This window comes from Glycine soja, chromosome 12, assembly GCF_004193775.1.
Source record: "Glycine soja cultivar W05 chromosome 12, ASM419377v2, whole genome shotgun sequence".
NCBI lineage: Eukaryota > Viridiplantae > Streptophyta > Magnoliopsida > Fabales > Fabaceae > Glycine > Glycine soja.
In genome coordinates this window covers 8,183,390-8,235,028 of record NC_041013.1, presented here as the reverse complement: position 1 = coordinate 8,235,028, position 51,639 = coordinate 8,183,390, and the positions used below count along the sequence as shown (strand labels likewise).

General features: G+C 32.0%; 4 protein-coding genes across 4 annotated transcripts; 3 read left to right on the top strand and 1 right to left on the bottom strand.

The window, feature by feature from the left end:
- Nucleotides 1-758: 758 nt before the first annotated feature.
- On the top strand, nucleotides 759-3,302 carry LOC114380074. Its single transcript, XM_028338995.1, has 3 exons — nucleotides 759-1,181; nucleotides 1,926-1,949; nucleotides 2,644-3,302. The coding sequence occupies exons 1-3, from the start codon at nucleotides 983-985 to the stop codon at nucleotides 2,988-2,990; spliced, it is 570 nt and encodes a 189-aa protein (XP_028194796.1). The 5' UTR covers nucleotides 759-982; the 3' UTR covers nucleotides 2,991-3,302.
- Nucleotides 3,303-4,171: 869 nt separating this feature from the next.
- LOC114379114 (condensin complex subunit 2-like) lies at nucleotides 4,172-9,849 on the bottom strand. Its single transcript, XM_028337696.1, has 14 exons — nucleotides 9,448-9,849; nucleotides 9,262-9,363; nucleotides 8,547-8,664; nucleotides 8,177-8,244; nucleotides 8,041-8,101; nucleotides 7,734-7,934; nucleotides 7,342-7,628; nucleotides 7,067-7,214; nucleotides 6,724-6,980; nucleotides 6,567-6,597; nucleotides 6,054-6,199; nucleotides 5,776-5,886; nucleotides 5,244-5,507; nucleotides 4,172-4,576 (listed from the first exon to the last, which is right to left on the bottom strand). The coding sequence occupies exons 1-13, from the start codon at nucleotides 9,703-9,705 to the stop codon at nucleotides 5,289-5,291; spliced, it is 2,007 nt and encodes a 668-aa protein (XP_028193497.1). The 5' UTR covers nucleotides 9,706-9,849; the 3' UTR covers nucleotides 4,172-4,576; nucleotides 5,244-5,288.
- Nucleotides 9,850-14,349: 4,500 nt separating this feature from the next.
- Nucleotides 14,350-19,291, top strand: LOC114380026 (outer envelope protein 61-like). The gene is made up of 11 exons (XM_028338920.1): nucleotides 14,350-14,758; nucleotides 15,305-15,535; nucleotides 15,968-16,024; nucleotides 16,167-16,295; nucleotides 16,588-16,665; nucleotides 16,754-16,824; nucleotides 17,112-17,161; nucleotides 17,287-17,470; nucleotides 17,577-18,138; nucleotides 18,450-18,593; nucleotides 18,774-19,291. The coding sequence occupies exons 1-11, from the start codon at nucleotides 14,663-14,665 to the stop codon at nucleotides 18,918-18,920; spliced, it is 1,749 nt and encodes a 582-aa protein (XP_028194721.1). The 5' UTR covers nucleotides 14,350-14,662; the 3' UTR covers nucleotides 18,921-19,291.
- A 15,721-nt stretch (nucleotides 19,292-35,012) lies between these two features.
- Nucleotides 35,013-35,474, top strand: LOC114380341. Its single transcript, XM_028339344.1, has one exon. It carries the CDS (start codon nucleotides 35,013-35,015, stop codon nucleotides 35,472-35,474), a length of 462 nt encoding a protein of 153 aa, XP_028195145.1.
- Nucleotides 35,475-51,639: the final 16,165 nt, after the last annotated feature.

Sequence of the window (51,639 nt, the reverse complement as noted above, 5' to 3'; positions counted from 1 at the left end):
AAATATGTGTCTCATCATTTAATCTCTTGTTGGATTCTCTTTTAACTTCGTCAGAATATTAAATATACGCATCTTAACTCTTTAATTTCATCTTTAATATTATTATTAATCTAGTTCAGTTGCTTAAACATGATAAATTGATAGACGAGTTATTATAAAATTTAAATAATATTTTTTTATTTCTACCAATAAAAAAATATCTTATTAATTTAATTTATTTCTTATTCTGAATGATGAATTATCTTAAAAAATAAATAGGATAAAATTTCTTAAATCTATATAAAAGTAAATTACATATGTGTTCATCAAATTATTTTAATTAATTTGTAATTTTTTAACAAGTTTACAAATTTATTTGATCATATAAAAGTGTTTGAGAAGCAAATTATTCTTATTGATTTATAAGATTCATTTTTAAACGTAACTTAAATTTATGATTATCATTTTTATTTTTATTTTTAATGAAATAATAAAATTGATTATTTATCATTTTATCTAAAGTTAAATTATTTATTTTGATAAAAAAAATTCTTATCATTTGTTAACTAAAAAAATTATTTTTGAGATTGGCTTAATATATTATTTTATATATGAAAAATAGGTTATTTTTAAATTTTTCAAGTTCATTGAAAAAAAAATATTAAATAATAATATAAAAATAACGTATTTTCTATGTATAAAAAATTTAATTAAACCATAAAAAAAGACAATTTATTCTGCAGGACAGTAAGTGTCACCAAAATGAAATCTCTCGATAAACAAAGGGGAAAAAGATATTAAAAATGGAGAAAAGTGGAAGACAGAAGATGAAGCAGTGTAGTGGCAACTCTTGTCAAACTCTCCACTTTGACATTGCCGACGCCTCCAGATAAACAACCTTAACTTTCCCACAACACCACTCATCATTCTTTTTCTCTCTCTAGATTTCATTTAGTTGTTGCTGTCTTCTTCTGTTTGTGTGTGCCAACACAGAGCGAAAAACATGGCTCTGAACCAATCAAAAGCCGTGTTGTTGAGGGTGAGTTTGGTGGTGGTGGCGCTCTTCATAGCAGGGTACATAGTGGGTCCCCCTCTCTACTGGCATTTCGTTGAAGGTTTGGCTGCGGTCAACCACTCTTCTTCTACTTGTGCCCCCTGCATCTGCGATTGCTCTTCACAACCCATTCTTTCTATTCCACAAGGTCTTTCTCTCCTCTCTCTCTCTCTCAGATCTGATTTCGTTAGTTTCTCAATTACTCATCTCATGATCTTGCTCAAAAACTAATATTTTCTTAATTGGGTTGTCCAATCTGGGTTTTGGATGAGTTTTTAAGATCTGGGTTGTGTTGGTATTTTTATTTTATTTTTTTAGTTATGTAAAATGGGAATAGTTCAATTGTGAAAGTTGAATCATGACTCCTTCCACTGATATAAGCAATTTGATCCCTTTAACCTTCTGATTCATGTGCTCTGGCATTAGTGATTTGATGAGAAGACACTGTTAATAGAACGTGTCAATCGATGTTGCAGATTGGTTTGCTTCTTTGACATTATTATACCTAGGGTTTTGGGTTTTTCCCACAAGATCTTATGAATAAAGTAACTGCCCATCGTCCATCTAACTAAAAGCAGTTAAAAGTTGCAGCCATATTGATTTGCACATTCACTGTCAAACTTATCAGGCTTAGTCATCCCCACATAACCTATTTTTATGTATAAGCAAATATGAAACTAAGTACTATAACCTCGGATGCTGTTATTTCCTTTGGTTATCACTAATAAATTTGAAAATTCCATAATCACATAAATTATAGTTTCAAAATTTTGTGCTATTTCCAATTGAATGACTTTGTGGTTTTATCGTAATGTACTGGTTGTCCCTTCTCTTCATCTAACTGCAAATTGAGCATGTACTTATTTCAGTTTCTTTCTGTGTGTTTCTGCAGGACTGAGCAACACTTCCTTCGGAGGTTGGTTTGTCTCCTTGATGAACTACTGTGAATTATATAAATAGCCCATTTTGTACTTTTTTTTTTTTTTTGGTCAGCACCCATTTTGTACTTGTTATACTTTTTTCTATGTACACATACTTTTATGGTGGATTGGTGGTAGGATTGTAGGTATTAAAGTAACATTGTTCTCACGTTAAGCAGTAAGATAGCTACATATTTATCCTTATATGAGATCATCATTTAGGATCCTAAATCTCATGCATCTTTTGTATGTTTTCCTTTTTTATTGTAAAAAACAAAAACAGATATTACAGGCCTATTTTCATCTTTAAAAAATCCATTTATCATGGACTATGTCTACTATAACATTTTGTTTTATGTCAACCCAGTATTCGTGTCAATGTGCTAAATAATATTTTGGTGCTTTTGTTGCTCAATATTGCTTTAAGCAACTTAGTATCTATTGTGTTTAAATTAAGGTATCAAACTAATAAGAATGCATATATCCTTTTTGTGCTGTACTAAACTTGCTCGGATTACATGTTGCTTCATGGTTCTGGTGTGTTGATGCCCACTTTAAATACGCTCAATGACACATTTTATTTTCCCCGCAGCCGCATTGTCATAAAACATTGTTTTTATTGATGCATTGTTTGGATTCAACTAAATTTACCAACTACTTTTTCTTTTCTTGATTTGAACTGTTATTCAGATTGTGCAAAGCCTGATCCAGAAGTGAGTGGAGACACTGAAAAGAATTTTGCTGAGCTATTGGCAGAAGAACTCAAGCTACGGGAGAACCAAGCTGTGGAAAATCAGCAACATGCTGACATGGCATTGCTTGAGGCAAAGAAGATTGCATCTCAGTATCAGAAGGAAGCAGACAAGTGCAATTCAGGGATGGAAACGTGCGAGGAGGCTAGGGAGAAGGCTGAGTTGACATTAGTCACGCAGAAGAAGCTAACTGCATTATGGGAACTTAGAGCGCGCAAGAAAGGGTGGAAGGAAGGGCTTGCCAATTCTCATGCACACTCTCAAGGGAAAGTACAGAGTTCTTAGATACATTACACGGCCTCCATGGAGGTGAGTGGTTGCATAATACTACAATAGTTTTCAAATGCTGGTGATAGCAAAAGCAAGTCATCGAGGCTCATATGTGTTCACGAAAGGTCAAGTGTAAAATACAAATGTTGTTGTATTTTCTATCATTCTTTTTTGGGTATTTATTCCATGTGTAACACCGTTTAAAGCTAGAAATCGTCAAATGTTGGGTAAAACTTGCATAAAGAATATTGAGACTATCTTTTTGTATTATTTTTTTGCTTCTGATTTGAACCAAGGCTCAGACTGTTGCTTCTTCGTTGTGTTTAATCAATTTTAGGTTTGATTGACAAGGATAATAGAAGAATCTCCTGGGTCCATCAACTAAATTAATTTTGCCCAATCAATTTAAAGTATTTATTCAGTTCTTGGAGCTTAGTTAATTTACAATAAAAAAATCCATGAACAATTTTTTTGGGTTTTATCCATCAACCATTTCTATTACCGATCAATCAGAATATGTCGTACTGTTTAAGCACTTTTACCCATTTGACCCTTGCAACAATGTTCTAACTTGTATTCAAGTGTAGAATGATATCCAAAATGACTGCCCATGAATAAATTTCGTGGTTAAACCAAGTGTACTATGTGATACAAGGTAAGGTTAGTTTAAAAGGAAATGATATAAATAGTAAGTGTTTTCTAATTTTATTATATTTTTAAGTCTTTTCTAATTTCCAAAAATAAATATTACCCTTATATGTACAATTCAAAATGAGGAAAAATAATAAAAATAGCAGGTTATAAAATAGCAATAGTAAAACAATCGCAGTATCATTAAAAACTGTCTTGAAATAGAGTTATTGTTCATTGAAAATTTATATGTAATTCAAGTCCATAACCAGGTCTAATGACACCAAATGCAATATGTAAAATTGGCACCGAATTACGTAGGTAATCAATTACCAACTCAATGAATGATTGAGAACAACTAAAAACGTTTATACCGCTTATTTAACTTTCAATTCGTAAAAAAAGTTATAACTCCAATTATTTTTAGTTTATTTTCATAAGATTTTTTTAATAGCTTATCGAAAGTGCTTTTTACTTTATTTCAAGAAATAATAAAGTCATACACGAAAAGATTAGGAACATAATTTAGTTAGTTATCTAAATACATCCTAATTCAGGCAGATAAATAAAATTTACTACTACTACTACTATTATTATTATTATTATTTACAAATAAATTTGATTATTTCAGTTTGACAATTAATAGAAAATGGAGGGATAGGTAAGTGCGATTCAATAATCAGTCGCTCATCCATCAGTCTATGCCTTTGTTTATACCAACACTAGCCATTCTCGTAAAAGCCAGAGCATTGAACACATGAAACGGGCTGGAGTGGAGAATGAAATTGAGCACTACATGTGTTGAATACTTTCATGTACAGAATAATAACAAGGAGCCATTATAGGTCTGAAATTTCCTTAACGAGTGTTAAACCACCATAAGCAAACTGATATTTGCAACCTCCAACCACAAACTTGTTGCTCACTTCAATGCTTTCTTGGACGTGTTTCACTAGTAAAACAGTCCCCATCTGAAAATGACAACATAAATATGCATCTCACGTGTCTGAACTCTGAATGAATGAATCAAGCCAAAATTGATTGAGTTATACGTGTAGTGCATGTTTGAAAAAGCATATAAATTTTGAAACACAAAAATTACTCAAAAATTCTTCAACTCAAAATTAATTATGAATTTAAAATAAATTTTAAAATTTTTTATAATGTGAAACCAAATATATGCACTAAAATCAATTCTGAACTCAGAATCAATTCCCTAATGTGAAATCAAACACACAAAAAAAGACATATTGAAGTCCAACCTTAGGAATAATGTTGATTTCAAGTTTTTTTATCAAGGTTTTACAGCCAAATCTATTATCTAAATCCTTTAATAATAATTAACTACCCTAATAATGATTGAGAAAGTTTCTATTAGCAGATGCTTATGAACAAAAATAAGAAGGCGAAAAATCTCGGAAGCGTGTTTAGATTACCTGAGTCAGCAAAGTTTTTAGTCAACAGGTTTTTGGGGAAATTTCCAAAGGTGAAAAAAAAAAAACATTTCTCAAAAAACGTGCTTATCTTATCTTGAAAGGGGAAAAAACATCGGAACAAGCAAGGGGAACCAATGAAATGAACATCCATCAATCCAATTTTGACAAGAACAGTACCTAAAGCAATCGTAAGTGCACATACCGTTTCTTGATTCCTGAGCTGAAGAATAATTGAGTGAAGAGGAATCTAAACTGTTCCCCTCATAGAATCAGCAACTTGTGGAAACAGTATGGCAAGATCATCCAAATTAGGGGAGTTTTGAATGCTCAATCCTTTCTCGTTTGCCAAATGCAATAGACATATGAAGCACAGATGAGGAGAGATGTCACTAATTGTTGCAGCAGCATTGCATTCGCTAGGAAAGTTGGCTAATATATTCCTGAAAGATAAGGTATCTTTTTGACCCTTTAGAATAAAGAGAGGGTCAAAAAACAAATCAATATAAGAATTAGTACTTACAATTCAACCACAAATAGAAAAATAACTTAAATTGCTTATTTAGAGATATGATGGTAAGGAAAAAATGTACAGTGTTAGCAATGAAACAGAATCCGAAAGAAAATTGAAATAACTCGTGAGGGGAAAGATTAATTTAAAAAGTTTAAAACTAGACAACACATATTTTGTACTCGGCACTCCTAGAGTCCTAGGAAATGGAGAAATCTTAACATACCTCTAAAGGAAGTTTAACAGATTCTTGAACATGGTCCCAAAGAGTAATTTTTAGTGCATGAACATCGACTTGTTTGGAAGTCTTGTCATACTGGACTTCAATTTTACTGACCTGTGTCATTTGAAATTTGAAAATATGATATACGTGAGTTCTAACTGCCATATTTTCGACTGAATTAATGATAAGGATTATCTGTAACCGTTATTCTTTCATCACTTTGTCTAAAACAATATATCAAGAGCAAGTGTGTAAATTATTCACTAAAAGTCAAAACCCACCTGACGAGGCTGAGTAACAAGAGTGTCGGTGTCCTCCATGTCACTATGAAGATCACCTCCGTAGTCACCAGCGTCATCCCCACAAACACTTCCATTATCCCACGAAGGGAATGATTCATATTCATCGGATTGTTCTCTAGATCCATCTGCAAAAAACACAGGAACTTGAGAGCTGAAACACAATCTAGTGACAGCTGAAAACGTGCTAAAATGTTCTCTAAATTTTTTTTATATTTATGTATATAAAGCGAGAGATGAGATCACATTACACCAAAGTGTGAAGTTGGTGTAATTTAATAGGATCAATTACACCTCGTCAAACTTGGGAAAACGACACTTTTTTAAGTTTTAACTAATTTTGATAGAAGTTATATTTTTAGCAATTCAACTATTGTGTTGATAGTCTTATGAAATAGAATAAATTTACAAATTTTCATAGAATTTAAAAATCAATTCATACTTCACACACACACACATATATTGAAATCACAAATTTACAACTGCAAATTTTACCTGAGAACCTGTTTGCCTTCCTCCCGAGACACTAAAGAAAGAATAGAAATCATCAGATATATAAAATAAACACCGCTACATGCCTTCACATATCTAAAAGAAACTTGACAAGAAATCACCAGTGAGAACACTTTGAAACTCATCTAAAAGAAACTACCTTTACATTAGACAGAAGAAATAACTTGACAAGATCTTCTGGCTGATAGTGACAATCCTCAGGAAGTTTTGTATTGCAAGGTAATCTGCTTTCAGGAAGCAGTAACAATTTGGGATTCTTGGGAGGAGAAAATGTATCTAGCATTTTTTTCTCAAGAGAATTTGTGAAATTTAAATCAACTTCAGTTTGTCTCTTACTCTTTGGCTGTCTACTTTTTAGGGTCGACCCATCTTCAGAAGTAGGATGAACCTCTGAGACTACAATAAAGATTCTAAAATAATTACCATACTGAATTCTAAAAATATATAAGTATTAAAATCTTTATCTGGCATCCAAACCCCACCTTTGGATTTTCGATACTTCCAATGATCAGGCCCTGCCCATGCATTTTGTTTTGAACTAAAACCCAGACTCAAAAATAAATACCCGTCAACATTTTCAAATCTGTCATCCATATCAATTTCTGGGGAAGGAAATGGCTCATCATTGTCCTACAAGTACAAGATTTGGAATGTTTTTAAAACAAGTGCATCATTCATATATTAAAATATTTAAAGAAAAAATTTAAAAGCTCATTCAAGACAGTCATATGTTTCTATGTTTGAAAAATAGAAAAACCTGAGGGTAACTGGGAAAACTTGGATCTGCATCATTATAACCTGGATCGGCAACAACTGTGTGGTCATCACGATCATCACTCCAGGCCATGCAGTTCTCATATTCTTCTCTGTAAAAACCATTTTCATTATTATCAGCATTGTCAAGATCTTCAGCTGAATTCTGGCCTTGAAGTTGAATATCAGCGGGTCTTCTGTTACTTTCATCAAATTGGTTTACTATAGTCCTGAGACTTGGAGAAATTTCATCCTTTACACGCATGTCCAACACCATTTGATCAATACAATCTACAGACGAAAGTAAGTCATCATTGTCGGATTGTCCACATTGAATGTGTTCTTTTGCAGATGTAACAACAGTTTTCACGCCATAGTATTCAAAAAGTAACAAACCTTTGGCAAAGGAAAGATCAATAGTATCTGAAATATCAGATTGATTTTGGCTTGCCATACACTTAGCAGGAACTTCTTGTGAATCAAAGAGCACCCTACAGTCACCATATACTCCGAGATTATTCATTAAAAGACCCTTGGCTCCACCTTCATCGAATTTTGCTGTTGTTTGGCGATAGAGAGGATCCACGACAAATGCAGCTTTAACAAAAAAAAAAAAAAACAATAGTATAACCCATTTTCAGCACAACCTCAACACAACGCCTCAGCAAGCAAGTAACAGAAATAAAATAGGATTTGAGATCACCATCGAACTTCTTTACATTAAGTGCCTCAAAAGATGATTCCAATGTTGACAAAGGTGACAACTGCATGCAAAAACAACTCTTAAAACTAAGCAAAATGTTTAACCATTCAAGTCCAGAGATCCAAAGACCACAGACCTTTTTGCTCGTTTCTTTCCTGCTTTCTACTTGTCCACTTTCAATATTAACAACATCCAGGGTAGTATCTGACATCATGGCTTAGCATTAGAACTAATTGAGAACGAAAGATTACAAAACCAAAAATAATGTATTGCACTCTGAATTCAAAGTCATTCAAACATTCATTAATCATTAGTTACCAAACATTATTCAGAATTAGAGCACTAGTTATATGATAAGGAAGCAAAACAATCCCACATAACCTCCGCCCACAAAGCAATCACCAAGGGAGCTCACTACAAATGCATTTTTTCATTTTTCAATAAACGAAAATGATAAGAGGGCAAAAGCTGCACTATGCTTGATAAAAGGGTATATAAATTGAAACCTTCCTCAGCTTCTTGGCCTGCTCTATTCATCCCACCAAGAACTTTATATGCCTCAGAATGCACTGAATCCACCCTTAATGAATAAATTTTGACTCCAGCCTCAAGAGTGCAGCTTGCCTGCCCAAACAAAATTTCAATTTCAATGAACATCTACATTCTACACAAACATAACTTCACTTCTTGTGCCATTGCTGTGAGAATGGTAACAAATTCACTCTTGTTGATTAAAAAAATAATCACTATAGGAAGTTAATTTATGCAATCTATAAACAATGGAACCACCCTTCAGCATACCAATTTAAATTTAAATATATGTGCATTGCATATGGATTTGTTAGTATCGCAGGTGACATAACACTATCCAATAAAACCTTAAATAACAAAAATCTCATAATTTATCAAACTGCAAAGTAATCACAGGCTAAACTATTTATTTGATCCCTACACCTGTCCTCATTTTAAGTTTTAGTTCCTGTGAGAGAAAATTATAAGCTTTAGTCCCCTAGGCAATTGTTGTAGTGGTTTATCACCACCAGAATGTTGTTGTAGCAGTTTTATGCAACCAGAAAATTTTCTCTGCTGTCACTGTTAGAGACTAAAGCTTAACTTTCAAGCATGTGTAAGAACTAAAATTTACAATTTTCTCGAAACTAAACTATAAAATGGAAACAACCAAGGGGGAAGATGAATAATTTAACCTCAATTATAGCATACCTTTTGAAAATTAGTCTCCGCATCATTTTCTTCTTCCGCCTTGATGATATCAGTGAGGTGGTCAATCAGGTTCAACTCCCACGTATTTTTCTGATTAATTTTCTGCAAGCACACAAAATAAAAAACAAAAAAAAAATTAATTATTTCTTCTTTTTTTTTTTTGTGGGGGGGGGGGGGGGTGTTTACGTTTTCGCTGGCGAGTTTGATGCAGTTTTGGAACAAGTCGATGATCTGCTGTTTGTTGAGGCAGGGATCGGAGTTGGGCTGAAGGGGCTGATTGAGGGCGAGGCTCTTGCGGCGGATGGCGGTGGCGCGTGCGTCGCGTGCCTGGGCGCGTTCGAGCTTGTCGTCGTTGGAGCCCAGGATGAAGGGGCTGGTCGGGGACAGGATGCGGAGCCTCTGCTTCTGATCCATCGTGGGGTTGGGGCTTAGGGTTTCCGCCATGGAGGGATTTGCTTTGCGGAACGGTGATAGGGTTTTTTTGGTTCGGTTCGGAAGTGAGAACGTCGGAATCAGAGAGATTTTGGAGAAACGGAATTGAGGTGGTTTCCCTCCATTTCTGTGATTTGAATTGGTAGTTCGCTGAGAATTTAGAAACACATTTTACTTTTCAAAAGAAGGGCACGTGTCTCAAGTGGGAATCGTGATGGCTTTTTTTTTCTGTTACAAAATAAAAATCGATAATAGATCGTTCATTCAATTGAGATTGAAATCTCAAATTGATCTTTTTAAGTAAACATTTGGGTGAATACCCAAAAAATAAAGAATTTAATTAGTATTTGAATTTTAATTTTAATTTATGTAATGTAAATTGTAATCTATAGAATAAAAAAAATTATGATAAAAAATATTTGAATACATATAATTTTTTTTAATACTAAGGTCAAACTTAATAAGCAAGGGTTTGGGTAGTTTATAAAAAAAATTAAGTTCTAAATCTTTGTACACTAAAAAATATTTGGTTTTATATGATTAATAATTTTAAATCTATAAATTATATTATAATTAAAAATTAATAAATAAATAAATTAATATTATATTAATTTTTAACATCAATTAAGTTTCACAATTTTAATGTATGTAAATCAGATTGAACAAGTTTTGCTTTTCGAATTAGCCACTTTGAATGCAAGGAAATATATCCTAATAAGTAATTATTGTTGTGCATGATTACTTTTGGCATCAATTTTACTTACTAATTTATTTGTTTTTTCTTTAATTTTTGTTTAGTTTCGTCTGAAATAGTTAGAATTTAATTCTTTCATAGAACTTTAGTATGGTAAATAAAACATTAAGCATTTTATTAGTTTTTCTTTTATTTTTATTAGAGTTTTGGAACACCAAGAAGAAGAAGGGAAGCTGTCGTTGAAAGAAAGCTCACCCAACAAGGAAGCTCGGGTAGAAAAGACCATGTGTCAACTCAAGAGCGAAGAAAGAGGACTAGATCATCTGAGGAACTTGCCCTGCAAGCAAATCCCTGGGGAAGGAATAAAAAATCATTCAATACGAGAATTCAAAAGAGCTCATCCAACAAATAGTGTCTAAAGTGAAGTGACAAAACAAGGGCCTTGAGCCAAATATAAAAGGACATTCTCATTGGAATCAAAAAGGAATCAACCTAGGTTTTAGGGAAAATCATTGAGTTTTTTAGTTTTTCATCATTTTTCCTTCATTTTTCTTCGTTTCTTCCCTTGTAATCATCCCCCCTCCATGCCTCTCACATGTCAATGACTATGAGAGGCTAGTTTTCTTCTCATAATTGGGGATTGGTGTACTAGCAACTCTCATGTAATTATCTTAACTACCTATTTAATGAATGTTTTATGTTATTTCCATTTCTCTGTTTTTAATGCTAGTTTGTGGATTGATCAATCATACGCTTATATTTTAGTTTTTTTTCATTAAATCTTTTTTCTTACCATTGGATTGTAGCTTAGATTTGTGCCAAGGTTTTGGACAAAAAAGAAATAATATCTTTATCTAAATACCATTTGTTACCCATTTTTCGGGAAATTCTCTTTCGGATAATTGAATGCCATTATACATGCATTTAATATACATTTCTCTCTTCCAATCCCTATAATCTTCCAACTAGTTGGGAATTTGAAAAAAATAGTATCTCAGCAAAATTTTTAATTATTATCAATAAAGGTAATAGAATATATTTCTAAGAATGGATCATTTCAAAAAAGGGTGCATCCCCCCTTTTTTGGATAAAATTGAAAACCATTATTATTTTCTTTTGATAGTTTCAAATCAATGAAAATCTTTTTTTCTTTGTCATTGGAAAATGTTTTGAAAACTAAGTTTTGAGAATGGTAACTAATGGGTGTCTCTTCTAGGAATAGTGTGATATTTGTTAGTCTCTTAATGACTATTGCTCATATCAAATCATTTAATTGCACTTGCTAAGAAATTAGGAGTGAGGTTAAGTTATAAAGCTTCTAGCAATTGAGGAATCAATGTTAGAAGATTATAGTGAGTCGAGATGACATAGGAACTTCATTCAATAGGGAGAAACATTCATTATTAGTGAGATATTGGTTTAGTATCACCATTATCCCTAACTATGTCTTTTAATTATTGTTTACACCCTTCGCATTCCAAGTGTTCGATCTTTCGTTCATGTGAAGATTGTTATGTTTTTATCTTGCTTGCAGATCATAGCCTTTAAATTTTTGCACCTTTACATTAAAATTAAATCAACTTATCCTTTTCAATTGCTTAAAAATTTGGTTTTACACAAATTGTCTTACATAAACAAAGTTCTTATAGACACGATACTTAGTCTTACCATTTTTACTACTTGTTCGATTTAATTCGCTTGTTAATCGATTAACAATGAGAAGAAACATGAATCTCTTAGGTAAAAGTTGAACTTAAATAAGGAAAAAAATTAATTATACATTCCTTCAATTGAAAGAAATGGAAAAAAAAGTTTTCCTTATATAATAATATCTAAGACCGAATAATTCTTTTAATATTGAATTTCTTAATCACTCGAGTAATTAAGTCACAATAGGTTCATTATCTTTGATGAAAGTTATATCAACCTTTTTTCTTACTCTAATAAGATGTACACAATGTGAGAATAGACCAACAATGAAGAGTTCAATCCACTACTCCTTCATGCCAAGTTTGTCACAAAATTAAAATGTGAAAAATATTGTTTTTTTTTCATTATTTGTGATCAAAGCAAATGATCCATTTAACACTACTAATTGTCTCACCATCAATTCCAGATAAGACTAACAACCATGTTTGAGGGTAAAAGTGTCATAAGAAAGATCTCATTGTTCAAGTCAAATAACACCATTAAATCATGTGCTAGCTAATTACATATTATATACCAGGTATACATGGTCACTTACACCATCAAGATCAAACATACATCAAATCTATTCCAAGAGTTACTTTTCAAATTATATATTTGCCATAAAGGGAAACGTGGTAGAGGCAATTTTTCCATGTCATGTTCATAATTGGTAACATGATAAAAGTTCATATGTCAAATCTCCTTGTAATCATCTTTATCATGAAATCCACAAAGACAAGGATATAAGATCCACCTGAGATGGTGGAAAGTTAGTAGGATTAAGATGAGTGACCTTGAATTCCTTAATAGTTGGGTTCTACAATACAATTGTTGTGTACCCTTGGTGGAAACAACAATTTTCATTACACAACATAGTCCGAAACATACAAACAATGGCCATTCTCTTGAAGCGGAGGTGATCAATCTAATTTGATCATATTTTCAAACCTTTCACCTAGAAGCAAATAAGATATGGATGGTGAAAGCAGTGATACAAGGAAACATGTATCATAGTCACAAGTATGATTATTATTAGATATGGAATTGTTGTTAAATAATAATACAAGTTATGTAAAAATAATAATTAATTAACTATTAAGTTTAACAATCTAAGTTAATGTGAGGGACAAAAATAAAAACAAATATTTAAAGACTAAAATCAATCAAACTTTTCTTAAGAATTAAATATGTAAATTGTGATAAAATGAGAGATCATTTTCATAATTTATCTTTTATGATGATTTTGAAACCACACAAAAAAAATCAAACTAAATTTAAAGAATAATATTTTATCATGTGGTTGTCACGTCAGACTAGTAGTCCAACATAACTTGCCACATGAATGTCAATGTAGATATTACATTATCTTTTTGATTTTCTAAGTTAACAACAAGGACTAAAAACTCAGGCAAAAAAATTATGAGAAACTACTATTGATAAATGTTTTTTAAGGGATGAAAGTGGAAGAAAAAAATAAAGAAAAAAGAAAACACAAATGACGAGGTATTTTTCTTTGTTTATGTTGGGGAGAAAGTGAAATAAAAATAAGAAAAATAGTTGATTTATAGAAGAAAAAAATTTAAACTTTTTTAATTTAAATTTTATAATTTTCTCTCCTTCTTTTTTTTCTTCTCTCCCAAACAATAGGTAAAATCATAAAAAATAAAGGGAAGCATTTTTCTATAAATATGTATACAATAAGATGTTGAATATAAATCTTTTTATAAGTATATATAATATAATTACATTTTAACTCAATATTTTAAAAAAATAAAAATTAGGTTGACCCAACAAAATGAGACGAGTAATAAAATAGATTAAGAGAAATGTTATGGTCATATTATTATCTCTAACACATTCTTTTGAATTCATCATCTTTTATTGGTTGTTGAAATATATTGAAAACCATAAAATTTAATGAGTCTCATGTATTATTTATTGAATTTCTCTCCTAATTTTATAATTTTTAATATATTTTAATTGATAAAAGAAAAATAATATATGAAAAAGTGTGTTAAAAAATATATTGATAATATTTATCATAAATTAATTATAACTTATAAATATATCAAATAATTATTTAAAATAAAATATAATAATTCATCTTATCTTATCTTAAATAGTCTTCTTCATGTTATATCATGCTCCAATTACATCTATAAACCTGAAGAAAATTAAGGACAACAAAAACGTGTCAAGGGCAAGAGAGTAATTTCGTCGGTACTCTTTACGCATATTCGACTCTTGTTTTGTTTGTTAGGGGTTCTCTCACATTCCTGTTCCATTCCTATTTTACTTTTAATTTTTCCTCTTTTCAGGTTTGGCAGGCGGCACCTCCAAATCGGACCCCTTCTTCCTCTTTTCTTTCCAACAATTCCCCTGTTCCTCAATTTCCCAACACAACACCTTCTCCTCAAGTTTCCCAAAACACACATAACTAGGAAACTTTCCTTAACCTCTGCAACTTTCTCCAATTCTATTGAACAAAAACAAAAGCATCCCCCTTTTCCCTCTCATCATTGGGAATCGTCTCAAGCTTCGTTTTTGACGTGCTGGGGTTGCTTAGATTTCAATTGGGTATCGAGAATGTTCAACGGTATGATGGATCCCGATTTGATGAAGATCGCTCAGGAGCAGATGAGTCGCATGTCACCCGCTGAGTTGGCTCGGATCCAACAACAGGCGTGTCTTTTCTCTTCCTCTTCTTGCCTCTGCAATTGTGTTTGTGGCTTTTGTCGCATTTTGTTTTGTGCTTTGAGGTGCAATGTCAGGATCAAGGTTTTAAATTGCGGTCGCGGTCGCAGTTTTGTCGTGATCCTTGATATTGCGGGAAATTGCAGTCGCGATGAGTAAAAATACCTTGATGTTGCAGCTGAAATTTCTGTTGTGGAACTTTTTTAAAACATTGTTCAGAATGAGCACAAATTCGTTTGTGAAAACAAAAAATCGTGGCCCTTTTTTAATGGAATTCTTCTCCTGGGGGTGTGGGGGGGGGGGGGGGGGTGGGGGGGTGGGAAGAGATTTATTGTGGTTCAAACCCTTCTTTTAATGTCCGTGTTTTGTGGAGATTTAAATTTGAACGTTAGGGTATGAAATGTTAGTATTTAGGATAAGTGTGTTGGTTATGGTTTTTGATATGAGGGAACATGTTTTGGGTTTTGATGCCGAGGTTTGCTATCTAGGATCAATGTTAATTGTGGTGTTGTGCGATGTTTCTTGGGATTGCAGATGATGTCTAATCCAGAGCTGATGAGGATGGCCTCGGAGAGCATGAAGAACATGAGTGCTGAAGACTTTAAACTTGCTGCAGAGCAATTAAAGCATACCCGTCCGGAAGAAATGGCCGAGATTGGTGAGAAGGTGGCTAATGCGAGTCCTGAGGAAGTGGCAGCGATGCGATCCCGGGTTGATGCCCAGATCAAATATCAGTTGAGTGCGGCTGAGATGTTGAAGAAGCAGGTGAGTCGTATAGTGAGAACTTCAGCTGGTTGTGCCTTTGTGAAACACGAATCTTAAACAACCATGGGATTTTTTTTTCTTTATCTGATATTGATGAATTATATGTGTGACTTGCAATGAATCCAAGGTTGTAGGCAAAAGAAAACCTGGAGTAAGTTCCACTATTCTTGCAGTTCACCTTGTTTGTGGTTTGAAAGAGCAGTTAACAACTACATTCTAACACACACACACACACACACACATACATACATAAAATTACATTTGGATAATACTTTAGTTCCATTGAATGGTCTGATCAGAAAAGGAACTCGTTGTCATTGCATAATAAGACATCTGTTATACTCTGTGTACTACCCTGATATATTTTTATAGTTTTTCAGTTTCTGTAAAAATCTATCATGTGCCTTGATAAACTAAAATTAAATCTTGCAGGGAAATGATCTTCATAATCAAGGAAGGTACAATGATGCTTTGAAGAAGTATATGCTTGTAAGTAAACTTTTTGTGGCCGCTTAACATTCTCTCCCACACCTCTTTCTCTTATTTATCCTTGTTTTGAGAATTGAGACTTATGATGAAATTATCTGTTTTTTTTGGTTCTATTACATTAATTTCGTTTTATATATTCTAGGCTAAGGAAAACATTAAAGAGGTACCATCTTTCCAGAGTAGAAAGCTTCTTTTGGCATGCTCTCTGAACTTGATGTCCTGTTACTTGAAGACAAGCCAGTATAATGAATGCATAAAAGAAGGTTCTGAGGTATTTGTAATTCCTTTTTCTCTTACCATTGAAATATGATGCTAATTGTAATAGCCAACTGTAATATTTAAGTAGTGGTATTATGAGGAAATTTATCAGCTTAGAAGATTGGAAAGAAAATTACATTGTAATTGTATTATGCAAGAAAATAGTTGCTCCCTTTTGTCTTGCTTTTGTAACAATGCAAATTTGGATTATGGTCTTAGATTGTAATTTGCTATTATTTTAAGTTCATTGCTTGAAAGTTGGCTGTTTTATATAGCAGTGCATTAATGTGCTTTAACTATGGTAGGTTTTGGCATATGATGCGAAGAACCTTAAGGCTCGTTATCGAAGAGGTCAAGCTTATAAGGAACTGGGTCTACTAAAAGTGAGCTTCTTGTTACTTGACTAACATTTTAACATTAAGGTTGATGTGGAATTTGGTTTATATTCAATGACATTTGTAATTTTTTTAGGATGCTGTTTCTGATCTGAGCATGGCACTTGAAGTGTCCCCTGATGATGATACAATTACAGAGCTTTTACGGTATGATCTTACTCCCTTCTACTACATACTTGCATCTATATTAGAAACAGAACTATTTATTGATCTACTTATTACATATATGACACATCTGCTGTTGTAACTGATGAGTCTCTAATTATTATTTAAGATTGATTTTGCTTCAAATTAATGTAAACAATTGATTGTATGCTGAGTTAAGTATATCTGTGAGCTGTTTACCATTCTGTTTTTCCTGATTGAATCTTGTATAACCTATAATGAAGGAATTGATATATTGGAAGTAAGCTGATATGAAGTGCTTATTTCAGGGATACCAAGGAAAAATTGGCAATGGAAGGTGGTGAGCATGCACCTAGAAGTATGTGTTCCCCTCACTTATTTTCTACTTTACCTTTCACTTCGCCTAATCCTCATGAGCTTTATGCTTATAAATAGATGTCAGATTTAACAATTCAGTTAACCCTGTTGGCATAATGCATGTAGGAATAGTAACTGAAGAAATAACTGAAGTTGAGGATGTTCCTTCTGGAAGCTCTTTGAAACAATCGGTGGTTCAACTAAAAAAATCTGGTGACTCCTCTAAGAGTTACAGTACAGCCAACAATGGAATTCCAAAAACAAAGACAGACAGTTTAGATGCATTGAAAAAAGATCCTGAAGCTGTCAGGTAGTTAGCATTTTTTTATAAAGTTTCTAAGCATTTTATGTTTGTTTTCAATTTAACGATTGGTCTACAAAAGATTTACATTATTTTTTTTCTTTTCTTTTTTTAGATCATTCCAAAACTTTATTTCAAATACCGATCCTGCCACACTGGCTTCTTTGAATGCTGGACAATTCAAAGATGTGTCTCCAGATATGATTAAAACTACCTCTGATATGGTTAGTAAAATGTCACCTGAGGAACTTCAAAGAATGCTTGACATGGCTTCTTCATTTCAAGGGGATAATCCAATTTTTAGAGGAGGTTCCCCTGATTCTTCTTTCAACCCTGGATCAATGCCTCCAAACGTGACACCTGATATGTTTAAAGCAGCAAGTGATATGATTAGTAAAATGCCAGCAGATGACCTTAAGAGGATGTTTGAAATGGCATCCTCACTGAAAGGGAAAGAATCTACTCCATTAGCAGCAGCAGTAGATGAGAATGAAAGAAATGTTTCCCGGTCAAACTTACCATCATCAAGTACTAATGGAACTACTGCTTTTGGAGAATCTAGTTCTCATAATGTGTTTTCAAATATGAGAAATGCTTCTCAGTCAAACTTCCCTTCCTCAAGTGCCAATCTCCAAGAACAGATGAGAAACCAGATGAAAGATCCAGCTATGCGGAAGGTATGTTTGTATTTCTTGTTAAGGAGATAAAATGATCTCTAGCTTTCTTCCACATACCTGGCTGGAATAAATGCAATCAACTTGCCCCTTTTACTTGTCATGTTACTAAGGAGTAATTTCTGATCAAGTATTCCCTTTAATTATGTAAATGTGTTGCTCTTTAGTTGTCACTTCTGTTGTCTGAGATTGACTTTTCATATGCTCATTTTGTATTTTCTTTTGGCAAGTAGTACAGATTCTCTATCTTGAAACATTCTTGTCTTTGGCATTTATATGTGTATTCCCGTAATTTTTTAATGTTGTTTTGGCAGATGTTCACATCCATGGTTAAAAATATGAGCCCGGAAATGATGGCTAACATGGGTGAACAATTTGGTGTTAAGCTTTCACCAGAAGAAGCTGCAAAAGCTCAGCAAGCCATGTCATCCTTATCACCGGAGAGCTTGGATAAAATGGTATCTTCTTCTCCAAACTCTACAATATATTCTTAGTTTGTAAACAAAATTTTTACCTTAGATGAGGATGGTAAAATAAAGGTGTGGCAATTCTAGGAAATATAGGGTAGATAAACTTAGGTTGGATGGTTATAGACTTGTACAGTAGTACTAAGATGAATCTTTTCACTGTCTTTGTAGATGCTTTGGGCAGACAGGATTCAAAGAGGAGTTGAATCTGCGAGAAAGACAAAGAACTGGCTGCTAGGGAAACCTGGCATGATCTTTGCTATATTAATGCTCATTTTGGCTGTCATTCTTCACCGGTTAGGCTTCATTGGTGGCTAGAGTAAGGGGCAAACATTATGAGATTCCTTGGGCATTCAAACTCAGGCATAACCTTCTTGTGTGATGAGAATATGAGATGATTGAATGTATTGTCTCAGCCAAGAGACATTGGAGAGAGGAGGGGACATATTATTGGTTTTCTGGAAAGCAATGCCAAAATGGCTTCTCATCAGATATGTCCAAATTGTGGATGTGATTGGCACTTTTTTTTTTGTTGTAACATATTAGCTTTTGAGTTGTTTGCCATTTAGCACTTGGAAGGACCCTACCATTCAATAAATTTGTAACCTTTTGTCATTCTTATACCCTAATCCTAATGTAGCATTGGTCTGGTGCGTTATTATTTATAAAATTTACACGATTCCCTTTTATATGCTTTCCTCACTCACATGTAGAACTAATAATTTGAGGATATAGTTTTATCCGAGTCTTAATGTGATATGCTTTATCTAGTTATTTGTTGTCTCATCTCCCGTTTTCAAAGTCGTGTCAAACGTGGACTTGTTAGTGAGTTGTGACAGTCATTTTCCAACCAAGTAAAGTCTTTAGGTCATGTGTGGTGGCTGTGGTGTATAGCCATAGTCATAGATAACAATTTGGTCAAATACATAATTTAATGATCATTACATGTGTCGTGGATTTTCAATTTGGTTTTTGTACGTAAATTAAATTAGTAAACTAGTTTGGTCTTTGTTGTGAAGATGTCGTCTATAACCGTTCTATGTTGATTGTTGACTCTTACGTTGGTCTCTATATATGTAATGCCTTCTTAATTTGATCATTTGATCCTTATATGTATAGTACACTCTTAATTTGGTCTCTATAAATATAACATTAATTTGGTCCACATGTATATGTATCACATTCTTAATTTTTATAGGAACCAAATTAAGAATGCACTGCATGTATGATAACTAAGATCATCCACATTGGTAGTACCTATAACATAACACTGTTATCGGGGAGATAGAGGGTGCTAAATCACTATTCAATTAACAATGATTTACCTGAGTTAGCCTTAAATTCTGCACGTTTTTCATGTGGTTATACATAATGTGTATGCTTGAATTTCACAGCTAAGAGTGCTCGACAGAATTAGTTCTTTCTATAACGTGGACAAAATAATGGATCCTATTTGTCAACTCAAGTGCCTAACCATCAAATCATGATCTTCTTTGTTTTCAGTTACGTGAAAGATTCGATGCAATTATTCATGTTTTTTGTTTTCTTCCACCAAAATTCTGTGATATAGGTGACTGTTGGAATTTTGTTGACAAACTCACTTGATCGAAGATTGCTTCATTGTTGTGTCTCATCTCAAGAAACACTTACAAAGATTCCAAACTCTTAAATATTTTATTGATTTATCTTAATGCAGAGCTTTTATTATTGGATAAAGTTTGGCATGAAGTTTGAATTTTTGGGATTTTTGGTTGTCACCAAATATCTTAAAGCAGAGCTTTCATTAATGGTTGTCTGGCTTATATTTAGAAAATTGTGTGGACTAAAGAGTGATGGTTATATTCAGTTGTTGAGAGGTCAATATTATTTCATACAGCAGTATGCTTGATAGGACTGAATTTTGCTTCTTATCTTCTCATGTTGCTGTCTTTTATTGTTGCTTTGCTACTTATCTTCTTATCTTCCCTACTTGTGCTTATTAAGTGAGATCTTCATTGGTTAGCTTCTTCTTGAAAGGGTTTTCTTCAAGTTTAGCTTGCTGTCTATATTTCCAATGTTGACAAGTCATATGCCTTTCCAATATTATGTTTTTATTTAATTCTTGAATAAGTTTAATTTTTGTTATAATGAATTTTCTTTCTTACTGTTATGAATACTTTTTCTATTACACTTCAGGTTTTTAAAGGAAAAGAGATGTATGGGCCAATATGTGTATAACAATGGACAATTAAAAATGTGCGAGACTATTAAGTTGATCCAGCAAGGAATTTTACGTGGGTGGATAAAATTTGCATGAGAATTATTTTCTTTCTCTTGATTGAAACGAGGCTAGGCTCCGCTAGAGTTTCTTCATGATGTACACCATAGTGTTACCAGTTTTTTCTCCATTTGCTTTTGTGTTGGTACTATAATGTACCCTCTCATTCATTTTAACTGAAGACAACTGGTGCAATTTCAACGGTCTACTACCTTGCATAAGTATTTTAATAGGTGGGGTGCTACAATGATAGTGGTTCTGGTTTTTAGGACAGAGCTGATCTATAATAGGTGTTGCCTTCAAAATGATTGTGGTTCTTGGCTGTAGCATTTTATAGACTTCTCTATCTAATTTGGATTGAGGTTCTTGCAGTTGAATATTCAAATGTAGGAAATCTTCATGATCAAAAGTAGCTTACTTGCATTAAAAATAGTGGTCGCATTTGCTAACTTATCTCGCTTTCTTTTTACACCTTCCCTCCATATAAAATATTTGCTCACTGTTTAAATACCTTTGTCTCTTTTTCTTTCAGATAATTCCAATTATTGTCAACTATTTATCTCGGCTCCAATCAAATGTTTTCTGTTAATCTTGATTCTAGAATAGCATAGTTGAGTTTCAATAGTAATTATTTTTTATGCATTGATGACTTCTCAACTAGGACCGGAATTTGTCAAAATTGGAGTACTACAAAAGATTGACTTGTTTCTTTTATACATTGCTAAGTTTTTGGAATTGAGGCTGATCCTTAGTTAATTTGATTGGAAAGGCTTGCTGTGATATTAACAAAGTTTAGTTTGAATTTGAGTCCAAGATCATGATAATTTGCTCCTTTGGTCCATGCCTGACCATGGCTCTATGATTTTGAGGCAATGATGAGATTATGTAATTATTTGTAAACATTAGATGTTACTATGTCATTGTTTGTAAAACTTTTGAGAAACGTTAGAATATTTTTGCATGTGAGTTGATATATTAAATCCGTCTTATTTTTCTGAAAAAATTATCATTTACTCATTTGTAGAGTTGTTTTTCTATTGGAATGATTTTTACTGCTAAACTTGATGTAAGAATTCTGCTGTTATGGTTCTAAAATAACATGTTTCATATATTAATTGAAAAAAAAATGTGAGGCTCTAATGCTATGAGTTTCACTCAACCGAACAAAACCCAATAATAATATTGAAGGAGGCAAATTCAATCTATTCTTTATTTGGGTGATAATTTAAACTCACGGCATTTTAATCATTAATGATATGTTGTATCTTTCAGGTTTATTCTAAGTGGTTTTTCTTCTTCTTCTGGCTTTTCAGCAAATACCTAGTTGGATAGGGAGTACAAAAGAAGTTGGACGAATGCATGGTTTTCAATTTCTAGCCATGTCAAAACTATGTTATTGAAAAGGTTCAACTGTATGGACAACATGAAATATCAGAGTCTAGGACATCATTCTTGAGAGTAGTATTGCAATTTTTGGCTTCATTAGGATTTATAAAATTTTAGTCCATTAGTTAATTAGAATTTCTATTGCCTTTATAACTATCTTTTGAGCTGTTAGAGAAAATTCAAGTGCTGACTTGGTAATGGAACAAGGCTGCAGGGGGTTCTTTTATTCCTTATCAAACTGGATTATGAATCCTATGCAATGCATCCTGAGCTTCTAATTATACTTGGCAGTGTCATAGATTTGATATTAGTCATGGGAGAGAAATGCAAGCTTGGAAAATTTGTAGAGAAAGCAAAAGAGAAAAGAAGAATAAGCTTGATTTGTTATTGAAGTGTAAAAATTAGTTAGTTACATGATGTTATGGCAGCAATATTACACAAGTTAGTTGGAATAACTAACTTTTAACTAAATAACTAACTAGAGTTCTAACCATCAACCATGATCAAGCTAAACTAAGCATCTAACTATGCTAAGATTCCCCCTCAAGCTAGGAATGGATGTTGGACATTCCTGGTTTGGAGTATAAGAACTAAAAAGCACCATGCATAAGTGCTTTGGTGTATATATCTGCAAGTTGATTGGCAGAAGTTATTGGTTTGACAAGCCTTACAAGGATCTCCTTTCAAATGATATGGCAATCAATTTCGATATGCTTGGTCCTTTCATGAAACACAGGAATTGTAGCAATATGTAAAGTTGACTTGTTATCACAGTACAGAACAACAGGTTGATGGAAAATAACTTTGAATTCTTCTAATAGAAAGGTTAGCCACTGCAGCTTGCAAGTGGCACTGGCTAGAGCTATGTATTCAACTTCTGAAGAGCTTATAGAAAAAGTATCTTGCTTCTTAGATTTCCATGAAATTAAAGAAGAACCAAGATAAACAGCAAATCCTGTAATAGATCTTGTAGTGTCAATGCAGCCAGCCCACTCTGAATCACTAAAGCCTTTTAATTGGATAAAACTATCTACTGAAAAGAAAATGCCTGCACCGGGAGACCCTTTGATGTATCTTAGAATTTGGGAAGCATCTTGTTGACGAGCTAAAGTTAGCTAAGCCACAAACTGACTTAAATGTTGAACAACAAATGTGATATCGGGCCTTGTGTTTGTTAAGTAGATTAATCTACCTATTAATCTCCTGTAAGAAGAGGCATCTTTAGCTGAGAAAGGAGAACCAGAATGTTGATGCAATCTGGTAGTGTAATCAAAGGGAGTGGATATTGGTTTAGAACCCAACATGCCAATATCAGTAAGAATATCTAATGCATACTTTCTTTGGAAAAGATTGATACCAATAAAAGTACGAGCCACTTCAAAGCCTAGAAGAACCTTAGATCATCCAAATCCTTAATTTTGAAAGCATTATCCAATAGGTGTGTAATATTCTGAATCTCAATAAAATTGTTTCCAAATAAGACTATATCATCCACACAAACCAACAAAGCAGTGATAGAATTGTGTTGATGTTTTAGAAATAAAGAATAGTCAAAAGCACATTGTTTGTAACCATGAAATATCAGAAAAAAGGATAACATGGATACCATTGCCTATTGGCCTGTTTCAACCCATACGAAGACCTTTGAAGTCTGCACACTAAACCTGGCTTTTTTGGATTAATACCTTGAGGAATCACCATGTAAACTTCTTCATTTAAATCTCCATGTAAGAAAGCATTATTTACATCAAGCTGCCTTAAGTGTCATTTGTTAATAGCAGTTAGAGCAAGTAATAGTCTGACTATAGTCAATTTAGCCACTGGAGAAAAAGTATCTAGATAGTCCTGACCCTCCACTTGAGTGTATCCATTGGCAACTAATCTTGCCTTGTATCGTTCTATTGAACCATCTAATTTATGTTTGATTTTATAGACCCACTCACAACCATTGGCAGTCTTATGTGGAGGAAGATCAGTAAGTGTCCATGTATGATTAGCTTCTAATGCCTGAATCTCAACATTCATGGCTTGAATCCAATTAGGATCTTTGGATGCCTCACTATATGACTTAGGTTCAACTTGTTGAGTGAAAGATAAAATTGCACTATGATAAGATGGAGATAATCTGTTATAAGAAAGTACAAAACTTAAGGGATAAAGACTACCTGTAGAGTGATTGGCAACAGTTGATGGTAAATAGCTAACATGAAAATCTTTATATTTGCCTGGTCTTTGAATCTGTCTTTCTGATTTTCTAAAAGTTTGTGGTATTTCTGTGGGTGTAAAGGCTGCAGGAGAAAAATCAGGTGGGACAAATGGTAATATGGAAGAAGTGGAGGTAGGAAATTCAATGCCATCATGAAAAGAAGAAATTGGTATAGGCAAAACAGTAATGGGATCATGAGAATCCTGGACATTGAAAGGAAAACAATCTTCATAAAAGATAACATTCCTGGATACACTGATGGCCTTTATTTTAAGATCAAAAGTGACATAACCTTTTGTATGTGACTTGAAGCCTAGAAAAACAGAAGTAGTAGCTCTAGGATCTAGCTTCTTCCTATTTGCAGAAAGTGTGCTAGGAAAACAAAAACAACCAAAGACTCTTAGAATGGTAATGTCATAGGGATGTCCATAGAGTTTCTCATAAGGAGCTTTGTTGTCAAGGAAGGGAGTATGCATACATTTTATAAGAGTAGTAGAATGAATAAGAGCATAGGACCAAAAGACAAGAGGCAAGTTAGACTGAAAGAGTAGATATCTAGTGCATTAAGTAAATGTTGATGTTTTCGTTCGACAATCTCATTCTGTTGGGAAGTTTCAACACAAGAAGTTTGATGTATGATACCGGATTCATCATAAAATTGTTTCATGATGAACTCTGAACCATTATCTGAGAGAATCATTTTTACTTTTGTACCAAATTTCCTTTCAACAAATGAAACAAAAGACTTTAAATGAGATTGAGTTTCTGCTTTAGATTTCATAAGAAATATCTAGAAAAATCTTGAGTGATCATACACTACGGTAAGAAAATATTTATGACCATTTAAAGAAGTAATATGACATGGACTCCAAATATCAACATGTATAAGAGAAAAGGGGGAAGAGGAATGTGAATCACTGTTAGGAAAAGAAATTTTTCTTTGTTTTGCATGATGGCAAGTTGGACATATAAATTATTTGTCAACCGAAAGTAAAGGATGTGATTGCTTCAACATTTGCAATCTTTCAAATGAGGGGTGTCTTAATCGAAAGTGCTAAAGATCAATAGGTGCTTTATTACATGAGCAAGTAGAAATATTAGAAGAAACAAAAGCTATGACAGAAACAAAATCAAATTTCTTCATGTTGAGCTTATAAAGACCATCCACCAAATCAACTGTACCAATCCTCTGTAAGGTTTGTACATTCTGAATAAAACAAGTGTCAACCATAAAGGTTAGCTTACATGACAAAGAAGACAATAACTTTGATATAGAAATCAAATTAAACTAAAAACTTGGAATGTATAATACCTCCTCAAGGTATAAGGAATGAGAAAATCTAACAGTGCCTGCATATGTTGTAGTAACTGTATAACTAGTGGGAAGTTTAACAATAATGGGACTTATTTGTTTACATGAAGAATACAAGTCAGAAGAGGGTGTAACATGGTCTATGGCACCTGAGTCCAATATCCATTCATTCTCACCTGCCTTGCTCATACTACAACTTATTGATGACACATTACCTATAAGTACATGACCAAAACCAATCATTGTGTCAATCTGATTCACATGTGAACTATTGTGAGTTGAAGATCCTTGTTGTTGCAGTAGTGTCATTAAGGCTTTGTATTGTTGAGCAGTCAATTTGACATCTGAACCTTGCGCCTCTTGATTCTGCTCTACATTTGAATTTGCATTTTTATCTTTTACAACATTTATATTATTGGTTGATGGTCCTTGAGGCTTATGATATTTATGACCAGGAGGGTATCCATGCTTTCTATAAAATTCATCAACAGTGTGATTAGTAAAACCACAATGAGTACAAATTTCATTTCCTTTTCCACCTGAATTTCCTCGACCAAAACCAGTTGAACCACTTCTTCCTCTTCTAGAAGATGGATTATGAGGAAATCTATTTTTTCTATAACATTGATCAACAATATGCCAATCCTTACCATAATATGTACATGAAAAGGGTGAGTTTGATGAGTTAGTGTTTGCTACATTAATCAAACTAGTGCTTCCTAATGCATCATTTATGTTAATTTGCCTTTCTTGTTGTACTGCATATGAGAAAACCTTAGCTATTCTAGGTAGTGGATCCATCATCAAGACATTAGATCTAATAGTACTAAATTGATCATTCAATCCTCTAAGAAATTGCATCACATGATCCTGTTTCTTCCTCTATAAAACATTACTAAGTGCATCACATGAACATTTTGGATTACAAACACATATAGGATCAGGTCTATAACTCTCTAACTCGTCCCAAATTACACGCAATCTTGTAAAATACTCAGTTATAGACTTGTCACCTTGTTTAATTGGTGTCATGTCTTGCTGCAATTCTAAAATTCTTAAAAGGTCTCCTTGTGAATATCGTGATTTTAAGTCTTTCCAAAATACCTTGTGCATTATCCATCCATAGTATGTTTGTCTAATTGAAAGAGAGATTGAATGAACCAATCACGAAATCACCATATTATTGCACCTCTTCCAAGCTGCATGAAGTGCATGATCTGATGCAGGTCTTTGAATAAAACCATCGACAAACTCAAATTTGTTCTTTGCACTTAATGCAATAAGCATAGATCGACTCCATGAATTATAATTGGATGAATCAAGAACCGGAGAAACCAAAGCTATCGCTGTATTTTCTCCCAGATAAAGGTAATAAGGACTGTGTACATTGAGTGATTGATCTTGTTGTTGTTCACTCATGATGTAAGAATGAAGGATATGATAATCGAGAGGAAGAATATAAGTAGCGCAGCAGGGCTCTTCAAAGGAAGAGCTTTGATACCATCATAGATTTTATATCAACCATGGGAGAGAAATGCAAGCTTGGAAAACTTGCAGAGAAAGCAAAAGAGAAAAAAAGAATAAGCTTGATCTGTTATTGAAGTGTAAACATTAGTTAGTTACATGCTATTACGGCAGTTATATATACACAAGTTAGTTGGAATAACTAACTTCTAACTAACTAACTAACTAGAGTTCTAACCATTAACCATGATTAAGCTAAACTAAGCATTTAACTATGCTAAGACAATGTAAGGTTTGAAGGTATTTTAGCATTAGGTTTTTGAGATGTACAAGCAACAGGTGAACAACTTTTTGGGATTTTCACATTGTATCAATTTCAAATCACCAACTGTAATTTTTCAAATCACAGACCAACAACATAGAATGTTTTGGAACTACTACAAAAACGTTGTTGAGATGTGTTTTCTTACTCCAATAATGCTATCAGTTTCAACAATAGCGACGCTAGACGAGTCTGTCGTATCTTTTGTTTTCTAAGGTTGGGTTTGCTCTGCTTCGAAACTGTTTTCAGCATTCAAGAGAGGTAAAGTTTGTGGTTGAAGAGTCTAAAACAGTGGCAAAAGTGATAGGAAATGTGGCAAGGTAACTGAAAGGTATCTGAAGATGTAGCAAAGATGCTTCCTGAGGATGGTAAACTAAGAAATGCAACTTTGTGGTGGTGGTATAGAAGTATTACAAAGCTATTACGTTTTGCTTAGGGGTTTGGCACCTTTTTAAGGGTTTATAATGCTATTATGTCTTGGCTATGCTTTGCTTAGGTGTAGAATTATGCTATATGACGTTTTATCTTGTATACTTTCCATTCAACATTTAAAAAAATTATTTTGAATTGTTTTATGTAATTTGTACTTTTTTATTAATACTCAACGTACATTTTTTTCTTTTTGAATGAGTACATTTTTCATGTGTTTATAACATATACGGAACACATGTTCCAGAATATCTATTTCCAAACTGAAAATCTTTCCTACTAAAACCCAATCTCCCACTAGAACCTAAAAGAGAAAACCTTTCCTATTAGAACCCAACCCCTCACCAGAACCTAAAAGAGACGAAAGGAACTTATCTTGAATGGTGATACACAAAGGAAAGAAAGCGTACGAAAAGCTGTGGCGAGGAGGGTTGAGGTGGCATGAGAGAAGGAGGAGAGTCGTCATGGGAAGAACAACAACTTTCACAGGAGGGAAATATGTCATTGCGGGAGCTGCCATCACGAGAAAGGAAGTGCTAGGATAGATGGTTTCTAAAGGAGCAGGGTGTTAGGGTTGGAGAGGTATTATCTCATTAAGGATAATTTATAATTTCAACGATACATTCATGATTCAAATCTCATATCAACTTAATATTAAAAGCCCAATATTAAATATGATTGTGTCTATTATCTTTTGACTTTTCATGTGATTTCAAAATACGTGATTTACATGTAATTATTGTAAATATAATTAATATTAATTGTTTCAATCATTATTATAGTTATAAAAATTTTAAAATCGATGTTTATTATCAATTTAATATTAAATTTTAATAAGTATGAATAGAAATCAAAATATCATCTAAAATCACCTAAAACTAATACAAAACTAAATTGAAAGAATTGATACAAAATTTATTCAATATATATTTACTGAAAAATTAATGATTTAAATATTTTTTAAAATAATATTATAAATGAAATATTTATATTTTTTTATTTATTAAATAAATACCCATAACTAGACTAGACAAAGAACTCCCACACGAATCTTACGTTAATTATATATATATATGCGCGTGTTTTTTTTTTAAAATTCCTTATTATATTATATTGCAAATTAAAATAATATTATTTAATTATTACTAATTTAACTATAGTTGCAACATTAAACCTTGAATCACTATTCGATTCATTAAAATGTCAAGACAAGGATCAATACTTTCGATTCTACAGTTATATCTTTTAACTGCATCTAAACTTTTCAAATTTTCTTTTTTTCTATTTTAATATCAAATTAGGATTTCACTCCTCTAAAGTGAGAGAACGTAAATCACCCCCCAAAAAAAGTGAGAGTGCACTTTAGAGTTTAAAGGATAAAGTGTAATAATAATAATATTATTGAAGTATAAAAATTTCCTTTAACCACCATTAGATTTACAACTTCTGATATACTTCAATTATATATCAACGACAGAGAATTCACTTGCAAGCTGAGTAATAAATATCCGTATATGCATCTTTTTTTTCTTTCTTTGTTTTACTAGAACGAAATAACGCTGTCTATGCAGTAGAAAAGATAAAAATATATTTTTTCCCCCTCATAAAATTAAAAATATTTAAATTGTGTTTTATCTTCTTTTTTTTTTACTAACAAACGAAATAACGTTGTCTATGCAGTAGAAAAGATAAAAATATATATTTTTCCTCATAAAATTTAAAAATATTTAAATTATGTTTTGCAAAGTCTTGATATTTTTTTTTCATCCTTATAAAATTAAAATTTATAATATTTTAGCCTGTATAATTTTTAATTTAAATTTTAACAAATAAGTTTTAGGATTAAAAATTCACAAAATCTAAAAAATTACACAAAATTTTTGAACTCCTCTTTCCCATCCTAGTCCATCTTCTTGAAACCCCATTAAATCACAGGTTCAAAATCACAATCAAAACAACACAACAACATTCATTCCAGACTCACCACAGCCATAACCACAATCACAAAAGCAACTAACAATACCACCACCACCAGTCCACCACCATTGAAAGTTTCGAAAATCATAGAAGAGTTGGACAAAGGTATGTGAATTAACCTAGTCTAGCTTCAGAGTCCATACCAAAAAAAGTAGTATATTAAATTTTGTAAGAACAAAAAAAATACTAAAATTTTTATAAAAATAAAATTTAAATATTTTTAATTTTATAAAGATAAAAAATATATTTTAATCAATTTTCTTCTAGACGGAACTTGATAATTTGTGCATATTATAATAACGTAATTAAGAAAATGAACTATTAATTAAAAATACTCAATTATCTCATGAGCAGCCAGAAAAATGAAACGGAAAACCACTAGCTAACCCATTAAAGCACTTTATTGTGAAACCAAAACAATAGGCATCGGATGATAATCATAAACAAAAGCAGCCACATGGAGCAAGGCAACAGCAGGGACATAGCCATGTGTGTTATTATCAGAATATAATAGATGATTTGTCACTGGCTAGTGATGTCGAACCGATAAGGATGCAAGCTAAATTTTACATATTTTAAAAAGAGTAAATTACAAGTACTTGAAATTAAAAAGGATTTCATATATTTTTTCTCATTTAAAAAAGTATACATAAGTTTTTTCTAAGGTTTTAAAAAATTACAGATGTTTTTTTTAGGTTTAAAAAAATTACATCCTCTTTTTTATTTTTAAAATTTATAAAAATCCTCCAAATGTCGTTTAAGCATTTGGTTGTAAAAAATTATGTTTGTTGACAATTTTGATTAAAAATATAATGTAAAAAGTTTAAAAATTTTGACATTTTTTACACCAACATATAGATTTAGATGTATCCGAATCTAATTTTAAGCAAAAAATAACAAATTTAAATTTTGTGAGTACGAATACAATGATGAATTTTGAATTTTTTTCATATTTATAAAAATAAAAAATATATTTTAGCATTTTTTAATTAAAATTGTCAACACAAATAACTTGATCCTATCAAATATTTAGATGACATTTAAGGGGTTTGTGTAAGTTTTAAAAATAACATGTATAATTTTTTTAAACCTAGGAGAAATATGTATAATTTTTTAAAATTTCAGGATATATATATATATATATATATATAATTTACTTTTTTGAAAAATGTTACTTTATTTTTTTTTTTCTTACAAATGTTACTTTATTTTAAGGAGGTGATTGTTTTACAGAGTTTTTTTTAGTCCCAATAATATAGTAGGAAAGGGAAATTTATCATGTATTTGTTATGAAGTAATAAAAATAATTAATTCAAGTATATTTTATTCCTAGGTAAATCATTGCGAAAGAAGGATATGAAATATTTATTCTCATGAGACATGGATTCCTCTACACATATACTTTACTTACTACCCATTACCCTCTCGGTGCTTGTTAAGAATAGTCCCACATCGGATAATTCATGAACATGATAAGTGCTTATATAGCTGGGTAGACCACCCCCTTATGAACCGGTTTTTAAGGGGACCTTTCGGATGCCTTGGCTGCACTATAAAATTTAATATGGTATCAGAGCCATCTTCTACTTCTGTCCGGTGGGTGCCGCCAGCCCTCGCTTTGTGGTGACAAGCCCTGGCTCGAGGGGGCGTGTTAAGAATAGTCCCACATCGGATAATTCATGAACATGATAAGTGCTTATATAGCTGGGTAGACCACCCCCTTATGAACCGGTTTTTAAGGGGACCTTTCGGATGCCTTGGCTGCACTATAAAATTTAATAGTGCTCCCTTCATGTAGATACTATAATTGTACTTTGAGTTAGTTAGCTTGTTCTTTTTTATCCATAGAAATTAATGAGGATAAGTACAATAACTCACGTGTTATGTTTAATTAATTGAACTAAATCTTTTAGTTGTTATTTTTTTTTATACGAAAGTAAACTTCTTTTAATCATCATAATTATTTTTTTTTCACTTTTTGGTAGGACTCTTAAGATATTTTTACATATAAATTATGGAATTGATCTTTATTTTTGAAACTTAATCACATTTGAAGTCCTTCATCTCCTTCAAAAATGTATTATACGATAATAGATCCCAATTTCTTCCCGCAAAAGCCTTAATTTACAACTAAGACAATTTAGGACAAAAGAGAAAAAATATTTCAACTTATAAATGATTTATGATTATTTATAACTTTTATTTTATGATTTTAAAAAACATAAATCGTTAGTGTAACAATTTTTACACTACCAACCTATAAAAAATCATTTTTAATATACTTTTAAAGTAAATTTTTATAAACTTTTTTTTATATCATAATAGCAATTTGTGATCGATTGAATGATAATATGAAAAAAAAAATCAGTATCATTAAAAATCTATATAAAATCTACGTAATTGAGTTTGATATTTACCCTTATAACTATCTACATGTTAGCAGAGGAAACTAATTATCAATTATAGTTTTTTCCCACCTTAAGGAAACATGCATACAAAAGCTTATGCAAATCAGCAAAGATATCTGGGTCGAAAAGGGACTTCTTCAATGTAAGCCAACATTTTGGGATCTCATTTTCCAGATTAATTTTATTTTGTTGATGCGTGTGTGTTTCTGTTAATTAGCACAAATTTTAAGATATAAACGAAAAGATAATACTATAACTAAATAGGCTATTCCGTTAACATATGCTTGGTATTCACCAAAAATAGAGTTAACGTATGCTTGATATAATATTCGAATTATGGTTTATTAATTTTTCTCTCATTGGACCTTTTTCTTTATCAGTTCTTATTGGACTTGAATTCCTTGATGAAATAAATAAATTAATGATAGGATATTACATGTTATGTGGACCCGCAACAATTCTGATGAAATTAGTAATAGATCATGTATATAACTCATACAAACCTGGTTAATTGGATAGACTAAAAATATTGATCACGTAACTATGTCTTAGCTTGCTTGGTTAAAACCTAAAGGTTCTGATATGATTTTACCAATTCCGAACATAGATTTTAACCACTTTATCAAAAAAGAATTTAAACGGTCACAATTAAAAACTAATTTGAAATCGTATGCTAATACTATTTTCTTTAAAACACCACCTAACCTAATGTGTTTGACATACACGATTTTACAATCTGTCTAGAATTGACAAATAGACAAACAAGTCTTACCCAAAATCTGATATACTTCCGCGTGTAATTAATTAAATAATTAAGCTAGTGGCGACGCATTGTATGAAGCTAAAAAAAAAGCGCAGTTTCAGACTTCAGTTATTCTAGAAGGGTCATGAGCAGCTTGGATATGATTAGGAATAGGAGCTGGTATATTTTTATTTAGGAACTAAAGTACAATACAATAGTACAACACAATTAGAGAGGAGAAAAAAAAGAAAACTCTTAATTTTTTTTTCAACTTTACATTAATGTTTCTTAATTACATAACTCATTATTCATAGGAAAATATAGTAAAAAAGTAACTAATGGAAAAAAATAATCTTAATAATTAAAAATTCTAATATCTATCTACTTATTCTTAATAGAAGAAGTTTTTACGTGAACACATCTCACTCTTTAATTAGAAAATCTTCCTCCAAAAATTATATTTCTTTTTAACTTTTCTCTATCTTCTTTTTTTAACTTTTTTCTTTTTATCTTTTTTCCTCTTTCATATTTATACTTATAAGAAAAAAATCTTTATCATTTTGGAAGTCAAAACTCTCTATGCTTATCATTATTATTTTTATTATCACATATATAAGAATACATTTATGATTTATCATATTATTATAACATTATATTATTTATGTATTATATTATGATAAATTTATATATTTATTTATTATCAAAATTAATTATTATTTATGTACTTACTCTCAGGGAAAGAAGTTTTTGTCTGGATACATGTCTAGAATTCTTACTCTTAATAAAAGAAATTTTTAATTTGTTTGGACACATGTCTGGGGTTATTTACAAGAGTTGCAATTAAAGACTTAAAACTCCTATCCGTAAATATAAAGTTTTATCTCATCTTATCCAATTTATTTGAGTTTGAAATTTTTTGTTTTGCATGTTCCCCTCATGTTATCCTAATAACCTATAGTCTAACGTGCGAATCGTGGAGTCAAGCTACATCTCTCCTAATGTCAATCAACTCTCGATTTTGGTAAATACAATAATAGATTAAGTTTGATCTCGATAAAATAAGATAACTCAAATTTAGTCAGGCTACATCTCCCCGTGAAACGTTAATAAATTGATCTTAAAAAATGAAAATTTTAAATTTAGTTCTTAAATATACAAAAAAGGCAACAAATTAATTCTTAAATTTTAAATATTAAGGGTGTGTTTGAAATGAGTGAAAGTAAAAAAAAAGAACATTGAGAGAAAAGAAAACATACATAATGATGTCTCTTCCTTTGTCTGATTGAGTAGAAAATGAAAGGAAAATATGAAAAAAAGTTAATATTATGAAATAATAAATTTAATTTTTTTTTCCTTCCTCCTTCTAATTTAAATTTCAAATTTTATTTTCCTCCTTCAATTTTTTTCCTCTCTACAAAACATAGGTACGACTTTTTAATAAAATAATCTCATAAATTTAATTATGAGATTAATTTATCATATTTTTTAAATATTTAAAACTAAATTTATATTTCTTAATTTTTAGGAACTAATTTATTACAGTATTACACCTTTACAGATAAAATTGAGTAATTTATCCTTGAATTGAATTTTTAAAAAAATTAGAGAAAAAAAAAAGTGATTAATCCTATAAAATTCTGTGCGTATAACGTACCATATTATAAGTATATGAAACGGGTGCATCACTTTCAGTGTGAAGTGCGAACACGACTTCCGTAACGAGAGAGCCATCCGCAACAACCTCCCCTGATTCTATTTTCTTCAAATTTGCTCAATTCATTTCTTTCTCTCACATCATCCCTTATTTCAAGCACCACCATCCATTTTCACACTCTCTCCAACATTCAAACAAAAAACAAAAAACCGTTAAAAACAATCTCTCTCTTTTTCTTTTCTTTTTCCAATCAATGGCTCACCAAGTCATGGTCCGTCCGCAGCCGGCCCACGGCCACCGGAGACGCGGCGTCGGCGAGGTGGCCGGCGGCGTCGCGGCCGACTGCGCAGCCGTGTGCTGCTGCTGTCCTTGCACGGTCGTCAACCTCGTCGTCCTCGCGGTGTACAAACTCCCCAAGAGACTCGTGAAGAAGGCTGCGAATAAGAGACGGCGCCGTTTGCCGAAGAAGAACAGCACCGACGTCGTGCTGTTGCAGCCGCAGAGATCGAGCAGCGTCGACGCGCTCGACTTCGCGGTGGGGCCCATGTTCTTTGAAGAGTTTCTCAAGAATGAAAAAGAGTCCGAGAACGAGAAGGGCAAGGAGGAAGAGGAAGAGGAAGAGGAAGAGGAAGAAGAAGAAGGATTGGAGATGGAGATGTGGGCCCGGTTCGCGGGAACCGGGTTCTGGCGGAGCGAGTCTCAGCGTCAACCCTAACCGCGTCGAAACGGCGTCGTTTTGTGAAGCGCTTCGGCGAGGTTGTGTTGTGGGACACGTGGAGATGAATACGGCAGAAGCTATGTTCGTGTGAGTGGAAAAAGCCAAATGAGACAGCGATGTGTTGATGTTATGTTATGGCTCAACGTGTGCTTGGATTTTATTTTGCTTTGTTTCCGGATATTTCCTAATTAGAAGCATCTGGTACAATTTTTTTAAGAAAGTGTTTAATTTTTCCTGAAATTGATAGGATCCAAACATGGTGTATCTTAGAACTGATGTTTTGGTTTTGCTTTGAACTTTGGTAATGCTGATATGGAGGAACATTCTCTTCATCTCTTGTATATAAGTGTATATAAAAGTTTTTTCCCCCCACTAGACGGTTATTATCCGTTTCTGCAATTTATAAATATAAGAAATTAAGAACCTTTTGGTTGTGGCCTTGTGGGTAGCTTTTTTATATTTTCCTCCAATTCTGCAATTCCGTGGTGCAATTTTAAGCTAGCTAGGTATACTACTGTTAATTTGTTTGGTCTCTCTTTTTTTTTTAAAGAAAATAATATATATTATTCTCTGCTACATGGAGCTAAAAGATGCCGTTTTAGATCATTGTTTTTCATCAAGTGGGCATTTGTTTGATTAACCGTGTCAAAAATTCTGAATTTTTATTTCTCATAAAATATAAATAAAAATTTGTATTCGATCAAACTAACATTAAATCAAACACACTTGAGGTATAGAAATTGTAATGCAGCAATATGTCGCATGTTGATGTTTGATTGTTTAAAAAATAATAAAAGCAACAAACATCAGTTTCTTCGTATCTCTTTCTTTTTTGGTGTAGTTTTGAGGTCAAGACGTGAGTGCTACATGCTGATTCAAACACCTAATTACTAGGTTCTTAACATACGGAAAAAATCACATCAACGACTAACGTATCAGATAGAAACCAAACACCGTAATAATGTTAAACGCCAATGCGACTTGGGGACGACTTAGTGAAAGTAATAGGTATGATATTTGAGAGTATGTAGTTGTCGTTGACTATGTCTTGGCATTCGGGCAATAGAATTAAGATCCACGCTGGAAATTTGGAGGCTGAATGGGTGTGATGGTTACCATCCACAACTTAGTCCTCACTCTAGAATAAAAATCCTTGTTCAAATTTATGGTGACAATAGCTTATGTGTTGAATTTGAATTTTAATTGCAAAACTTGACTGTTATTTTGTTTGTATGGAAAAATTTCCTTCCTATTAACTAAAATATGCTGCTTTTTCTTTGTTAATTTTACAAATTGTGTTGTCTTCCTTTCAAAGGCATAAACTTGTATGTATGTTATCTTATTTGTAATTAAGTAATAATATAAATTTATTTTATATTGTTAATGTATAGTTATTAAACTTTGTTTTTTATAGAATTTTCATGGGTTTTTTTTATAAGTCTAGTATACATGCACTTTTTACATGACAAAATAGGACATGCATGTAAATTGTTTTTTTTTATTGTTATTCATTTATTTTTTTAGCGAGAATATTGAGAATATTATTGCAAAATATCATATGAAATTACATTTGAGTCAACAACAAATCTAATTTGTAAGGGATCTCATCTATCCAAAAATTCTCATCTAAGCTGAAAACTAACTTAATGCATTTTTGGATTGAAGTTAAAAATATTATGCACACGTTTAAATACAAATTCAAACAGATAAAAACAAAAATAAGAGTCCTGATCCTTTAGGAATGTTACTTATGCCTCAAAAAGTATTTTTGAAAACCAAGCATGCACCTAGCCAACTCGTATGCCACTGGATTCCCACCCCTCTTATAAAAAGAAGATCATTTCTACTAAGGGATTTACAATATTCTACCACTATCACAGTAAACACTACTCTAAAAAGATGTTTTTACATTGGTTATACGATACATTCAAAGACAATTTTAAATTGTCTTTGTAGTCAATATCGTAGAAAGTTTTGACTTTCTACAACGGTTCTTAAAAATTCATCTTAGAAAAACTACACATTTTAAGATGGTTCTCAAGAAAATAACCGTCTTAAAAGGATTACATTCTAAGACGGTTTGTTCAATAATTGTTTTAGAATGTATATTTTTTTTTATAAAAAATTAAAATAAATTTAGATTCTAAGACGATTTTTTAAATAACTGTCTTAGAATATTTTTTAAACAAAAAATTAAAATAATATATTGAGTTAGCTAAAACTTGGAAGCTCTAAAATATACACAAAGCAGATGATCTTGCTGTCAAGTGACCTATAAAAAAAAGTATATTGAGTTAGCTACAAGAATTCTAGCTCAAGTGGATGATTAACTACTAATTATATATTATATTATTATTTGGATAAAATATATTTTTAATTTTTGTATTTTTAGAAAAAATTGATATTACTTCTCATACTTTAATCTTCATCAATTTAATTCCTAAATTTTAGAAAAGTAATGATTTTTGTTTCTTATCAAAGACGATTTTCATCATGAAGAATGACGAAAATCATTACTTTTTATAAAATTTAAGTATTAAATTGATTAAAGTTTAAATTCTGAAAAAAAAATCATTGAAAGTACAAACCGAAAACATATTTGACCTTTATTAATTAATACTACATGTTTACTCGAGTTAAATGTTACATTTTTTATTATAAAAAAATGACTTATAAATCTTTAATTATCATGACTATGTTATATTTTGGTATTATTACTATTATTATATGGAAAGTGGATTAATTGAAAATTTAAAGCTGTAAGGTTACGTACCTGTCATGACATATTATGGAGTTGTGTAGCCGTGTGTACCCATAACTCAGGTTGAAACATGGGTGTCATCTTTTTCAGGATCGTCTTTTGCCAATCCAAAATCAGATAGCTTTGCATTGTAATCCTGAAAGAATATTAAATGAGAAGAGTGAGTATTAAGAACAACATTATATCCCATATAAGAGCAATCCTTGAAGAATATTAAAAATAAGATTGATATTTGGCATTCCTAATTATTATTTTTAATTCTTCTATTGCTTTCTCTTTCAAATTTCAATTCTTATGTGACTTTCAAAAAAAAAGTTTCAAATTGTATACATGAGTTGTCAAGGTATCCTTATTTAAATAAGAATATCTTATATCTATTTCACATGGATGCAGTGTGGATGACTTGGAATTGTGCACCTACATAGAATGGATGACTTGGAAGCTCTAAGATCCACACAAGAAGAATTTCTAAACATCGAGAAAATAGATGTAGTGTCCATGCAGGAAACAGGTGATAAAAAAGTGAATTTTGTGTAACAATAATATATAGAAAGCAGAAATACAAAAGCAGGATAACAAATGCAACCACATCCAATTGAAACTGAGATTCTCAACCTTGGTTTCCACCAAGTTAATATTGCTTTGCATCGCAACATTACCCAAGCTAAAAACTTACATCCATTCATTTTCCACTTTCATCCTTCCCAACAAATTTTAGTCCATCTTCTTCTAAAGTTCCAATAACATTTGCATTTACCTGCATAATGTCAATGTCAAATTACAGAACCATCAATCTCCAAAATAGATCATGCAGTCACCAAAAAGGATGTTCATAGGCAAACCTTGTATCTATGCCAATGTCGTTAATCCACATACTCTGAATTATCATACCTGACAATTAGGAACATGAAATGAGGGGACATGTTAGAAGTGTATTAAAATTTTCCACAACACAGTTCGTTCATTTATTAGTTAACATAACATAATTGTTTCATTTATTAATTATTGTCACCTTCAACATATCATTCACTCATATTATTCATGTTTTAGGGATAAGTCCAATAATACTTTTGGAAGAGCAAGATGTTGTTGCAGCAAGAGGAACAAACGTAGAAAATCTGACACACAAGAGATGGTTAAGTCATATCTTCTTAACTCTTGCCTCACTTTAAAGCTTCAACAAAAACAACAACAATCAAGCCTTATACTAGATGATCTGTTTATATAGCAAGACACATTTCATAATTCAATAGATAAAGATTTCATGATAATCCTAACAACCACAAAGAAAATACGGAACACATTTCATTCACTAGATCATGACATCCAAGATCCAACATCACACCACATGATCTATATTTCGCGAGAGTCTCCAATATGACAACTCTCCAGCCAAAGGATGAACCATTTGTATCACTTAGACCGCGAAAAGAACCAACAATCAACTGGAAGATATCCTGCAATGAGGTCTACCAAAGATCAGGACAAAGGATAATAGTAAATTATGTTCCCAAGAGCAAAATGATTGTATTTTTAATCAGCAAAAAAGAACATGAACTACAATTACAAAATCTGAGTAAATGAAATGAACCTTTAGACTTTCATCACTGTAGGGAGCTTCAAGTGCACTGATCCAAGTTAACTCACAAGCACACGTTGCAACTAGAAGCTTGACAATTGTATTAAAAAATGGCTTCATTTACTCCAATGTTGATGTCAAAGGTGACTGGTCCAACTCTGCAAGGCACATGGTTGCTTGCTGCATATTGTAACAGCCATGCCTTTTGGGTTTTTCATTTTAAATAAATAAATAAAATTAATTAGGTCATAAATTCCCCACTATATAAACTAACTTTTAACCTAGAGTAGCTTTTACAAAAACATTCTGTTTCTTTTTCTTCTTCTGAGGCACAAGAGTCCTAACAGAACAACCGGAGGAGGAGCTCTAGAGAGCACCAGAAACGCCACAATTTCTAACAAAGAACGTTTGAGCAACTACATCGAGATAAGAGATGAGCTACTCACACTCGGGGATTAGAATAAACATGTGTAGGGATTCCTAAAGGATCAATTTTTGGGTTATTTTGGGGTGTTTTATGAAGTTCAATTATGTTTTCATGTTTTAATCGCGGATTGAGTATGTTTGATGAACCAATTGGTGTTCTGATACAAATTTATTGTAAAATTGATGTGTTCCTATGTGGGTGTGTACCTTAGGAATTAGGATTCTTTATAATTAGCATAAAAATTGTGTGCTAGTGATTTTATTTATATCATATATATTGGCCTTTCAATCTAGTTGATTTTTTATTTTTATTTTTTTTAAAAAAAAAATTTACGCCGCAATATATACTCGTACATATATTGACACTCTTATTTCACAAACTTTATATTTTATTCTGCGTAGGTGATTTCTCATCATGAAATTAATGTGTAGGAGTTATTGGATAATTGAATTGACTAAAATCATTTAAAAAAATTAACTAAAGCTTTATTTACATTGTAATTAGGCATTTTCTTGATGTTGGTGACTTAGTTGAAATATGTTTAGAATATAGATATACATGTTTTTCATATAAATCAATATAAGTATATAATTTTTTTTATTTGTTATATATATATATATATATATAAAATATGTCCGTTCAAATTAATATATATATATATATATATATATATATATATATATTATTAATAATTTTATATTAAAATTTTAATATAATTATGTTAATATTTTTTAATGTTTATGTGAATGCTTTAATATATATATATATATATATATATATATATATATAGTATTACATATAATTGTACAGTAATATGTTATATATATTTGTTTATAAGTCTTGAAGTTAGAGGTGCTATGTTATTATCATTATATTTTTTATTTAATTGTTAAGTATATTTTGTAATTAGTTAAATTGTGAAAGGTTAAATTGTAGACATGAGATATGGTTGTGAATGAGTGTGTGATTAATATTTGTAGTGATATTACTTGTCTAATGAATTATGAGTTATACAGTAACCCGATCAGTGTTTACCTAGAGAAATTTTTTATGCGCAATGTTATACGAACAATGTGAGGATTCCTAGTTAGGATCCTGAAAGGTTAAAATGTAGCGCAACTTGTTAAATATGTTTGAAATATAAGTGTGAGATCGTGGGTATTGTATAATTCATGAACAGTGTCTGCATGCAAAAAAAATATTTTAGGGGTTGAACCTGAATCAGAAAATTGAGGCCCAAACAGATTCTTCGGAGTCTAGGCCTTGGGGGTAAATATACTCGATTTGAGTGCTCCTTTAAGCCTATGTTGATCCCATGTAGTTGGAGAATTCTTACAAAACAGAGTAACCATGACTGGTCACCTTATAATTTTACTTAGTGAGAGTGACCTGACATACCCATTGTGTGGTGTGTCTTGTTATGTACTCCTAAACGCCCCAATGTGGTTTTTCATTGATATGATACCACATTGCATATAGACTTGAGTCTTAGTATAATTGTTGCATAACGCATGTGAATTATTTATTATGAAATCAACAAGTGTTGTTATGCCTTGATTGAGTGGGTGATTCATGAATAATGTGATGAGTGATTGAAATATGAAATTTAAATGATAAAGTGTTGAAATAACGTGAATTGAATTAAGTCGAGTTATGTTATAAATAGTTGTATAATGTATTTTTGATTATGCTTTTATTTATCTGTATTTTATTTTAAAATGTGATAACTCACTCATGGTGTGTGTTTGTGTTTGGGTTGATTGTCATTTTATTTCAGATGAGCCAGCATATGATGAGTTCCATGCTGGAGATAAAGATACTTAGTCTGTGATTGGGATATGCTCTGATAAGTGTGACATTGGGACATAAAATTTTATTTCATATGTTATAATTCCGTGAATGATACAATTGTATTATATTTTTTGTTTTAGTTTTTCTTTATATATTTATTCAGAATGGACGACCTTGTTTTGAGTCGGGAAAACTTTATCTTTTATTTGAACAATTTATACTATGATTTCACTCAGTGGATGTGAACCTTTTACTCTTTTGAATTGATTTAAATTAAATGTGTTTTAAAAAAATTAAAAATTAATTCTGCATGGTTTTCTTCCCTTTTATTATTATGTGTTTAAAAACTTTTAAATAAATTTGTATGATTTTATTTATTTATTTATCTATATTTGTAAGGGCAGAGGGTGTCACACATATGAAAAAAATATTGAGGGGTGGGGTGGATTAGTAATTACCAAACTAAAAATATTGAGAGGTGCCTTACAAGATATTAGAAATGCAAGTAGATATATTAATGGAGATTCAAAATTGCAGAACAACAAGCATGGTTTCAAAGTATAATGTTCTTTTAAATATCAAATAACATGGTTAAAACGCTTCTTGAGTATCTTCAAAACATCCTCTGCTTGCCTGCAAATTTAATTAGTTAACATAGAATATTAGGAACAATATAATTAAGGAATACCCATGAGAAATAAACATAAGGATGAATTGAATCAATTACATACTTGAGATCCAAAACTAAAATGCAAGATCAAATTCAAAAGCAGTTGAATTTCACTTCTGGTCCTCCTATTTTCATCAAAAGCAACATAATGAGCATCAAAACTGAGTAATTGACAAAAGAGAAGCTCAATCGACTAGCTGATCGAAATCCATAAGCTCTTAGAATGATTCTTCCTACTTGGTCAAAATAGCCATAACGAGGAAAAGTAAGAACAAGAAATGAAAAAGATGGATGGATTTTGACTAAACCATAAAACTCAATATGGTAAGACACCATGATAAATAAGGTAAAAATAAAATGACCACTTATATATATTAGTATTATAATGAATATTATAATTATAATAATAAGAATAAGTTACACTTTGATTTTAAGACTTATCACATGCATCTCCTATTTCTTCATAGTGTTAATACTATTAAATGAAACACATCACATACATTACACATGCTTCTTTAATGAAATTGTAGGACAGTTATGCCCTCGTCTTCCTCACTTGCCTTCCTCACAGAATTGTTCTAAGGTGGAGTTATGAATTTCCTGGTACACCCATGTACCATTAAAATGATTGGCAGCAACAACTTTTTTACCAGAAAAAATAAAAAATATTAAAAGTTTTTTTTTCAACTCTCTCTCTCTCTCTATTGTTCAATTTTTATTTTCTTCTTTCTCTTTTGGTTTTCACTTTCATATCTGAAATTTATCGATCTCTGACATTGCCCTCATGCTCCAACCTTCTTTGTCAGAACTCAAAATCACTCTTGCAACATTAACACACTCAGGCAACCAGCACAATATAGAACAGAAAACAATAATAGAACCCATAAGCCTCAAAAACCCCAACTATAGATGCCAACACAATCTTTGTCAAATAAAAACATTTGTAATGACAAAAAAAATAGTGCAAAGAGAAAAGAAATAAAGGAAAAAAGAAAGAAAAACCATCAGTTGTCAGGAACCTCTGTGAAGCATTGCCACCGCGATTTCCGACCTCCAAATGCGACGCTGCCGTGATTTTCGGCCTCCATATGCGGTGCCACTGTGATTTTCGGCCGCCATAGCGTCGTCGTTCACACTCTCAAAACGCTTCACATTACCCCCAAATGCGAAAGTGCAAACCACGCCATCCTCCGCCAAAGAGAGAAAGCGAGAGAGAGAGAGAGAGAAAGAGAGAAAAGCGAGAGAGAGAGAAAGAGAGAATCTCAAAACGCTTCCCATTACCCCCAAATGCGAAAGTGCAAACCACGCCATCCTCCGCCAAAGAGAGAAAAGCGAGAGAGAAATAAAGGGTTTGTGCTGCTCGATAAGATAAGAGAGAGAGAGAAAAAAAACGAGAAAAAGTATAGTCATTCAAAGACGATTGGGTAAAACCGTCTTTGTACAGAGTTTAACTACGATAGGTTTTTTAATAACCATCCTTAAACTTACAATTTAATTATGATACTGCCATCTTATTATCTTCAAAGACGGGTTCTACCAACCGATGTTATTGGCGTGTCGTAGTAAACAGGTTTTGTAGTAGTGAAAGTAGTTGTTGTTATCACCACTAGAGGCATTTCTACAGATAAACAATTGCAGATTACCTCATCAGAAATTCCCTCAACTACTTGAGATTGTATCTCAAGTCTTTGATTATAAGCTTTGGATATGACATGCTGGAACTTCATAAGACTTCCTTTGTGCACCAATTGATTTCGGCTATACCAGATAGCCCAGCAGATATTGAACACATCAGACACTGCTCTAACATCAGCATTTGTAATGAAACCTCTTAAGTCTTAATCATTCTAGAAATGAAAAAAATCTGATTTGGTACAATACGAATAGAGAGAAGTAAAGCAAACCAAATCTTCAAAGACTCTAGACATGTCGGGATAGCATGCTCAACAGTCTCTAATTATAAACGAAACTTTTAGTGGTTTTGTTTTTGAGAAAAAAGGGTCATTGATTGTTACCATAAATAAGATTATAATCAAATTTGACATACATACAAGTTTTCTAAACAAAATGTTATATCTGATTTCACTAACTGTAAGATTTATTTGACTGTTTGATAAATAAATTTTTTTAGTAGTTTTTAATATTTTTTGAAACCTTGCTTAAAGTATTATTTTTTAAAACATTAGTTTTTATCTTCTAGTTTTTTAATACTTTTTTCATTTTTATCTTTAATATATTTATCCAATTTTTGAATTTTTTTTAAATAAATTATAATTTTATTATTTTTCTGTCATTTTATACTTTTCAGTTACTTTAACACTAATTTTATGAAATACTTATAATTTAATAAGTTAATTTTGTAAGAATTAATGTCTCATGTGAGAGGCATGTGACTTATGTAGGGACTAATAAGTAAATAATTAACGATTAAGGGCTAAATTGTAATTGGGCTTAATAGGAGAAGTTTCTAGAGCTAACTGCTACTTGATGGGAGTAGTAGTTATAAAAGGGGGTTAATACCCACTAACGTAAAATAAGGTCCCCTTCCTGACCAGAAAGTGTTTTCTCTCACCCATAGTCATCACGAACGGAGAGAGACAGAAAAGAAAGGCCTAAGGAAGTGAAATCTTATTTCTCTCATCTTTCAAGGAAATCAAAGTGCACCGGAGAGAAGTTCCTATGGAGAAAGGCACAAGTCTTCCTATGGAGAAAGGCACAAGTCTTCCTATGGAGAAAGGTACACATCATTATCTATTGTTGTTTATTGATTGTTTGTGAGAACCATAAGTTTCAAGATCCTGTTGTTTCCTATCATTGATAGTCTAGGAAACCCCTTAAGAATTTTTACATGTGGTATCAAAGCATGTGTTATGAAATTTATGATTCTCCAAGAATGATTTAATTTCTCTCAATTATACATGAACCCTAATTATGAAATTTAGGGATAATTTAATTTCTTTCAATTATGTATGAACCCTAATTATGAAATTTAGGGATAATTCAATTTTTCTCAATTATGCATAAATCCTAATTATGAAATTTAGGAATTTTATTTTCCGCTGCATGTATTGTTTTATTGGCAATATTTTTATTATTGTTGAATACCAATTTTTGGAGAAAGATTATTTGAAAACTTATGATTATGGGAGAGAAAGTTGCACGACATGTATATATTAAATTTGGAGAAAGTTTTTACTTCTAATGGTGAAAGAAAGGAAGCGTGCCAAAACGTAAAGATTCAATTTTAATTTTGAAAAGCTGTGCAGGTACGTTTGTTGTAGGAAGAATATGAAATTTTGGAAATTGCTATTTGCAACCTTATGTTTGCTATTTCCAATCCCACTTGAACTTTTTTTTTTACCGAAAAATTATTGTTGAACGTGATTAAAGGATTGAAAGTTTATGTTCTATAATTAAATTAATGTGAATGTTTTGCAATTATTGGTAGCAATAAATATATGTATATGCTATATATTTGCTTGAACGTGTTTGAATGCAAAAACACAAATAAATGCAAATATTATTTTATGGCCTGGAATGAAATTAATAGAATGGCTATGAATTGTTAATAGCAATAAGTATGTGCAGGCCATACATATTTGATTGGAATTAAATGTATGTTGAATTTGTTAGTCACCAAAGTGGTCAAATTTGTAAGGTTATTTAATTCCAAATTAATGATTATTTCAATTATACTTGGTTGGAATTAAATGTATCTTGAATTTGTTAGTCACCAAAGTGGCCAAATTTGTAAGGTTATTTAATTCTAAAATTAATGATTATTTTGATTACTCATAGAATAATGGGTGCTAAATTATATGGTTATTGATTTATGGGTAATTAAAATTCATTGTTATAAGGCATTTATGGATCGCCCAAAGGTTGGTTAGTTGTTCTTATAATTAATGAATATAATTATAGACGATTTGTGTGTATCATTAGTTTTATTTATATGCCCAAAGGAAATAGATACTACTAATTGGTGCATATTTAATTGCCAAATAATGTTAAAATTTTATTAGCATCATTATGTTTGTATGTTGTATGTTGGTGTATCACCCAAAGGAGAACATCAATATACATTGTTTGTTATCTGAATGAATCATATGTATGACATGCATTTTATGTCTCAAAACAATTATGTGAATTTTATTATGTAATACATGTTTTGAATTCATTGGATTCTTATGCATCATCTGTACCAATTTTAATGGGCTTAACTTCTCTGACAGAAATGAACAAGTCCAATTTCACCTTAGTGTTTTGGATCATGATCTTGCTATGTTGGAAGAGAAGTTTGTTACTATTATTGATGTTAGTAGCAATGAAGAGAAAGTTCATTATAAAACTTGGGAAAGATCTAACAGACTCAGCCTAATGTTGATGAGAATGACTGTTGCAGACAATATTAAGACAACTCTCCCTAAAATCGAAAGTGCTAAAAAGTTTATGGGATTAGTGGGAGAGTATTCTCAAACAGCTGATAAGTCTGTTGTTGGGATATTAATGAGTACATTGACCACCATGAAGTTTGATGGTTCACGTACTATGTATGAACATGTCATTGAGATGACAAACATTGCAACAAGACTTAAGACCTTGGGAATATAATGGCTGTGAATGAGAACTTTCTTGTTCAGTTTATTCTAAGCTCATTACCGTCTGAGTTTGGCCTGTTCTAAATGAACTATAATACCATGAAAGATAAATGGAATGTGCATGAATTGCACAATATGTTAGTTCAGAAAGAAACGAGACTTAAGAATCAAGGAAGTCACTTAGTCCATTATGTTAGCCACCAAGGGAATCATGGAGCTTGAAAAGAAATATATGAAGAAGCATGATAAAGACAAATGGTCATTAAAGAACAATGACAACTCTTTGCAAATCCAGAAGAAAGGTACCAGAGGGCAATAATTGTCAATTTTGTGAAATTAAGACATTTTCAAAAGGATTGTCTAAAGTGTAAGTCTTGGTTCGAAAAGAAAAGTGAGCTTAATGCTCATGTATGTTTTGAATCAAACTTAACTGTAGTTTCCCATGATACATGATGGATTAATTATGGATGTATGACTCATGTTTCTAACATTATGCAGAGATTCCTTACAATTCAAACCATAAGCCCAAATGAGAAGTTCATTTTTCATGGGGAATAGAGTGAAAGCTCTAGTGGAAACAGTTGAGACTTATTGTTTAAAACTCGACACTGGACATCATTTAGATTTATTGGAAACTCCTTATGTACCTAGTTTATCTAGGAATTTAGTTTCATTATCTAAACTTGATGTTACTGCATACTCTTTTAATTTTGGTAATGGATGTTTCAATTTATTTAAGTATAATCATCTCATTGGTACTGGTATTCTTGTGATGATTTATATAAATTGGAAATAGACAGTTTGTATGTTGAAACTGTTTCAACTCTGAATCATAATGTTGGCACTAACGTAGTTTAGTGAATGAACGATCTGCTTTCTTGTGGCATAAACGTTTAGGTCACATTTCTAGAGAAAGGATGGAAAGATTAATAAAGAATGAAATTCTTCCTTATCTAGATTTTATGGATCTAAATATTTGTGTGGGTTGTATTAAGGGAAAAACAAGCAAAACATACAAAGAAAAGAGCTACAAGAAGCACTCAGCTTCTTGAAATTGTGCATACTATATTTGTGGACCTTTTGATGTTAGTTCTTTCGGAAAGGAATGATATTTTATCACCATTATTGATAATTATTCACATTATGGTTATGTCTACTTACTGCCTGAGATTTCTCAAGCAATGAATGTCTTAGAAATTTACAAGAATGAAGTAAAAAGACAATTAGAAAGAAATGTGAAAATTATTAGATATGATAGAGGTGATAAGTATTACGGAAGATATGATGAAACTGGGCAACACCCAGGTCCATTTGCTAAGCTTGTTCAGAAACGTGCATTTGTGTGCAATACATAATTCCCAGTACACCACAACAAAATGGTGTATCAGAAAGGCGTAATAGAACTTTAATGGATATGGTTAGGAGTATGTTAATCAATTAGACTTTACCCGTATCTTTGTGGATGTATGCCTTGAAAATTGCCATGTATTTGTAGAATAGGGTTCCTAGTAAGGCAGTTCCAAAGACATTTTTTGAACTGTGGACAAATAGGATACCTAGTATAAGGCACCTGCATGTTTAGGGTTGCCAGGCAGAAATAAGGATTTATAATCCACAAGAAAGAAAATTGGATGCAAGAACAATCAGTGTATATTTCATTGGTTATCCAGAAAAGTCAAAGGGGTATATGTTTTATTGTCCTAATCATAGTATGAGAATTTTCGAAACTGGAAATGCAAGGTTCATTGAAAACAGTGAAATCAGTAGGAGTACAGTTCCACGAGAAGTGGAAATTAAAGAAGTGAGAGTGCAAGTCATTTTAGCTTGGGCCTCTAGCAGTAAGGTGATTGCTCTTTTTAATTGTTGTTACAAAATTAATGAAGAGGAGCAACACAATAATGAACCTATTATGGAAGAACCACAAGAAGTAGCATTAAGGAGGTCTCAAAGAGAAAGAAGACCAACTATTTCGAATGACCATGTGGTATACTTACATGAAACAGAAACAAACTTAAGCATTAATGATAATGATCCAGTTTCGTTTTCACAAGCTATAAGTTGTGATAATTCTGAGAAGTGGTTAAATGCCATGAAAGAAGAGATAAATTCCATGGAACATAATGGTGTTAGGACCTTGTAGAATTACCAAAGGGTTGTAAGAGAGTTGGTTGTAAGTGGGTCTTCAAGACTAAACGTGACTCTCATGGCAACCTTGAACGTTACAAGGCTAGACTTGTTGCTAAGGAATTTACTCAGAAAGATGACATTGATTATAAAGAGACATTTTACTGGTCTCAAAATGATTCTTTCAGGATTATCATGGCATTAGTAGCCCATTATGACTTGGAGCTACATCAAATAGATGTGAAAACCGCCTTTCTGAATGGAGATTTAGAAGAGAATGTTTGTATGGACCAACCAATGGGGTTCTCAGTTGAAGGAAATGAACATATGGTGTGCATACTAAAGAAATCAATATACAATCTTAAAGCAAGCTTCCCGTCAATGGTATTTGAGGTTTAATGATACCATTATTTCCTTTAGATTTAAGGAAAATACTGTTTATCAGTGTATGTATCTGAAGGTCAGTGGGAGTAAGGTTATTTTCTAATTCTGTATATTGATGATATCTTGCTTGCAGCAAACGATCTTGGTCTTCTTCATGAGACTAAGAAATTTCTCTCTAGAAACTTTGAAGTGAAAGATATGGGTGAGGTAAGTTATGTGATAAGGATAGAAATATTCCATAATAGATCACAAGGATTGTTAGGCTTATATCAGAAAATATATATATCGATAAAGTGCTAGAGAGATTCAAGATGGAAAGGTGTTTAACATCGCCTATTCTAATTTAGAAATGAGACAGAGTTAGTCTCACACAATGTCCTAGAAATGATATGGAACGAAAATAAATGAAAGTAATTTTGTATGCATCAGTTGTTGTTGCATCTGAGAGCTGAATTTGCAGTATGTTTTGAGGCTACAATTCAGGCTAATTGGTTGCGGAACTTTATTTCAGGGCTTGGAATTGTCGACCGTATTGCTAGGCCGCTGAAAATGTATTGTGATAACTTCGCAGCAATATTTTTTGTAAGAACGACAAGTACTCTAAGGGTGCTAAGCATATGAAATTGAGGTACTTTGTCGTGAAGGAAGAAGTTCAGAAACAAAGAGTGTCAATAAAATAAATTAGCACAAACCTTATGATAGTTGACCCTTTGAATAAGGGATTATCGCCCAAGACATTATAGAACATGTTGAAAGTATGGACATTATTGTTATTGATGATCATTAAGTATAATTTATCTTATGCTTTTTAGTGACACTCTAAGCTCAATTATGATATGTTTCTGATTACCTGTTTTCTATGTTTGCATGCATGTTTGTATTAGAGTAATGTTAACAGGTTTTGTCTTGAATGAAGACATTATGTTGGACCAATTATGTACTCCTAACTAATGGTCATATTAAGGAGAAGACTAATTTGTAGTACATGGAAGGGACTATATCGATTAGATGATGTACAACCGCCATGACTCGAATTGGTTCCTATTCTTAATCATGAAATTATGATGAACCCAATGTACAGAATAATTTAGTCATTTTTAATGCGCATTATGTTAGTTAATCTATTTATTTATTTAGTCCATAATGTTTATTAATGTCACATGAGCCAAGTGGGAGAATGTAAGAATTAATGTCTCATGTGAGAGGCATGTGACTTATGTAGGAACTAATAAGTAAATAATTAACGATTAAGGGATAAATTGTAATCGGGCTTAATAGGAGAAGTTTCTAGAGCTAACTACTACTTGATGGGAGTAATGGTTATAAAAGGGGGTTAATACCCACTAACGTGAAATAAGGTCCCCTTCCTGACCAGAAAGTGTTTTTTCTCACCCATAGCCATCACGAACCGAGAGAGACAGAAAAGAAAGGCCTAAGGAAGTGAAATCTTATTTCTCTCATCTTTCAAGGAAATCAAAGTGCACCGGAGAGAAGTTCTTATGGAGAAAGGCACAAGTCTTCCTATGGAGAAAGGTACACATCATTATCTATTGTTGTTTATTGATTGTTTGTGAGAACCATAGATTTCAAGATCCTGTTGTTTCCTATCATTGATAGTCTAGGAAACTTTCTTAAGAATTTTTACAAATTTTTCAGTTTATACCGACTAACCTACAACTTTCAGTTAACTTTCTAAATTAATTTTTCACGTAAAAATGTGAAACATAACCTTATATTCATCATATATAGGAACATAGCATGTAAGGATGGGAGACAAGAACATAATATTCCTAAAATAATGAAAGATAAATGCAGTGAGGAATATATT

Coding starts and splice junctions, on each gene's coding strand:
- LOC114380074 (XM_028338995.1), top strand. CDS start 983: ATGGCTCTGAACCAATCAAAAGCCGTGTTGTTGAGGGTGAGTTTGGTG. Junction 1,182..1,925: donor CATTCTTTCTATTCCACAAG/GTCTTTCTCTCC, acceptor GTGTTTCTGCAG/GACTGAGCAACACTTCCTTC. Junction 1,950..2,643: donor GAGCAACACTTCCTTCGGAG/GTTGGTTTGTCT, acceptor ACTGTTATTCAG/ATTGTGCAAAGCCTGATCCA.
- LOC114379114 (XM_028337696.1), bottom strand. CDS start 9,705: ATGGCGGAAACCCTAAGCCCCAACCCCACGATGGATCAGAAGCAGAGG. Junction 8,102..8,176: donor GGAAAGAAACGAGCAAAAAG/GTCTGTGGTCTT, acceptor TTTTGCATGCAG/TTGTCACCTTTGTCAACATT. Junction 6,200..6,566: donor GAAGGCAAACAGGTTCTCAG/GTAAAATTTGCA, acceptor TGTTTTTTGCAG/ATGGATCTAGAGAACAATCC.
- LOC114380026 (XM_028338920.1), top strand. CDS start 14,663: ATGTTCAACGGTATGATGGATCCCGATTTGATGAAGATCGCTCAGGAG. Junction 14,759..15,304: donor TGGCTCGGATCCAACAACAG/GCGTGTCTTTTC, acceptor TTGGGATTGCAG/ATGATGTCTAATCCAGAGCT. Junction 16,666..16,753: donor AGGAACTGGGTCTACTAAAA/GTGAGCTTCTTG, acceptor TAATTTTTTTAG/GATGCTGTTTCTGATCTGAG.
- LOC114380341 (XM_028339344.1), top strand. CDS start 35,013: ATGGCTCACCAAGTCATGGTCCGTCCGCAGCCGGCCCACGGCCACCGG.